The 72,089-nt window shown below is 42.5% G+C and overlaps 1 protein-coding gene across 1 annotated transcript; it reads right to left on the bottom strand.

The window, feature by feature from the left end:
- Nucleotides 1-17,046: 17,046 nt before the first annotated feature.
- On the bottom strand, nucleotides 17,047-62,919 carry LOC139385702 (anoctamin 7). The gene is made up of 23 exons (XM_071130977.1): nucleotides 62,827-62,919; nucleotides 62,383-62,431; nucleotides 58,955-59,106; nucleotides 58,313-58,420; nucleotides 57,828-57,964; nucleotides 57,344-57,401; nucleotides 56,559-56,669; nucleotides 51,924-52,092; nucleotides 50,343-50,433; nucleotides 50,006-50,102; nucleotides 48,124-48,267; nucleotides 47,792-47,929; nucleotides 47,372-47,470; nucleotides 43,916-44,018; nucleotides 43,698-43,809; nucleotides 43,520-43,574; nucleotides 23,675-23,772; nucleotides 23,125-23,285; nucleotides 21,011-21,216; nucleotides 20,774-20,913; nucleotides 20,548-20,638; nucleotides 18,449-18,568; nucleotides 17,047-17,296 (listed from the first exon to the last, which is right to left on the bottom strand). Exons 1-23 carry the CDS (start codon nucleotides 62,917-62,919, stop codon nucleotides 17,132-17,134), a joined length of 2,697 nt encoding a protein of 898 aa, XP_070987078.1. The 3' UTR covers nucleotides 17,047-17,131.
- Between the last annotated feature and the right edge of the window lie 9,170 nt (nucleotides 62,920-72,089).

Raw genomic sequence — 72,089 nt, 5'->3', positions numbered from 1 at the left:
AAATCATTATGAATACGTACCACGCTGCTCTTTGGTCCTCTTCTCCTTCTCCCAACGACAATCGTTACAGAACTACCCACCACTAAAGGACCAAGCAGCGTGGTGAAAGGGACTCCTGGACAGGTGAGCAGCGCTATCTGGAGTATGAGACAACCTTGGGAGGAGATAGAGAGGTGGTCGGTCGACCCAGGGAGGGGGCGGCAGCCAATTGTCAAAATTCCGCCCAAAATTCAAGTGCCGCCATAGTGGCGGCCTAATCTTGCCTAATGGGATAGCCCTGCCGGCCCTGCCTTAGACAGCTGAGCCACTCGGGAGCCAAACGCTAGCTTTGGGCAGGGGATAGGAGTTTTGGGGGGAACCAGAGGTAATCGGAAGGGAATTTGGCGGAAACTGAGGTTTTGTTTGAAACTGCTAGTGAGTTGAGTGAAGCTAATAGTACAGAAGGCGAGAATGAGTGGGTTATAGTGGCAGAGAAAATAGGAAACCACTAGACTCATTTTTGGCTGAAGTCAGGGTTTTGGATCAATGCTACTTGGGAAATCCATTTAACTTCTCCAGGAAAATCTGGAATGTGTTGGAAGAAAGTGTGGAGTCGGTGAGTCACAAAAAGTGATCTTATTTAGATTTGTGTCTGCGGAGCAGAAGAAGATTGTGTTAAGACTCAAAGATGTGTTTCCTGCATGGATTTTCATAGCAGGGCACCTATCAAGGGGGTTATTTCTGGGTTGGTGATGGAGGATATAACTGAAGACATCGATGGAGTGGTTGGTGCTCGTCGATTGACCTGTAAGGTGGACAGAGAAAAGATGTTCACTTCCTCCATGCTACTGTTATTTGATTAAGTCTCTCCCTTCTAGAGTTTTTGTGCACAAGCCCCTTCAGTGTCATGAATGTAAAATATTTGGTCATGTGTCAAGTCTGTGTAGAAGGAAAGAATATCGTATTCCAGATGAAGGGAAATGCTGCAACTGTGGAGGTGAAAATGCACCTGAACGCTTGGAATGCCCTATTAGGGTGAAGGAGAATGAGGTGGCAAGGGTAAGGAGTATCCAGCGTGTCTCCTATCTAGAGGCAGTGAGAAAATTAGAAGGAACGAGTGGTGGGGAAGAAGCAGTGGTAGTAGAGCCACCACGACCAGTGACGTTCTCATCAACCGTGGGATAGTGAAATGCTACATGTTACAAAGGTTGACTTTGTAAAATTTATTGCAAAGGTCATACACTTTACAGCACAATCAGAGAAGAAGTCTAAGTGTTACAACCAGGCTCAAGACTGTAACAAATGATGGCAAACTACACATTAGCTAGAACTAAAGGCAAAATGGGAAGAGAAATTAGAGCTTGAGCACAAGGATCGGGAAAGAACGCACTGTCAGACAACAGGAACGTGAGCATTCAATTAAAAGAATAACAAAATGAATTTATTCCAGAAATAAACACTCACAACAATAATCAGATGAGGCATGAAGGTCAGTTAATTAGGTGTCAAATGCCAAAGCTACGATGAAACAACCAAATGTATACATGGAGAGAGGAATCTCTTGCTGAATGGTGAAACAGTGGCTTTATGCCACAGCTGAGCTTTCACAGGTGTGCCCCATCAGCACTGATGACCCTCCCAGCTCTGCCCACCTCTACTACTCCACCCACCAATATCCTGCAGGAAGTAAGCAGAGCAAAACCCAGTAGACAGAGCAGGGAGGGGCTGTCATACTAAGAAAATTAGAATCATTGTTTTTTTGGGTCTTTGTGATTTCACAGCCGCTCTAACCACCTACTAAGCTCTACTATGACCAGATATTTGATTTTACCACAGTGTCTTTTGTACAGTTTTATTTACTGACAACCACCCAGAGGGGTGAGAAGAGTTGTGGAATGATTTAGAAAGTTACATAAACATAGGCTAATACATAAAATTGGAAGCATTTGTGGAAAACCTGACATGGGAGATGCTAGATAAATGTACGAAGGCGAGTCTGTTCATGGCAAAGCATTATCACATCAAAGTTGCACATGCTGATTGAAAAGCAGTCAGAGTTAGTCTATACTGCTTTGATGGAGGAGGAAATCCTTCCAGAGAAGGAGGATGATAAGGGTCCTACGGGTAGTAGAGTACACCCCGTAGACGTACAACTGCAAGATCTAGAACTAAAGGCAAAATGGGAACAGAAATTAGAGCTTGAGCACAAGGAAAGGGAAAGAACGCACTGTCAGACAACAGGAACGTGAGCATGCCATTCAATTAAAAGAGATGAAGCTGGAAGCACTACAAAGAGAGAGATCTGTAAATATTCCCAAAGTAAGGCCATCCCGCACCCTCAACAGTTTGATTTGGTCAGAACAGCCAGCTTGTGCCGCCTTTCAACGAAAAGGAGGTGGATGTACTGTACTCAAATTATGTTTGAGCGAATTGCCACATCCTAAAATGGCCACGGGATATTTGGTCACTGCTAAAGTGTTCTTGTGGGAAAAGAACAGAAAAAGTATACCGCTTTCTCTTGACCAGAGCTCAGATTATGACACTGTTAAAGCTGCTATCCTTCTGGCTTACGAGTTGGTCCCAGAGGCATACAGACAACAGTTCCCTGAATTACGAAAGACAAATCATAAAGCGATGTTGAATTCGCAAGGGAACAAGCATGTCTTTTTGATCGGTGGTGTGGTTCTCAAGAGGTCAAGGACTTAAACAACTCTGCTTTGAAACAAAAGTATACACCTCTTGTTTTAATTCTAACCAAATGGAGAGATTATTCTTCAAAACAAATGTATAAGATTTGCAAAAATTAAGCAATTAACCATCACTGAATAGTACAGAGTTGAAGCTTCCCAAACAGAGTTGTCTCTCTCCTCTTATAGAAAGTACATCATTTTATCTATGTGTCAGTTAGCAGATGGTCAGAAACAGGCCATGGCAACAGTTGTAAAATGTAATTTAGCTTGTCTGTGTAGATCAAGATAGCTGATATCGCCACCATTTCTCTATTCCTCCCTGCACAATTCCTGCCAATCATAAACACAGGAGGCCACATACCACAGTCACACCCAAGTGGCTCATAAATCTGTAGGCTCAGATGTATGACTAAGTCACACAAGACAAGTTTGTCTCAGTAAAATTACTAGCATATAACAATTTAAGTAAAACAGCATACTATGTCTAATTAAACAGTTTAGTGTGCAATTAATATTCAGTTTCCACCACACCACACAAACATGGTTATAATGATGTACGCTGAGAGTCAGGAAGCAAGTTCAGGGAGTGAATACATTTAATAAATAAATAAACACAACAAGAAACACAAACAGCACACCGACATGAAACAGGAACAAAGACGACTGGGGAAGAAACCAAAGGGAGTAACATATAAAGTTAATCAAGGAGGTCATGGAGTCCAGGTGAGTGTCATTATGCGCGTAACACTGGTGACAGGTGTGCTCAATAACGAGCAGCATGTTGACCTAGAGGCCGAGAGGAACCACACGTGACAATGGTTATAGGCTGAAAACAATGACACCTGTACCATGTCAGATAGTTAATGTATTCAATATTTCAGTCATCACAGAAAACTGAAATATAACAAAACAGTTTGACATAGAAACACCAGATTTTCATTGTTTAAAAAAACAAAAAATCTGTATGAATTATGAAAAATATGAACATTCCACCCATGAGGCCAAAGAGGGTGCTTTAGTTCATTACCTGCAGGAAAGGGTTACAGACTCATACCACTCGAGCAGTTCAAGTATTGCCTTCACAAAAGGGTTGCTACCTCATTATATACCACAAGAATCTCACTCTTGAGAAAGCTGGTCCTTGCAGATGAATCTGTATTGACACATAAACCTACCTTCACAAACAAAGCACCCAGTAGTTATCTCTACACAAAAAGCAATCCAGAGAGGTCCCCACCTACTGCAAGGTGTTAGTGTTTTTTCCCAGTGCCCAAAGACAAAGATCGTCAGGAAAGTTTTTCATATCCCCCAGTTTGTCATTACCACAGTGAGAAAGGATACATTGTCTCACAGTGTGTTGAATTGAAACCGAAAAAGGAGAAAGAGAAAAGGCAGTTTCTTCTTGCGGGCGCACTCCAGTCCGTCAAGTCTCTGGTTGGGACTGGTTTAGCTCTTAAACAAGATTTTGGATCAGATGTGTATGAACTCTTTGTTTCAGATGGGTTCGTGTCTCTGCAGTGTGGCGATGCTGTTATGCAGCCAGTGAAGATACTGCAGCAGCCCAATCTTTCCTTTTTGAGGGTGTTTTGCCTTTGTTCGTCACTTCAGCAACTTGTTAGAGTGTGTTAGGTTGTCTGAAAGATCCTTTGTATAATGTGGAACTTGAGTCCGATCTTGTTTCTAGTTCCATTGTCGTTGGGGTGAGGCCTAGCCTACCAGTGAAGGTGGTCTCATTCATGTTGGGAAACGTGAGGGAAGGCTGGAGGGAAGGTCGTGCCAAATCCTGTCGTTTGTAAGGAACCCAGAGTGGAGAAACCTGATGGGTTATCAGAAAAGTACCCTAGAGTAGGGGTGTGCCGAGTAGTCGGACAAAACAAGTATCATAAAGGATATAGGCAATTTTCTGGATACGATTATAATCCAAATATTTTTTGTAATGATCCGTGTTATTTTCTGGTGCCAGCAAGCATCTTTCTCATGTCAGTCAGTCCGAGTATCTAACCATACTGTATTGTCGTTGAGTCAGTCATGTGTGAGGTTCCACGTGGTCGAAATAACTCGACCGGCTAGTTTGCCGGTCTGTAAAGAGAAGGGCAGGCTGTACATTGATCCTGCTGCTCTGTTTGGATGGAGTGAACCTGTATTTCTCCGTCCACTCTCTTCATAATTTCACCTGATCAGTCTTCCTCGCATGTTTTCGGTCTGATCATTTAGATTGGTGCTGCTTGCTACTTTGATAAATACCATGGCGAGGATATTTGCTATGACACTATCAATGTGCATAATATCTAACAGGCGTGGCAAGGGTAGGGAAAAAGGATGAAATGCTGATGCGCATCCTGACTGGGAGACAGCAAACTTGGCTGCCCGCTTCAAGTTGAAGGACACACAGACACACACATCCTGCAGCTTTTTTGCATTGAAAACGTGCAGGGATGTATTTTGCCAACATTTATTTAGGCATATTAAAACAACTTCTGTTGTTTCCAATCACAAGTATAATCTGATCCAATTATCAACTGTCAATTCATAGATACGAATATGAGTATGGCCATGTCAGCACAACCCTACCCTAGAGTGTTCTCAGCATGTGCCATTACCCGCTGTCTAAGAAAGTTGCCGGGAGCAAGTGTAGTGTTGAGGAATCCCACCATGTTTGATCTGTCTGAGACGTTTGTGTGATCCTGATTTCAGTAAACCTCCTGAGTTGACCTATCCTGCTTCTAAAAACCTAAGGTGAACTAGTTTCCAGGACCACTGAAGGAAGAAGGGGTGCCAAGGTTGATACCTCAATGTCAAGGAAGGAGCTGGTTACGCTGTTCGGCAAAGATGTTTCCCTCTCCCCTCTTTTTTTCTGAGATACAGTACCAGTCAAAAGTTTGGACACACCTACGATTTGCTGAAAAAGCCTTCTGCTTTTTTTTTTTTTTTTTACTATTTTCTACATTGTAGAATTATAGTGAAGACATCAAAACTAGAAATAACACGTGTAATCATGTAGTAACCAACAAATTTGAGTTAACTGCACCTGGGATGAAAGACTGATGAAGGAGTCCCTCTGGTGCACTTTGCAGCACAGAAGTTTGTTCAGGAATCTCTTGATTTCAGTCCGAATGAGCTTGTGATTGTACATCATGTCAGTGGTCCGTTGAGCTTTCTGAGAGAGAGGTTGTTGCAGGACAATACCCCAAAAACAAATCTGTTGGAACACGTTAGTGCTTTGATACAAATTGCACCGTGCCATTTTCGATACGGATAACCAAATCCTGGTTTTGTTGTCTGTTCTGTGGCAAGCTCGCTTTTCAGGCCCTTACACCATAGTGAAAAACATGTGTAATCTGGATTACTTTATTGCCACACCTGAGCGTAGGAAAAAAAACCTGTCTGTGTCATATCAACATGTTGAAACCATACTTCACCCACTACAATTGGGTGGGGAATGTTTGTGGAAACCGGTAATAACCTTCTGCCTGTGGCCACTGTTGGTCACCGTTGACTACAGTCTTCATCTGGAGCACTGGGCCAGTCAGCCCGCCTAACGTGCAAGTCAAACTCGCTTTTCAAAACTTTACTATCACAAATCCTTCATGTGATCTGAGCATGATTCTGCGGGCCATATTGAATCAGGTCACGGCCCGCATACGGCCCCATGGGCCGTCTTTGCCCAGGCCTGGTCTAGTGTTTCTGATATGTGTCAAATTCCTTTGAAAAGTACCCCACAGGGTGCTCAACATTGTTATCGTCTTTCTGTAGGAGCAAAGCTCCTGCTCTTACTTCGCTGATATCGGTGTACAAAGCAAATGGACGATGGACATCAGGAGCAGCGAGCACCGGTACAAAGACCAAAAGGGTCCCAGCATTTCGTAACCCTAAGGGAGGAAGGAAAACTAACCATCAGGACAAAAGCACTCAGAGCAACCTGCCAAAATCCCTTCAGCAAATCGAACTTGCTAACTTACTTAGCAGCGCCAACACGGTCCACACAATCGTCAACCCTGGGCATTGCATTGCATTACTCATCAGGACGTGCTCTGTAAATGTGTTCTGAAAATGAGCCATGTTGTGGATACAGTCACTAAAGTGGTCCACTTATAAGAGCAGAATCTTTAAGCCACAGGCAGTTTGTTTCACTGTTGGAAGAGACAGAGTCGGATCATGCAGATCTCTCCTACCACACAAACGTGAGATGGTTGAGTTTGGGGAAGGTGCTTAAAAGGGTGTGGGACCTGAAGTCTGAGTTTTTGCAAATGAATGGAAAATATGTGGATTTCCCTCAACTGCAAGATAAAGAATGGTCTTCACCGTGGCCATTGTGACAGCCCTGAATTTGTCTGAACCGTCTGTGCTTCTCCTTCCAATAGGGCTCTTCGCCTTTAATTTCCAATTAAATAGCTAGCATCAGCTGCGCAAAAGGGGGTGGTGATGATAGTGTGAATGAGGACGTGTTCAACCCTCATTTCCGAAGCTTTTTTACTCCGTTTGTTTTGTTGTATTTTGTATATTGTTGTATCTCAACCTTTAAGTCTTTACTGAAGACTCATCTCTTCAGTGGGTCATATGATTGAGTGTAGTCTGGCCCAGGAGTGGGAAGGTGAACGGAAAGGCTCTGGAGCAACGAACCGCCCTTGCTGTCTCTGCCTGGCCGGTTCCCCTCTTTCCACTGGGATTCTCTGCCTCTAACCCTATTACAGGGGCTGAGTCACTGGCTTACTGGGGCTCTCTCATACCGTCCCTGGGAGGGGTGCGTCACCTGAGTGGGTTGAGTTACTGATGTCATCATCCTGTCTGGGTTGGCGCCCCCCCTTGGGTTGTGCCGTGGCAGAGATCTTTGTGGGCTATTCTCAGCCTTGTCTCAGGATGGTAAGTTGGGGGTTGAAGATATCCCTCTAGTGGTGTGGGGGCTGTGCTTTGGCAAAGTGTGTGGGGTTATATCCTTCCTGTTTGGCCCTGTCCGGGGGTGTCCTCGGATGGGGCCACAGTGTCTCCTGACCCCTCCTGTCTCAGCCTCCAGTATTTATGCTGCAGTAGTTTATGTGTCGGGGGGCTAGGGTCAGTTTGTTATATCTGGAGTACTTCTACTGTCCTGTGTGAATTTAACTGCTCCAGCTCTCTCTAATTCTCTCTCTTTCTTTCTCTCTCTCGGAGGACCTGAGCCCTAGGACCATGCCTCAGGACTACCTGACATGAAGACTCCTTGCTGTCCCCAGTCCACCTGGCCGTGCTGCTGCTCCAGTTTCAACTGTTCTGCCTTATTATTATTGGACCATGCTGGTCATTTATGAACATTTGAACATCTTGGCCATGTTCTGTTATCTCCACCCGGCACAGCCAGAAGAGGACTGGCCACCCCACATAGCCTGGTTCCTCTCTAGGTTTCTTCCTAGGTTTTGGCCTTTCTAGGGAGTTTTTCCTAGCCACCGTGCTTCTACACCTGCATTGCTTGCTGTTTGGGGTTTTAGGCTGGGTTTCTGTACAGCACTTTGAGATATCAGCTGATGTACGAAGGGCTATATAAATACATTTGATTTGATTTGTATTTAAAAGTGTGCTTTGTAGCCTTGTCTCATGTTTAAACAGGATCGGATCCGCTCATTGTTTCCTTTCGACTACACATCTCAGTTGTTCTCCTCTGTTTTGTTGTGGCCTTTCTCCGCTGTAGATCTGTTGGCGGATTGGATTGTCTGACTGACCTACTGAGTACAACCTTTTTGCATACGGTATTTCATTTGTTTCATTTGCATATGGGAAAACACAGGGTCATTCTGACAATGGAGCTGACAATACAAATCATAATGTGAAGGGAGATAATGGAGTTAATTTGGGCCAGAGCCCTGGGAATCTGAATGCTCGGTCTGGACCACAGGCGGTCTAACCAGTTACTCTCTTATTGACATGGATCTGTGTGGAAGTACTGAGCTAGCCCTCCCTTTGACACCCAACCTTCCTCCATCGTCTGGTTTATCTCCAGAGGTTGTAGTCTTACAACTTCAAGGCGACACCTTGATATTCATCGGACAACATCTCCAAACTCTAACACACAGTTACACATGGAATAAACAAACATACAGTCAATAATACAATATAAAAAGCCTAAATATAGTGTGTGCAATAGAGGTAGAATAAAAAGGCAATAAATAGGCCATAGTGGCAAAATATTTACAATATAGCAATTAAACACTGGAGTGTCAGATGTGCAGAAGATGAGTGTGCAAATAGAGATACTGGGGTGCAAAGGAGCAAAAATAAATAACAGTATGGGGATGAGGTAGTTGGATGGGATATGTACAGGTGCAGTAATCTGTGATCTGTGAGCTGCTCTGACAGCTGGTGCTTAAAGCTAGTGAGGGAGATATGAGTCTCCAGTTTCAGTGATTTTTGCAGTTCGTTCCAGTCATTGGCAGCAGAGAACTGGAAGGAAAGGCGGCCGAAAGAGGAATTGGCTTTGGGGGTGACCAGGGAAATATACCTGCTGGAGCGCATGCTACGGGTGGGTGCTGCTATCGTGACCAGTGAGCTGAGATAAGGTGGGGCTTTACCTAGCAAAGACTTATGGATAACCTGGAGCCAGTGTGTTTGGTGACAAATATGAAGCGAGGGCCAGCCAACGAGAGCATACAGGTCGCAGTGGTGGGTGGTATAGAATGCCAGCAGCAATATGAACAGAGAACGAAACAGACACCCAGACAGTTACCCAAGCCAGACCATCAACAACAGCCAGCGTCTCCAGCCAAGACCCCCCCCATGTTCTGTTGGAGATGTAGCCAAAAGGGACATTCTTCAGCTACATGTCCAAATCAGTATCAAGTAAACCCTTCCAGAAACCACAAATCACAACAGGCCAACACACCTAACTCCCGTTGCAGGAACGACCATCCTACTCTGGGTGCTTTGACCAGAGCTGGAACCTCAAGAGTCCCTGCCTACGCCCACCCGTCGACATCACCTTTCTTTCAGTAAATACCGCACCAACTGGTGTTACTCCGGTCCATAGGCCCTTAGACAGGATGAGCCATCCTTGACACCGGGTCATCCTACACATTGCTCAATGAGAAACTGTGGAAGGAGGTTAAAGGTCCACAATACAACTTGAAGCCATGGACAGAAGGTCCGCTATATCTGGCTGATGGTGAGGCTAAACGAACACTCAGATGGAGTGAGGTTGAGTTATGCCTGTGTAAATGCTCCTATATGATTCCTTCTGTTATTCTGCATACCAAGAACCTTGCTTTTCCTGTTGTGTTGGGAATTGATTTCATGTACTTCAGTGGTGTCCAGATTGATATCGCACACAACTGCTACTGGTTTCCACACAATCAGAGCGAGAAGCATTTCTTCCAATCAGAAGCTACATGATTGGGGTCCAAATGTGTCAGTCTTCTCTGCCGTTGCTCCGGTACCACAAACCCTTGGTCATCTTTCTGATGATTTCCTTTTACAGGCTGTGAGAAGAGCTCAGCTGGAACAGCCAGAGGCGTTAAGGCTGTTAGAATAGCTGCAGAATAACTATGATGTATGTACTTCAAAGCTGGGATGCACCGGGCTCCTTAAGCACAAAATATTCCTTACACAGGAAATATTGATCAAGCAGAAGCAATATTGTTTGTCCCCAGCAAAGCTTATCATCCCAAAGGTTGATACGTTGACACAAGATATAAAATTGAACGTTCCTCCTCTCCCTGGGCTGCTCTTGTTGTCCTCATCCCAAAAAAGACTGGTGGTCTTAGGTTTTGTGTGGACTATAGGAAGACCAACAATGTTTCCCAGACTGATGCCTATCCTCTTCCCACCATCCACGAGATCCTGGAGTCATTGTCTGGTGCTGTTGTGTTCATTACCCTTGACCTTAATAGTGGCTATTGGCAGGTTGAGATGGACCAGGAAAGCAAGGATAAGACTGCTTTTGTCTGTGCTGAGGGCTTGTTTTCCTTTAAGGTGATGCCTTTTGGGTTAAATAATGCACCTGCCACTTTCCAAAGACTGATGGAGATGGCATTAGGTGAGGTCAAAGGGAAGATCTGTTTCGTCTACCTGGATTATATAATTATCTACTCCCAGACCAGAGAACAACACTTTCAAGATCTTCAAGCAGTGTTGGACAAGCTAAGAGAAGCTGGTCTGACATTGAACATGAAGAAGAGCAACTTCTGCCAAACCTCCCTGAAGTTCCTTGGCCATATTGTGTCGTCTAACGTGGATCCTGAAAAGATCAAGGCTGTACAAGACTTCCCTGTGCCAACTACCCTCAAGGCCCTTCAACGGTTCCTTGGGATGGCACCATCGGTTTGTTTAGAACTTCTCCCAGGTGGCAGAACCACTCAACACATTGAAGCGAAAAAGAGTAAAATTCCGACGGACGACAGAGTGCTAAGACCTCCTTTCGAACCCTGAAATGACACCTTGTCACACCTCCCATTTTGGGTCTTCCCAACATTGACTGCCCATTTGTTGTTTACACTGATACCAGTCCAACAGACTGGATTTGGCACTGAAGAAGTGCTAGCGTTCACCAGTCGGACATTGAATGGACCACAACAGAACTACTCCACAACCGAGCAAGAGTGCCTTGCTGTTGTCTGGGCGCCGGAAAAGTGGAGGTACTACCTGGAAGGAAGATACTTCACTGTGGTCACTGATCATTCCTCCCTTGTATGGGTGTTCAAGACCAACAAACCAAGGACCAGACTCATCAGATGGGCTCTACAGTTTCAAGAGTTCACCTTTGCAGTAGAATACAGGAAAGGAAAGTAAAACACTGTTCCAGGTGCCTTATCCAGAGCTCCTGCTGATGGTAACAGTGGCCCTCATCTTACATGTGCTACTGTTCTGTCTAACAGTCGAGACTCACCCAAAACAGTCGAGACTCACCCAAAAATGTTCCCTTCTCTGATGAGTCCATTTGGAAGGCTTTGTACCAGACTATGCTGGAAGATGGAGAAAAGATGGTCAATCCTGTCACAAAGCTGACCATCATTGAAGACAAAGTCTACCGAGTTGTACAACTACCTCACAGAACACTCTACCAAATGCACATACCTGAACCTCTACTCCTTCAACTGTTACAACATTTCCATGAAGACCCGTTAGCAGGTCATTTGGGCATGTTCAAAACCTACAAGCAGTTGCAAGCATTACTGTACTGGCCATATCTGAGCATAGACGTGAAGTCACACATTCGAAACTGTCAGGTTTGTCAAATGTACAAACCAGAAGGCAGAAATCCTGCTGGCAAGTTGCAGCAAACTGTGGTTACCTGACTTTGAGAAATGTTAGGAATGGATTTGATGGGTCCATTTCTGAGAAGCTCCAACCAGAATGTGTACATGCTTGTTTTTGTTGATTACTATTCCAAGTGGGTGGAGCTCTTTGTCCTTCGTCAGGCCACAGCGAGGACCGTCTCTAACATCCTCACAAAAGAGATCCAGACTTGCTGGGGAGTTCCGACTCTGGGATGCTGGCCTTCTAGGCAGAGTTGGAAAGACAAATCCATATCTCTGGCCAATAAAAATAAAAGATTAAGATGGGCAAAAGACCAGACACTGGACAGAGGAACTCTGCCTAGAAGGTCAGCATCCCGGAGTCGCCTCTTCACTGTTGACGTTGAGACTGGTGTTTTGCGGGTACTATTTAATGTTGCTGCCAGTTGAGGACTTGAGGCGTCTGTTTCTCAAACTAGACATTAATGTACTTGTCCTCTTGCTCAGTTGTGCACAGGGGCATCCCACTCCTCTTTTTATTCTGGTTAGAGACAGTTTGCGCTGTTCTGTGAAGAGAGTAGAACACAGCGTTATATGAGATCTTCATTTTCTCGCATGGAATAGCCTTAATTTCTCAGAATAAAAATAGACTGACGAGTTTCGAAGAAAGTCCTTGTCACTAGCCATTTTGAGCCTGTAATCGAACCCACAAATGCTGATGCTCCATATACTCAACTAGTCTAAAGAAGGACAGTTTTATTGCTTCTTTAATCAGACAACAGTTTTCAGCTGTGCTAACATAATTTCAAAATGGTTTAGAGATGGCATCATCTGTGGATCTGTTGGGGTGGTATTGAAATTGGAGTGGGTCTAGGGTTTCTGGGATAATGGTGTTGATGTGAGCCATGAAGCACTTCATGGCTACAGACGTGAGTGCTACGGGTCGGTAGTCATTTTGGCAGGTTACCTTAGTGTTTTTGGGCACAGGCACTACGGTGGTGTGCTTAAAACCTGTTGGCAGTACAGACTCTGACAGGGAGAGGAAAATAAAAATTTAGACACTTGCCAGTTGGTCTACGCAAGCTAGCAGTACATGTCCTGATAATCCGTCTGGCCCTGCGGCCTTGTGAATGTTGACCTGTTTAAAGGTCTTACTCACATCGGCTGTGGGGGCAACATCATTGATGCACTTACTGATGAAGCCAATGACTGAAGCGGTGTACTCAATGCCATCGGAGGAATCCCGGAACATATTCTAGTCTGTGCTAGCAAAACTGTCCTGTCGCTTAGCATCTGCTTCATCTGACCACTTTTTTTATTGATCTAGTCGTTGGTGTTTTCTGCTTACATTTTTTCTTGTAAGCAGGAATCAGGATAGAATTATGGTCAGATTTGCCAAATGGAGGGCGAGGGAGAGCTTTGTATGCATCTCTGTGGGTGGAGTAAAGGTGGTCCAGTTTCCCCCCCCCCCCCCTCTGGTTGCACATTTAACATGCTGATAGAAATTTGGTAAAACGGATTTAAGTTTCTAAAGTCCCCAGCTACTAGGAGTGCTGCCTCTGGATGAGCATTTTCTTGTTTGCTTATGGCGGAATACAGCTCATTCAATGCTGAGTTAATGTCAGCCTCTGACTGTGGTGGTATGTAAACAGCTATGAAAAATATTGATGAAAACTCTAGGTAGGTAGTGTGGTCTACAGTTTATTATGAGATACTCTACCTCAGGTGAGCAATAGCTTGAGACTTCCTTAGATATTGTGCACCAGCTGTTATTTACAAAAATACATATTCCACCACCCCTTGTCTTACTAGATGTCTTACCCCTTGTCTTACTAGATGCCAATGTTCTATCCTGCCTGTGCAGCATTTAACCAGCCAGCTGTACATTGATTGTGTCATTGTTCAGCCACGTCTATGTGAAGCATAAGATGTTACAGTTTTGAATGTTCCGTTGGTAGTTTAATCTTCCGCGTATGTGATCTATTTTATTGTCCAAAGATTACACGTTTGCTAGCAAAATGGAAGGAAGTGGGGTTTTATTCAATCGCCTATGAATTCTCAGAAGGCAGCCCACCCTCCGGCCTCTTTCTCTCCGCCTCCTCTTCACGCAAATCACGGGGATCTGGGCCTGTTTCCGAGAAAGCAGTATATCATTCGAGTCGGCCTCGTCAGAGTTGTTAAATTTAAAAAAATATATTCTGCTAGTCCATGGTGAGTAATCCCAGTCCTGATGTACAGAAGTTATTTTCGGTCATAAGAAACCGTAGTGGCAACATTATGTACAAAATAAGTAAAAAAATAAGTTACAAACAACGCAAATAAATGAACAAAAAACACAATCGGTTGGGGGCATGTAAAACGTCTGCCTTCTTCTCTGGCGCCTTCTTACAGGCAAACCGCAGATTCCACTATTGTTGCTCATGCAAAGTGAGCAAAGTCAATGTTGATCATCAACTTTATCCTTTTCAAATGTCACTGTTACTTGAGGAGCCCAATTGTATGCATGTTTCAAATGACTATTTAACGGCAGAGATTAATGCAGCAAATTGTTCAAAAATGATTAAATCTTCAAAACCAATTTAGATTTGATACTGTAATATCAAGTCACGTATTTTATCACATTTTTATTTGTTCCAATAAACACCACATTTAAATATTGTAAATTATATTCAAAGACAATGTTACGTGCATGTTGCATTAATCATCTTTGGCTTGACTCTCCCATAAACAGATTTAGTCAATTCATAATGTGAACTGGTTTGTAGTAGTAGGTATAGTCTTGAATGAATGGAATACAACTTTTCTGTTACTTTTCCTCCTAGGAAGTATATATATATATATATATAAAAAATTAGGAGGAAAAGTAACAGAAAAGTGGCATTCCATTCATATGTATATATGTATATGTGTATATACATAGAGTGTATATATATATATATATATATATATATATATATGTATATATACATATATATATATATATATATATATACTCAGCAAAAAAAAGAACCGTCCCTTTTTCAGGACCCTGTCTTTCAAAGATAATTCGTAAAAATCACAATAACTACACAGATCTTCTTTGTAAAGGGTTTAAACACTGTTTCCCATGCTTGTTCAATGAACCTTAAACAATTAATGAACATGCACCTGTCGAACGGTCGTTAAGACACTAACAGCTTACAGACGGTAGGCAATTAAGGTCACAGTTATGGAAACTTAGGACTCTGAGGCATTTCTACTGACTCTGGAAAACACCAAAAGAAAAATGCCCAGTGCTTTGGGCATGCTGCAAGGAGGCATGAGGACGGCAGATGTGGCTAGGGCAATAAATTGCAATAATAAAACGCCTAAGTCAGAGCTACAGGGAGACAGGATGGACAGCTGATCGTCCTCGCAGTGGCAGACCACGTGTACCAACACCTGCACAGGATCGGTACATCCGAACATCACACCTGTGGGACAGGTACCGGATGGCAATGACATCTGCCCGAGTTACACTAGGAACACACAATCGCTCCATCAGTGCTCAGACTGTCCGCAATAGGCTGAGAGAGGCTGGACTGAGGGTTTGTAGGCCTGTTGTAAGGCAGGTACTCACCAGACATCACTGGAACCACGTCGCCTATGGGCACAAACCCACCGTCGCTGAACCAGACAGGACTGGCAAAAAGTGCTCTTCACTGACGAGTCGTGGTTTTGTCTCACAAGGGGTGATGGTCGGATTCGCGGTTATCGTCGAAGGAATGAGCGTTACACCAAAGCCTATACTCTGGAGAGGGATCGATTTGGAGATGGAGTGTCCGTCATGGTCTGAGACGGTGTGTCACAGCATCATCGGACTGAGTCATTGCAGGCAATCTCAACGCTGTGCGTTGCAGGGAAGACATCCTCATCCCTCACATGGTACTCTTCCTGCAGGTTCATCCTGACACGACTCTCCAGCATGACAATGCCACCAGCCATACTGCTCGTTCTGTGCGTGATTTCCTGCAAGACAGGAATGTCAATGTTCTGCCATGGTCAGCGAAGAGCCCGGATCTCAATCCCATTGAGCACATCTGGGACCTGTTGGGTTAGAGGGTGAGGGCTAGGGCCATTCCCCCCAGAAATTTCCGGGAACTTGCAGGTGGCTTGGTGGAAGAGTGGGGTAACATCTCACAGCAAATCTGGCAAATCTGGTGCAGTCCATGAGGAGGAGATGCACTGCAGTACTTAATGCAGCTGGTGGCCACACCAGATACTGACTGTTACTTTTTTTGACCCCCCCCTCCCCCTTTTTTTCAGGGACACATTATTCAATTTCTGTTAGTCACATGTCTGTGAACTTGAACAGTTTTTGAATCTTGTTATGTTCATACAAATATTTACACGTTAAGTTGAAAATAAACACAGTTGACAGTGAGAGGACATTTCTTTTTTGCTGAGTTTATATATATATATATATATATATATTTAAATATATATATATACACACACACACATGTATCATGATTGGGTTAGTTAAATAAATACTTCAGTTGATTCCAGTCTATGTGCTTATCGCTTCAAGCTGCTTCATACAGTAAATATACAGTGTATTTGGGGGGGGACTGAACTGGAAGACTATAATTAAGGACTGAGCAGCTACACCGAAAGATACACATTTCTCTAGTAGTAATTGATTGATTGGATTTGTGTAATGCTTTACATATTAAAGAGGGGAACTCACCTCTTCCACTACCAATGTGTAGCACCCATTTGGGCGATGCACAGCAACCATTTTGTGCCAGAACACTCACCACACATCAGCTATCATGGTGGAGAGGTGAGGAGTGATATATGCCAATTGGGAATCAGGGGGATGAATAGGTGGTCATGATTGAATGGGGCCAGGTTGAGAATTTGGCCAAGACACTGGGGTTATCACCCTAAATTCTTACAATAACTGCAATGGAATTTTCTATGACCACAGATTCAGGACTCCCGTTTAATGATTCATTTGAAAGACTAGTCTAGTCACAGTTCTCTAGTAGTCCACACATTTGCTGCATGGTTAGAGTGGGGGGTATACTGCTGCTCAATATGGGTAAGCACAATGCAAAGCCTCAATCTCACTGCAGTCAGTCCTGAGTAAGGACTGTTATTTGCCTTCTCCTCAGTCTTACAGTTATGACTGTACCTGTCCATGTCACTGAAGTTTGTTAGAAACACAGAGCTGAAAAATACATCTCATCACTCCATCATGTGACCTTGAGCTGGCGTCCAAACGACCCCTGGGGAGGTCAGGGGTTAGAGCGGTGATCTGTCTGGGTCCTCTGGGATTGGATTCAGTAAGGGTGGTGGTGAGTTGCTCTCCTGGGGTGGAGACGCTGTGGAAGTTTGAGGTTTGGCTCTGCGTCGCAACTCAGTGGACAGATTCTCCTTTTCAACTAGGACGACAACCTTACCCAAAGCCTGCAACATAAAGGGCGTGAAACAAAAAGAAAGCAAAGGGTGGATTCATTGACTCTGAAAAATTAGCTTAGAATTTTCTTCATATCATAGAACACAATAACCTAATTTACTTGGAAATTCATTTTCTGAGGTTAGCAAACAAAATACTCAACCAATGCACTATAATACAACATAATAATGCAGTACAAAAAAACGCTGGAGAGGGATCACACATTGACATCTAGTCCCTGAGACTTGCAGCGTTTACATGCTAGTCGGCACTAGGAAACTCTGAAATTCCGTACTTGCTAACTGGTTGAACACGGCTTGTGTATAACTATAACCAGTTAGCAAGTTATACATTTCAGAGTTTGGTTCCCTTTTGAAAAAGTATGAATACCCCTGGAGCTCCACCCCTAATGCCCTATTGGTAGAGCTATGACTGGGCTCTTGAACAGTGTGACATAGGACATGTGGGCTACAATACATATGCCGCATACACGTGCTAGTCGGAACTAGGAAAATCTGAAATTCCGTACTTGCTAACTGGTTGAACACGGCTTGTGTATAACTACAACCAGTTAGCAAGTTATACATTTCAGAGTTGCATCAGTTTAGAGAGAGTGACAGCTTAGTGAAAAAGTTCTGTCATGGGTGTATCTAAAGTTATTTTCATAGACATTCAGAAATAACAAATTAACTAGTAACCTTTGATAAGGTAGAGTAAGCTAGCTAGAACTAGTAGCATGCCCATTTATATCTGAGCTAATATTTCTGAATATTTAGAAAAGTAAACTGGCTAGCTATCTCATCCTACTTTGTGATATACACTAGTTATCCCGAGTAAGATCATTAATTTTAATTTGTTGCATCTGTGTTAAATCTGTTTTCCCTTCATCAATTAATCAGTGACCAGCCAATCAGCGACCACTACTGCAAGGCATGTTTCAACTTTTATGTTGAGACGTTTTGTGTAGGGTAAAGTGGTTTTGATGATTGATAATGAGGAAAAAAATACACTATCTAATCAGTAGAAGAATCAGCTGGAGTTATCATTGGTTAAAAGAAGAAGCCAAAATTACACTGAATTATATAGAGATTTGATTGGTTAATCGGTTGGTTGATTGATCGATTGACTGACAGGTATCTAGAAAGAGGTACAGGGGTTCTCACCTCGTTCTCAGCCAGGGCCTCCTTGGCCATGTAGTGCTCTCTCTTAATTTTGATCTCCACATCCTCAGGTATATCAGGGACCATGAAGTCAATCAAACGACCGATGAAGAACACAACATGCTGAGCAAAGAGAAAGGGAAAAAAGAAAGAGAGAGAGAAGATGGACCAGGGAAGGAGACACATTATAAGCATACAGCGCATTTGGAAAGTATTCAGACCCCTTGACTTTTTCCATATTTTGTTACGTTACAGCCTTATTCTAAAATTGATTAAATAGTTTTTTTTCTCCAAAATCTACAGACAAAATATTTTTTTTTTAATGTTTGGAAATTGATTAAAAAAAGAGCTGAAAAATCATATTTACTTAAGTATTCAGACCCTTTACTCAGTACTTTGTTGAAGTACATTTGGCAGCAATTACAGCCTTGAGTCTTCTTGGGTATGACGCTACAAGCTTAGCACACCTGTATTTGGGGAGTTTCTCCAATTCTTCTCTGCAGATCCTCTGAAGCTCTGTCAGATTTAATGGGGAGCGTTGCTGCACAGATATTTTCAGGTCTCTCCAGAGATGTTTGATCGGGTTCAAATCCGGGCTCTGGCTGGGCCACTCAAGGACGTTCAGAGACTTGTCTCAAAGCCACTCGTGCGTTGTCTTGGCAGTGTGCTTAGGATCGTTGTCATGTTGGAAGGTTGAACCTTCGCCCCAGTCTGAGGTTCTGAGCACTCTGGAGCAGGTTTTTATCAAGGATCTTTCTGTACTTTGCTCCGTTCATTTTTCCTTCGATCCTGACTAGTCTCCCAGTACTTTCCGCTGAAAAACATCCCCACAGCATGATGCTGCCACCACCATTCTTCACCGTAGGGATGGTGCCAGGTTTTCCTCCAGATGTGATGCTTGGCATTCAGGACAAAAAGTTCAATCTTGGTTTCATAAGAGCTGATATTCTTGTTTGTCATGGTCTGAGAGTACTTTAGGTGTCTTTTGGCAAACTCCAAGTGGAATGTCATGTGCCTTTTACTGAGGAGTGGCTTCTGTCTGGCCACTCTACCATAAAGGCCTGATTGGTGGAGTGCTGCAGAGATGGTTGTCCTTCTGGAAGGTTCTCCTATCTCCACAGTTGAACTCTGTAGCACTGTCAGAGTGACCATCGGGTTCTTGGTCACCTCCCTGACCAAGGCCCTTCTCCCCCGATTCCTCAGTTTGGTCGATCGGCCAGCTCTTGGAAGAGTGTTATTGGTTCCAAACTTGAAGGCCACTGTGTTCATAAGGACCTTCAATGCTGAATAAATGTTTTGATATCCTTTCCCAGATCTGTGCCTCGACACAATCTTGTCTCGGAGCTCTACGGACAATTCAACCTCACGGCTTGGTTTTTGCTCTGACATGCACTGTCAACTGTGGGACCTTATATAGGCAGGTGTGTGCCTTTCCAAACCATGTCCAATGAATTGAATTTACCACAGGTGGACTCCAATCAAGTTGTAGAAACATCTTAAGGATGATCAATGGAAACAGGATGCACCTGAACTCAATTTCAAGTCTCATAGCAAAGGGTGTGAATACTTATGTAAATAAGGTATATGTTTTTTAAATTTTTATAAATTTCCTAAAATGTCTAAAAATCTGTTTATGCTTTGTCATATTGGAGGTTTGTGTGTAGATTTATCAGGGGGAAATCAATTAAATCAATTTTAGAACAAGGCTGCAACGTAACAAAATGTGGAAAAAGTCAAGGTTGTCTGAATACAATCCAAATGCACTGTATATGAACATCGTAACAAGCCTGTAAGCTTACTCAGATGCAATGTGTTGACAAGCCAACACTCCGAGACCAGAGTATAAAAATAAAACACCAAAATGAAGCACCACAGTATAAAAACGAAACACCCTTCGGTTTTAAACCAGTCAGTGGCAGTGCACACATTCTCAGAGCACACGACAAGGCATCTCAATCTCAATTCTCCAAGATGCCTCAGCTCCTTAACAAAAATGCATACACAGATAGACCTGTAAACACTGAATTAGTCAATTAATTGCATTGAATCTGTACTGCAAAAGTTGTCCACATAATGGCATAGCTCAACTCAACGGAACTTGCCTCAAAAATTATGACAAAGGCCAGCCGGCAAGCCAGAAGGTGGAAGTACTCCGGTCGAAAATGCCCATTTCTGTCCCTGTATCCTCTATATCTAAAAAATAAAAATAAAAAATGAACAAAGAAATGCTAGATGACAATGCCAGTTGTAGAGTAATAGGAACAAGAAAATAACGACGTTCACGAAATGCATATATACATTCATGGATGATTATGAGTGTGTCTCTACCTGCATTGTGTGTTGTTGGTGTTAAAGTTGCTTGGGGAAGTACCCAGGGTGAAGTTAACATAACCCTGAAGGTTTCCATCATTGTTGTAGCGGTAGTAGAGGCGAGGCAGGAAGTCAGAAGTGAAAGCTATCAGGAAGGCCTGGCAGAGAGGCAGGAGTCTTCATTAAACCAAACACAATAATAACATCACACACACGCAAGTAACACAGACACACACACATATACAGTACACTTACATTACTAATGACAGCAACGTAGGTGATAACTTGTAGGATGTCCAGCCAGATTCCAATGTCCTGAGCCCTCTCGGCTACGGGCCGTCTGTACTGACTCACAAACTTCTGTGCGTCCAGACGCACCTCTACCCAGTTGTTGATGAGGGCAAACAGCGGGGCAAGTGGACATGCTGCCACAAAGATGGTAATGAAGCCAAACTGCAGCACTGAAAAAGAGGGGGGAAGTCAGCATTCACCTTCTGCTTGTGTTGGGGTATGTAAATGCATCTGTAATCTGAGTAATGTAGTAATGTACAATTCTGTTAAATTAATTAAATGATGGATTAGCAGAATTTAGTGCCCACAGAAAATATTCTGAAATAATTTGTTAATTTGTCTGTCATGGAAAGAGCAAGTGTTCATAATGTTTTGTTCACAGTATTTATACCCCTTTACCTTTTCCCCATTTTGTTGTGTTACAGCCTGAATTTAAAACGGATTAAATTGAGATTTTTTGTGTCACTGGCCTAAACACAGTATCCCACAAAGTCAAGGCGGAATTATGTTTTTAGAAATTAATAAAAAATAAAAAGCTGAAATGTCTGGAGTCAATACAGTTGGAGTCAGAGGTTTACATACACCTTAGCCAAATACATTTAAACTCAGTTTTTCACAATTCCTGACATTTAATCCTAGTAAAAATTCCCTGTTTTAGGTCAGTTAGGATCACCACTTTATTTTAAGATTGTGAAATGTCAGAATAATAGTAGAGCGAATGATTTATTTCAGCTTTTATTTCTTTCATCACATTCCCAGTGGGTCAGAAGTTTACATACACTCAATTAGTATTTGGTAGCATTGCCTTTAAATTGTTCAACTTGGGTCAAATGTTTAGGGTAGCCTTCCACAAGCTTCCCACAATAAGTTGGGTGAATTTTGGCCCATTCCTCCTGACAGAGCTGGTGGAACTGAGTCAGATTTCTAGGCCTCCATGCACGCACACACTTTTTCAGTTCTGCCCACACATTTTCTATAGGATTGAGGTCAGGGCTCTGTGATGGCCACTCCAATACCTTGCCTTTGTTGTCCTTAATTGACTTGCCTAGTTAAATAAAGAATTTAAAAAATGAAGAAAAACAATGCACAATACAGCACTTGAGAACAATGACACATCAAGTGGTTTGTGATGATGTGATGTGACGATCTTGCTCAGTTGGTAGAGCATGGCTCTTGCAATGCTAGGGTTGTGGATTCGATTCCCATGGGGAAAAACTATGAAAATATATGTACTCACTACTGTAAGTTGCACTGGATAAGTGTCTACAACAGTAAAAGGACTGAATAGACCATTTCAGTTTTCACAAAAATAGAAGAAGACAGTGAATGTTCCTAAGTGACTGTTACAGTTTTAAATCTACTTGAACATCTATTGCAAGATCTGAAAATGGTTGTATAGCAATGATAAACAACCAACTTGACACAATTGTGGGAAGCATTGGAGTCAACATGAGCCAGCATCCCAGTAGAACACTTTCGACACCTTGTAGAGTCGACAAATTGAGGCTGTTCTGAGGGCAAAAGGGGTGTTGCAACTCAATATAACGAAGGTCTTCATAATGTATTGTACACTACGTGTACTGTATATTCTGTATATTATCCTCCAGAGAAAGTGAATTAATTCATTTGGGGTATGGATTACACAATCTGACTGAGTAGGTTCTGCACAGCACTGTTTATTACCTACATGGCACAATAATCTTTGGGATGAGGGGACAGTTACATTGACTGGGGGAAGTAAAGCACGTGGGAAGTAGAGCAGTAAACGTGTGTAGCTAATCCTCCTCAACGGCTTAGTAGAATCATATTGTCAAGACCTAGGGGTTTCAACTTTGTTTCTCCATCAATTACTTGATGGCACACAGAGTCCTGTCTATTTAAAATGTTAGGGTTCGTTTGCTCCCGGTGCGTGTCACTGCCAGTTACCCAGATAACCTCACTTATTCAAGAGTAACAAAAATCACAAGAGTAATTCCTTATCCAATAAGAAATACACAATTACAATTCCCATTTAATGAATGTTTTAAAACACCGTGTTCCACAGCCCTGCCCTATTAAAGGTGTGCAGGAACACTCACCCATTTCCAGATATTCATCGAACAGTCCCTCACACAGCAGGAGTTCATAGTCGGTCTCCCAGGGTGCAGCATCCTGTGTCGGTCCTCCCTCTTTCACCTTCTCATCTTCAGCTCTAACCTTAGGATGGATCTTGCGCTTCTGCCACCAAGACTTTAGTTTTCTATCATGAGACAAAAGGAGAGAGGTTTTGCCTTAACGAGCACAGAAGCAGTACATAGGTCCTTTATGTGGGCAAGACAATTACAATAACTTACTCCCACTGGGCACAGATGTCAGTTCAACAAACGTAGTTTTGATTTACATTTGGTTGATTTGTTGTCAACTAATATAAATTCAACATTAAATCAACAAAAATTGGATTTAGGTAAAAAATTGGGTGACAAAAAATCCAATCAGTTTTCAACATTGATTCAGCGTCATCACATTGAATTTTCTTGTTGAAATTACATGGAAACAACGTTGATTGAAAACCAGTTTTTCCCAAGTGTATTGAGACTGTGATTGGATTTTAGACAAAACTGGGGGAAGCTGTAGGATTACAAGACTCACGGCATGATAAACTCCTGAATGTTGTTGATGACCTGTTTTCCCACCATGATGACCAGTAGCTCCTGGGCCAGTTCAATGAGACAGCCCCCAGCACCGCACTGCAAACAACAATACACACTTACAGGTTATGCACATGGGCGCAGGCACACACACACACAGGCTGATAAAGACAGCAAAGTTACATCCCAGCAAACAGTGAACATTGCTACAGGTTCCTTAGCATGGCAGCATCCCATACAAAACACAACTATGAAACTCTTGAGGCCTACTTGGATATACCAGGGCACCCTACCCTGCACTGGGCCATGATCTGAGCAGACACCTGCCTACTGTGGGTTTTATCTTTCCACTTGACATTGTTACAGGATGTTTTTGAACAACTACCAAACTTGAACTCCACTTGGATTGACCCTTTTGGACTCTCCCACAGCCCCCTCCTGGCTTTCGACCGGCCTGTACTGAAAACTACATCCCCTCCAAGGTGCTTCTCTCCTGGCTATAATACTGGTAACATGGCCTGCGTTGCGTTGCTGATTTGATGGGCCCCAGCATTTAATCGCATCGAGTAAGTCACCCCTCTCTCCTTGCTGTTGTTATGTTGGCCAGTTTTGTGCCTTGGTTGTGTTATTGTGGGTCCTAGTGCTGCCTTTTAGTCTGTGGTTGGGTTCTGGCTTGCTGCCTATAACTGTGGTGATCCTACAAACTGTGTGATTCAAACTAACTATCACACTGTGGATTGATTGGTTTTAAACTGATTCCTCGCCAACCTTTTTTATTTCCGTGGATTTTAACTGAATACTTCCAAAGTGGTGTCTACCACTTTTAAAGACTAGGGTGAACGTTTCATCCCATGTAGGAGCTGCACCTACACTGTACAAATATAAACGCAACGTGTCACGCCCTGACCTTAGTTATCTATGTTTTATGTATTATTTTGGTCAGGTCAGAGTGTGACGAGGGTGGGTATGTGTGTTTTTTCCTGTCTAGGGTTTTTGTATATCTATGGGTTTTTTGTATGTCTAGGTAATGTAGGTCGATGGTGGCCTGAATTGGTTCCCAATCAGAGGCAGCTGTTTATCGTTGTCTCTGATTGGGGATCCTATTTAGGTTGCCATTTTCAGTTTCGTGGGTTATTGTCTATGTGTAGTTGCCTGTCAGGACTCGGTTTATATAGCATCACGGTAATTTTGTTTAGTGGTCTTTCTTTATTAAAGGAAGTATGTATTCATATCACGCTGCGCCTTTGTCTCATCAATACGACGATCGTGACAACATGCAACAATTTCTATGATTTTACTGCGTTACAGTTCGTGTAAGGAATCTGTCAATTTAAATAAATTCATTAGGCCCTAATCTATGGATTTCACATGACTGGGAATACAGATATGCATCTGTTGGTGATACTTTTTTTTAAAGATAGGGGCGTGGATCAGAACCAGTTAGTATCTGGTGTGACCACCATTTGCCTCATGCAGCACGACACATCTCCTTCACATAGAGTTGATCAGGCTGTTGATTGTGCCCTGTGGGCATTCCAGAAAAGTTATATTTTAAAACATTTTTATTTCACCTTTTATTTAACCAGGTAGGCCAGTTGAGAACAAGTTCTCATTTACAACTGAGACCTGGCCAAGATAAAGCAAAGCAGTGCGAAAAAACTACACAGAGTTACACATGGGATAAACAAACATACAGTCAATAACGCAATAGAAACATCTGTGTGCAAATGAAGTAAGGAGGTAAGGCAATAAATAGGCCAATAGTGGTGAAGTAATTACAATTTAGCAATATACACTGGAGTGATATATGTACAGATGAGGATGTGCAAGTAGAAATACTGGTGTGCAAAAGAGCAGAAAAACAAACATGGGGATGAGGTAGGTAATTGGTTGGATGGGCTATTTACAGATGGGCCAAGTACAGCTGCAGCGATCGATAAGCTGCTCTTGAGAGCTGACGCTTAATAAAGTTAGTGAGGGAGATATCAGTCTCGAACTTCAGTGATTTTTGCAATTCGTTCCAGTCATTGGCAGCAGAGAACTGGAAGGAAAGGATGTCAAAGTAGGTGTTGGCTTTTAGGATGACAAGTGAAATATACCTGCTGGAGCGCGTGCTACGGGTGGGTGTTGCTGTGGTGACCAGTGAGCTGAGATTAGGCAGAGCTATACCTAGCAAAGACTTATAGAAAACCTGGAGCCAGTGGGATTGCGACGAACATGTAGCGAGGACCAGCCAACGAGAGCATTCAGGTCGCAGTGGTGGGTGGTATATGGGGCTTTGGTGACAAATCAGACGGCACTGTGATAGACTGCATCCAAATTGCTGAGTAGAGTGTTGGAGGATATTTTGTAAATGACATCGCCGAAGTCAAGGATTGGTAGGATAGTCAGTTTTACTAGGGTATGTTTGGCAGCATGATTGAAGGAGGCTTTGTTGCAAAATAGGAAGCTTATTCTAGATTCAACTTTGTATTGGAGAAGATTAATGGGAGTCTGGAAGGAGAGTTTACAGTCTAGCCAGACACCTAGGTATTTATAGTTGTCCACATATTCTAAGTCAGAACCGTCCAGAGGGGTGATCCTAGTTGTGCGGGCGGGTAGCGATCGGTTGAAGAGCATGCATTTCGTTTTACTAGTATTTAAGAGCAGTTGGAGGCTATGGAAGGAGTGCTGTATGGCGTTGAAGCTCGTTTGGAGGTTTGTAACACACAGAATCCAAAGAAGGGCCAGATGTATACAGAATGGTGTCGTCTGAGTAGAGGTGGAGGAAAGAATCGCCAGCAGCAAGAGCGACATAATTGATATACACAGAGAAAAGAGTCGGCCTGAGAATTAAACCCTGTGGCACCCCCATAGAGACTGCCAGAGGTCCGGACAACAGGCCCTCCGATTTGACACACTGAACTCTGTCTGAGAAGTAGTTAGTGAACCAGGCGAGGCAGTCATTTGAGAAACCAAGGCCGTTGAGTCTGCCGATAAGAATATGGTGATTGACAGAGTCAAAAGCCTTGGCCAGGTCGATGAAGATGGCTGCACAGTACTGTCTTTTCTCAATGCGGTTATGATATTGTTTAGGACCTTGAAGGTGGCTGAGGTGCACCCGTGACCAGCTCGGAAACCAGATTGCATAGCGGAGAAGGTACGGTGGGATTCGAAATGGTCGGTGATCTGTTTGTTCAATTGGCTTTCAAAGACGTTAGAAAGGCAGGGCAGGAGGGATATACAGTGCCTTGCGAAAGTATTCGGCCCCCTTGAACTTTGCGACCTTTTGCCACATTTCAGGCTTCAAACATAAAGATATAAAACTGTATTTTTTTGTGAAGAATCAACAACAAGTGGGACACAATCATGAAGTGGAACGACATTTATTGGATATTTCAAACTTTTTTAACAAATCAAAAACTGAAAAATTGGGCGTGCAAAATTATTCAGCCCCTTTACTTTCAGTGCAGCAAACTCTCTCCAGAAGTTCAGTGAGGATCTCTGAATGATCCAATGTTGACCTAAATGACTAATGATGATAAATACAATCCACCTGTGTGTAATCAAGTCTCCGTATAAATGCACCTGCACTGTGATAGTCTCAGAGGTCCGTTAAAAGCGCAGAGAGCATCATGAACAAGGAACACACCAGGCAGGTCCGAGATACTGTTGTGAAGAAGTTTAAAGCCGGATTTGGATACAAAAAGATTTCCCAAGCTTTAAACATCCCAAGGAGCACTGTGCAAGCGATAATATTGAAATGGAAGGAGTATCAGACCACTGCAAATCTACCAAGACCTGGCCGTCCCTCTAAACTTTCAGCTCATACAAGGAGAAGACTGATCAGAGATGCAGCCAAGAGGCCCATGATCACTTTGGATGAACTGCAGAGATCTACAGCTGAGGTGGGAGACTCTGTCCATAGGACAACAATCAGTCGTATATTGCACAAATCTGGCCTTTATGGAAGAGTGGCAAGAAGAAAGCCATTTCTTAAAGATATCCATAAAAAGTGTCATTTAAAGTTTGCCACAAGCCACCTGGGAGACACACCAAACATGTGGAGGAAGGTGCTCTGGTCAGATGAAACCAAAATTGAACTTTTTGGCAACAATGCAAACCGTTATGTTTGGCGTAAAAGCAACACAGCTCATCACCCTGAACACACCATCCCCACTGTCAAACATGGTGGTGGCAGCATCATGGTTTGGGCCTGCTTTTCTTCAGCAGGGACAGGGAAGATGGTTAAAATTGATGGGAAGATGGATGGAGCCAAATACAGGACCATTCTGGAAGAATGGAGTCTGCAAAAGACCTGAGACTGGGACGGAGATTTGTCTTCCAACAAGACAATGATCCAAAACATAAAGCAAAATCTACAATGGAATGGTTCAAAAATAAACATATCCAGGTGTTAGAATGGCCAAGTCAAAGTCCAGACCTGAATCCAATCGAGAATCTGTGGAAAGAACTGAAAACTGCTGTTCACAAATGCTCTCCATCCAACCTCACTGAGCTCGAGCTGTTTTGCAAGGAGGAATGGGAAAAAATGTCAGTCTCTCGATGTGCAAAACTGATAGAGACATACCCCAAGCGACTTACAGCTGTAATCGCAGCAAAAGGTGGCGCTACAAAGTATTAACTTAAGGGGTCTGAATAATTTTGCACGCCCAATTTTTCAGTTTTTGATTTGTTAAAAAAGTTTGAAATATCCAATAAATGTCGTTCCACTTCATGATTGTGTCCCACTTGTTGTTGATCCTTCACAAAAAAATCCAGTTTTATATCTTTATGTTTGAAGCCTGAAATGTGGCAAAAGGTCGCAAAGTTCAAGGGGGCCGAATACTTTCGCAAGGCACTGTAGGCCTGTAACAGTTTGAGTCTAGAGTGTCTCCCTCTTTGAAGAGGGAGATGACCGCGGCCACTTTCCAATCTTTAGGAATCTCAGACGATACGAAAGAGAGGTTGAACAGACTAGTAATAGGGGTTGCAACAATGGCGGCGGATACTTTTGGGAAGAGAGGGTCCAGATTGCCTATCAAGCTGATTTGTAGGGATCCAGGTTTTGCAGCTCTTTAACATCAGCTGCAGCTGTCTGGATTTGGGTGAAGGAGAAGCGGAGGGGGGGGGGGGGGGGGGGGGCAGTTGCTGTGGGGGTTGCAGAGCTGTTGGCCGGGGTTGCGTCAGCCAGGTGGAAAGCATGGCCAGCCGTAGAGAAATGCTTATTGAAATTCTCGATTATCGTAGATGTATCAGTGGTGACAGTGTTTCCTAGTCTCAGTGCAGTGAGCAGCTGGGAGGAGGTACTCTTATTCTCCATGGACTTTAGTGTTCCAAAACTTTTTAGAATTAGTGCTGCAGGATGCAAATTTCTGCTAGGAAAGCAAAGACTAGCTTTTTCAAACTGTGTATATTGGTTCCTGACTTCCCTGAGAAGTTGTATATCACGGGGACTGTTCGATGCTAGTGCAGTGACGCCACAGGGTGTTTTTGTGCTGGTCAAGGGCAAACAAGTCTGGAGTGAACCACGGGCTATATCTGTTCTTAGTGATAATTTTTTTAAATGGGCAGGCTTATTTAAGATGGTGAGGAATGCACTTTTAAAGAACAATCAGGCATCCTCTACAGACGGGATGAGGTCAATATCCTTCCAGGATACCCGGGCCAGGTCGATTAGAAAAGGCCTGCTCGCTGAAGTGTTTTAGGGAGCGTTCGACAGTGATGAGGGGTGGTCGTTTGACCGCAGACCCATAGCGGATGCAGGCAATGAGGCAGTGATTGCTGAGATCCTGGTTGAAAACAGCAGAGGTGTATTTGGAGGGCAGGTTGGTCAGGATTATATCTATGAGGGGCCCATGTTTACTTATTTGGGGTTGTACCTGGTAGGTTCCTTGATCATTTGTGTGAGATTGAGGGCATCTAGCTTAGATTGTAGGACGGCCGGGGTGTTAAGCATATCCCAATTTAGGTCACCTAGCAGTAAGAACTCTGACGATAGATTGGGTGCAATCAATTCACATATGATGTCCAGGGCACAGCTGGGAGCTGGGGGGACTATAGAAAGCGGCAATAGTGAGGGACTTATTTCTGGAGAGATGGATATTTAAAAGTAGAAGCTCGAACTGTTTGGGCATAGACCTGGATAGTATGACAGAACTCTGCATGCTATCTCTACAGTAGATAGCAATTCTGTCACTTTTAGCAGTTCTGTCTTGACAGAAAATGTTGTAATTGGGGATGGAAATTTCAGAATTTTTGGTGGCCTTCGTAAGCCAGGATTCAGACACGGCTAGGACATCAGGTTTGGCAGAGTGTGCTAAAGCAGTGAATAAAGCAAACTTGGGGAGGAGGCTTCTGATGTTAACATGCATGAACACACGGCTTTTACGGTTGCAGAAGTCAACAAATGAGAGCGCCTGAGGACACACAGAGCCTGGCTTAACCTCTACATCACCAGAGGAACAGAGGGTACGGCTAAACGCTATAAGAACTGGTCGTCTAGTGCTTTAGGAACAGAGAATAAAAGGAGCAGGTTTATGGGCGTGGCAGGATAGATTCAGGGCATAGTGTTCAGACAAGGGTATGGTAGGGTGCGTGTACAGTGGTGGTAAACCTAGACATTGAGTGACGATGAGAGAGGTTGCATCTCTGGAGGTGCCAGTTTAGCTAGGTGCGGTCTCCGCATGTGTGGGGGGTTGGGACAAGGAGGCTTTCTGAGTAATGTTGAACAGGACTAGGGATTCCGCAGTAAAATAAAACAATGAGAGCTGCCCTTAACAGTATACAAGGCATATTGACATTAGAGAGAGCATAAAGCAATCACAGGTGTTGATTTGGAGAGCTAAGACAACAACGGGTGAGATAACAACGGGTAAATAGCTAAGACAACAACAACGAGTAAATGGTGATGAATGGGCGGAGAGGGTCAGTTAGCTACACACAGGGCCCGAGTTCGAGGCTGGGTACCGTGTTAATGAACAGTCAAGCAGGCGTCGGCTGTGTAGCTGAGTGATCATAGGGTCCAATGAGCAGCAATAGATGAAACAGGGAGCCGTTCGGTAGTCAATTACTACGCTAGGCGAGCGGGAGACACGTCGTTCAGGAAGCTAGCAGGCCGGTGATAGCAGATGGATCTTCACCACATCCACGATGCAGAGGCCGGTTCAGAGCACATCGGCTGAATTGCGTCAGCAGATCAGCAGACCAGTCGTGATGGATCGGCGGAGCTCTGTGTCGACAAATGGTCCAGGCCAATTGGCTACAGAGGCATTGTAGTTGGTGTACTACGTTTGCTAGCGAGGCTAACTGGTGCATGGACAAGGGCGTTAGCCGCAATAGCCACTCGGTAGCAGCTAGCTAGCTGCGAAGATCCGGTGTAATGGTCCAGAGCTTGCAGCAGGAATCCGGTGATGTAGTGGGGGGAAAAGGCAGTCCGATATTCTCAGGGCTGATATCGCGCTGTGCAGACTGGCAGGTGTTATCCGGGCTAAAGCGGCTGGTGTCCGAGCTAAAGGTAAAGACCGCTATCATTGGCTAACAATGACTAAATAGCTAGTAGCTAATTAGTTGGCTAGCTTCTGATGGAGGTTCCAGTTACAAGGTCTAAAAAAATAGCAGATCCGTACCACATTGGGTGAGGCAGGTTGCAGGAAGGTATATTTAATTTGAAAATGGAAAAAAGAGATTGAAATATAATGAAATGTATATAAAAAAATGAAAAAGACTGAATATATTTACATGGGACAAAAACAAACATCTTACTGCTGCGCCATCTTGGATATACACACAATTGCTCAAAGTAGCCCACGTTAACATATGTAGTTAAGAAACAAGGTTCATTAAATTAATAATAACAGATGACATTCATATTCTGACAATATCTGAAACTCACTTAGAGAATACCTTTGATACAGTGGTAGCAATACAAGGTTATAACATCTACAGAAAAGACAGAAATGCCATTGGTGGAGGTGTTGCTATTTATATAAAAAAACACATTCCTGTAAAGATTAGAGAGGATGGCATATTAAATACTGTTGAAGTAATATTGCTACAGGTTCATCTGCCTCACCTAAAGCCCATTATTGTGGGAAGCTGCTATAGATCAAGTGCTAACAGTCAGTATCTGGATAACACGTTTGAAATACTTGATAATGTATGTGATATCAACAGAGAGGTATATTTTCTGGGTGATTTAGATATTAACTGGCTTTCATCAAGCTGCCCACGCAAGAAAAAGCTTCAAACTGTAACCAGTGCCCGCAATCTGATACAACAGTAACTAAGATGGGGAGAAGTATGTCCATAATAAAGCGCTGCTCTACCTTCTTAACAGCACTATCAACAAGGCAGGTCCTACAGGCTCTAGTTTTGTCACACCTGGACTACTGTTCATTCATGTGGTCAGGTGCCACAAAGAGGGACTTTGGAAAATTGCAATTGGCTCAGAACAGGGCAGCACGGCTGGCCCTTGGATGAACCCAGAGAGCAAACAATAATATGCATGTCAATCTCTCCTGGCTCAAAGTAGAAGAGAGATTGACTTCATCACTACTTGTATTTGTGAGAGGTATTGACATGTTGAAAGCACCAAGCTGTCTGTTTAAACGACTAGCACACAGCTCAGACACGCATGCATACCCCACAAGACATAACACCAGAGGTCTCTTCAAAGTCCAGAACAGACTATGGGAGATGCACAGTACTACATAGTGCCATGACTACATGGAACTCTATTCCACATCAGGTAACTTATGCAAGCAGTAGAATCAGATTTTAAAAACAGATAAAAATACACCTTATGGAACAGCAGGGACTGTGAAGCAACACAAACATAGGCACAGACACATGCATACACACACTTGATAACATATGCACTATACACACACACATACACATTCATTTTGTGTTGTAGATATGTGGTAGCAGTGTATGGGCCTGAAGGCACACACTTAATGTGTTGTGAATTCTGTAATGAATGTATTGTAATTTTTAAAAATGGTATACCTGCCTTAATTTTGCTGGACTCCAGGAAGAGTAGCTGCTTCCTTGGCAGCAGCTGTTGGGGATCCATAATAAATACTTCTCCAGCGTGCCAGGGGCCATCAAAGATGAGCATTTGCCCACTGAAGACGGTTACGACGCCGAACTGCAGTCAGGTCAAGACCCTGGTGAGGACGACGAGCGTGCAGATGAGTTTCCTTGAGACCGTTTCTGACAGTTTGTCCAGAAATTCTTCGGTTGTGCAAACCCACAGTTTCATCAGCTGTCCAGGTGGCTGGTCTCAGACAATCCTGCAGGTGAAGAAGCCGGATGTGGAGGTCCTGGGCTGGCGTATTTACACAGGGTTTGCAATTGTGATGCTGGTTGGACGTACTGCCAAATTCTCTAAAATGACGTTAGTGGTGGCTTATCTTAAAGAAATGAACATTACATTCTCTGCCAACAGCTCTGTTGGCCATTCCTGCAGAATTGCATGCTCCCTTAAAACTTGAGACATCTGTGGCATTGTGTTGTGTTGTGAATTTAGAGTGGCCTTTTATTTTCCCCGGCAGAAGTTGCACCTGTGTAATGATCATGCTGTTGAATCAGCTTCTTGATATGCAACACCTGTCAGATGAAAGATTATCTTGGCAAATAATAAATGCCCACTAGCAAGGATGTAAACAAATTTGTGCACACAATTTGAGAGAAATAAGCTTTTGTGCAGACATGATGTGCTTTGGACAAAAATTATTGGGGTCTTTTCTTTCAGCTTATGAAACATGGGATAGACGTTTAAATGTTGAGTTTATATTTTTTGGTCAGTATATTTTGCACAGTTATTGAGGAATATATGTCTGAGCTGGATGTCCAGAGTAAGCAAATGGAGACGCTGCAGCGTATCCCGGATAGGTCCCCCTCTAAGACCTTTTCCTTTTCTACTCCACAGCCTGGATGTCGTGCCATTGCCTCTTCACCGTGTTGCCACTCTCTGACTGACAGGCCAGGGCTGCCCTGCAGTGACCCCACTTTAGTGAAGTCACCTCTCCCCTCCCATCTCACCCGCTCTTCCCATCCTACTCCGACCTCCCATCCTGGCACCCACTCCCCACCCCCCTTGGAGAATAAAAGAGCAAGGCCGCTTTAGGAGGAGCTGGCGATCCAGCTGTTCCACGATAGCAACCAAAGCCCTTGTAAGTCCGTTTATAACATTCCATAATTGGTTACTCTGAGAGTTCCTCTTATTGACATTGGTTGTGGCCCTATGGCCTTATGGTGCTAACCTTGGAAAAGTAATTCCAATTTCTTCTCCTTCCTCTATTACTAATAGAGATAGACCAAGTGGTGCAGTTCTATGCAATCTTATAGCCATACCAACTACTATATATCAATATCAACCGCCTATTGAGCATAGCTTGTTTGAGTTGGAGCTTCCATGTGACTTTAAAAATCCTCAAGGTCTTGGGTTGATGCATTTGAACATTAGGAGCTTACTTCCTAAACTGGATTACATAAAGATCTGGGCTATGCAGACAAATTCGGACATTCTGGTATTGACTGAAACTTGGATCTCAGGGAACATTCTTATCATGTGTTCAGAGCTGACAAGCAGGGTAGAGGTGGTGGAGAGGCCATTTTCACTTTATCTGTTTCTTTTCTCAAATCCATTTCACTTGCCCTAAAATCTGAGCTACTATCTTTAAGCCTTTGTCTGGGAAAAATGTATCCATAACTGTTATAGGGGTCTACCATCCTCCCTCGGCTAACCTTTGTCTACCATCCTCCCTCGGCTAACCTTTGTCTACCATCCTCCCTCGGCTAACCTTTGTCTACCATTCTCCCTCGGCTAACCTTTGTCTACCATCCTCCCTCGACTAACCTTTGTCTACCATCCTCCCTCGGCTAACATTTGTCTACCATCCTCCCTCGGCTAACCTTTGTCTACCATCCTCCCTCGGCTAACCTTTGTCTACCATCCTCCCTCGACTAACCTTTGTCTACCATCCTCCCTCGGCTAACCTTTGTCTACCATCCTCCCTCGGCTAACCTTTGTCTACCATCCTCCCTCGGCTAACCTTTGTCTACCATCCTCCCTCGGCTAACCTTTGTCTACCATTCTCCCTCGGCTAACCTTTGTCTACCATCCTCCCTCGGCTAACCTTTGTCTACCATCCTCCCTCGGCTAACATTTGTCTACCATCCTCCCTCGGCTAACCTTTGTCTACCATCCTCCCTCGGCTAACCTTTGTCTACCATCCTCCCTCGACTAACCTTTGTCTACCATCCTCCCTCGGCTAACCTTTGTCTACCATCCTCCCTCGGCTAACCTTTGTCTACCATCCTCCCTCGGCTAACCTTTGTCTACCATCCTCCCTCGGCTAACCTTTGTCTACCATCCTCCCTCGGCTAACCTTTGTCTACCATCCTCCCTCTGCTAACCTTTGTCTACCAACCTCCCTCGGCTGACCTTTATCTACCATCCTCCCTCGGCTAACATTTGTCTACCATCCTCCCTCGGCTAACCTTTGTCTACCATCCTCCCTCGGCTAACCTTTGTCTACCATCCTCCCTCGGCTAACCTTTGTCTACCATCCTCCCTCGGCTAACCTTTGTCTACCATCCTCCCTCGACTAACCTTTGTCTACCATCCTCCCTCTGCTAACCTTTGTCTACCATCCTCCCTCGGCTGATCTTTGTCTACCATCCTCCCTCGGCTAACCTTTGTATTCCATCCTCCCTCGGCTAACCTTTGTCTACCATCCACTCTCGGCTAACCTTTGTCTACCATCATCCCTCTGCTAACCTTTGTCTACCAATCTCCTTCGGCTAACCTGTGTCTACCATCCTCCCTCGGCTAACCTTTGAGCATTCGAGGAGTTAACTGCACTATATATACAAAAGGATGTGGACACCCCTTCAAATTACTGGATTCGGCTATTTCAGCCACAACCGTTGCAGACAGGTGTATAAAATCACACAGACATGCAATCTCCATAGACAAACATTGGCAGTAGTGGCACCACCATAGGATGCCACCTTTCCAACTACTCAGTTTGTCAAATTTCAGCCCAGCTAGAGCTGCCCCGGTCAACTGTAAGTGCTGTTATGAAGGAAGTGGAGACATCTAGGAGTAACAACAGCTCAGCCGCAATGTGGTAGGCCACGCAAGCTCACAGAACAGGACTGCCAAGTGCTGAAGCGCGTAGTGCGTAAAAATGGTTTGTCCTCGGTTGCAACACTCACTACCGAGTTCCAAACTTCCTCTGGAAGCAACGCCAGCACAAGTACTGTTTGTCAGGAGCTTCATGAAATGAGTTTCCATGGCCGAGCAGCCACACACAAGCCTAAGAACACAATGCGCAATGCCAAGCGTTGCTGGAGTGGCGTAAAGCTCGCCGCCATTGGAGCAGTGGAAATGCGTTCTCTGGAGTGATGAATCACGCTTCACCAATGTAAAGTTTGGTGGAGGAGGAATAATGGTCTGGGGCTGTTATTCATGGTTTGGACTAGGCCCCTTAGTTCCAGTGAAGGGAAATCTTAACGCTGCAACATTCAATGACATTCTGGATGATTTTGTGCTTCCAACTTTGTGGCAACCGTTTGGGGAAGGCCCTTTCCTGTTTTAACATGACAATGCCCCCGTGCACAAAGTGAGGTCCATACAGAAATGGTTTGTCGAGATCGGGTGGAAGAACTTGACTGGCCAACACAGGGCCCTGACCTCAACTCCATCGAACAACTTTGGAACGCCGACTGCGAGCCAGGCCTAATCGCCCAACATCAGTGCCTGACCTCACTAATGCTTTTGGAAGCAAGTCCCTGCAACCGTGTTCCAACATCTTGTGGAAAGCCTTCCCAGAAGAGTGGGCAGCAAAGGGGGGACCATATGGTTTTGGAATGAGATGTTGACGACCAAGTGTCCACATACTTTTGGTCATGTTTTGTATCTATGTACTTAATTTACTAAATCAGAAGTGTTTATGCTGGGTGACCTAAATTATGATTGAAAGTGCTTTGAACAATCTAATAAACATGTGTAATGATCAAAACCTAACCCAGCTGGTGACTAAGGGACTCCTGGACGCTTTGCGAGCAATAAGAAATCCACAGGGGCTGACAAATTAGGTCCTGGTCTGCTTTAGTGTGCAGCGCCCATCATTTTTAGCTCAATACCCCAAATGTTTTATTTAACATTTTCAAAAAAGTATGGAAATCAGCTCCTGTGCTGCCCCTCCAGAAGGCCTTGATAGTAGTGATCTAATCGTATCATCCCATTTCAAGTCTTCCTTGTCTAGCTAAGATTCTCGAATCCTTGGTAAATGTACATTTTTCTTTTTGTTATCTGAGAAATGTATTTTGAATCTAAATCAATCAGGGTTTAGGCCTGGGCATAGCACAATTACAATAACCACTTTAGTTGTTAGCCAGCCTGCCAGCATAGTGGAGTCTGCCACTAGCACAGTCAGTGTAGTCAGCTCAGCTATCACCATTGAGACCGTGTCTGTGCCTCGACCTGGGTTGGGCAAAACTAAACATGGCGGTGTTCGCCTTAGCAATCTCACTAGGATAAAGACCACCTCCATTCCTGTCATTATTGAAAGAGATCATGATACCTCACATCTCAAAATAGGGCTACTTAATGTTAGATCCCTTACTTCAAAGGCAATTATAGTCAATGAACTAATCACTGATCATAATCTTGATGTGATTGGCCTGACTGAAACATGGCTTAAGCCTGATGAATTTACTGTGTTAAATGAGGCCTCACCTCCTGGCTACACTAGTGACCATATCCCCCGTGCATCCCGCAAAGGCGGAGGTGTTGCTAACATTTACGATAGCAAATTTCAATTTACAAAAAAAAAAATGACGTTTTCGTCTTTTGAGCTTCTAGTCATGAAATCTATGCAGCCTACTCAGCCTACTCTTTTATAGCTACTGTTTACAGGCCTCCTGGGCCATATACAGCGTTCCTCACTGAGTTCCCTGAATTCCTATCGGACCTTGTAGTCATAGCGGATAATATTCTAATCTTTGGTGACTTTAATATTCACATGGAAAAGTCCACAGACCCACTCCAAAAGGCTTTCGGAGCCATCATCGACTCAGTGGGTTTTGTCCAACATGTCTCTGGACCCACTCACTGTCACAGTCATACGCTGGACCTAGTTTTGTCCCATGGAATAAATGTTGTGGATCTTAATGTTTTTCCTCATAATCCTGGACTATCGGACCACCATTTTATTACGTTTGCAATTGCAACAAATAATCTGCTCAGACCCCAACCAAGGATCATCAAAAGTCGTGCTATAAATTCACAGACAACACAAAGATTCCTTGATGTCCTTCCAGATTCCCTCTGTCTACCCAAGGACGCCAGAGGACAAAAATCAGTTAACCACTTAACTGAGGAACTCAACTTAACCTTGCGCAATACCCTAGATGCAGTTGCACCCCTAAAAACTAAAAACATTTCTCATAAGAAACTAGCTCCCTGGTACACAGAAAATACCCGAGCTCTGAAGCAAGCTTCCAGAAAATTGGAACGGAAATGGCGCCACACCAAACTGGAAGTCTTCCGACTAGCTTGGAAAGACAGTACTGTGCAGTACCGAAGAGCCCTTACTGCTGCTCGATCATCCTATTTTTCTAACTTAATTGAGGAAAATAAGAACAATCCGAAATTCCTTTTTGATACTGTCGCAAAGCTAACTAAAAAGCAGCATTCCCCAAGAGAGGATGACTTTCACTTTAGCAGTGATAAATTCATGAACTTCTTTGAGGAAAAGATTATGATTATTAGAAAGCAAATTACGGACTCCTCCTTAAATCTGCGTATTCCTTCAAAGCTCAGTTGTCCTGAGTCTGCACAACTCTGCCAGGACCTAGGATCAAGAGAGACGCTCAAGTGTTTTAGTACTATATCTCTTGACACAATGATGAAAATAATCATGGCCTCTAAACCTTCAAGCTGCATACTGGACCCTATTCCAACTAAACTACTGAAAGAGCTGCTTCCTGTGCTTGGCCCTCCTATGTTGAACATAATAAACGGCTCTCTATCCACCGGATGTGTACCAAACTCACTAAAAGTGGCAGTAATAAAGCCTCTCTTGAAAAAGCCAAACTTTGACCCAGAAAATATAAAAAACTATCGGCCTATATCGAATCTTCCATTCCTCTCAAAAATTTTAGAAAAGGCTGTTGCGCAACAACTCACTGCCTTCCTGAAGACAAACAATGTATACGAAATGCTTCAGTCTGGTTTTAGACCCCATCATAGCACTGAGACGGCACTTGTGAAGGTGGTAAATGACATTTTAATGGCATCGGACCGAGGCTCTGCATCTGTCCTCGTGCTCCTAGACCTTAGTGCTGCTTTTGATACCATCGATCACCACATTCTTTTGGAGAGATTGGAAACCCAAATTGGTCTACACAGACAAGTTCTGGCCTGGTTTAGATCTTATCTGTCGGAAAGATATCAGTTTGTCTCTGTGAATGGTTTGTCCTCTGACAAATCAACTGTAAATTTCGGTGTTCCTCAAGGTTCCGTTTTAGGACCACTATTGTTTTCACTATATATTTTACCTCTTGGGGATGTCATTCGAAAACATAATGTTAACTTTCACTGCTATGCGGATGACACACAGCTGTACATTTCAATTAAACATGGTGAAGCCCCAAAATTGCCCTTGCTAGAAGAATGTGTTTCAGACATAAGGAAGTGGATGGCTGCAAACTTTCTACTTTTAAACTCGGACAAAACAGAGATGCTTGTTCTAGGTCCCAAGAAACAAAGAGATCTTCTGTTGAATCTGACAATTAATCTTAATGGTTGTACAGTCGTCTCAAATAAAACTGTGAAGGACCTCGGCGTTACTCTGGACCCTGATCTCTCTTTTGAAGAACATATCAAGACCATTTCAAGGACAGCTTTTTTCCATCTACGTAACATTGCAAAAATCAGAAACTTTCTGTCCAAAAATGATGCAGAAAAATTAATCCATGCTTTTGTCGCTTCCAGGTTAGACTACTGCAATGCTCTACTTTCCGGCTACCCGGATAAAGCACTAAATAAACTTCAGTTAGTGCTAAATACGGCTGCTAGAATCCTGACTAGAACCAAAAAATTTGATCATATTACTCCAGTGCTAGCCTCTCTACACTGGCTTCCTGTCAAAGCAAGGGCTGATTTCAAGGTTTTACTGCTAACCTACAAAGCATTACATGGGCTTGCTCCTACCTATCTCTCTGATTTGGTCCTGCCGTACATACCTACACGTACGCTACGGTCACAAGACGCAGGCCTCCTAATTGTCCCTAGAATTTTTAAGCAAACAGCTGGAGGCAGGGCTTTCTCCTATAGAGCTCCATTTTTATGGAACGGTCTGCCTACCCATGTCAGAGACGCAAACTCGGTCTCAACCTTTAAGTCTCTACTGAAGACTCATCTCTTCAGTGGGTCATATGATTGAGTGTAGTCTGGCCCAGGAGTGGGAGGGTGAACGGAAAGGCTCTGGAGCAACGAACCGCCCTTGCTGTCTCTGCCTGGCCGGTTCCCCTCTTTCCACTGGGATTCTCTGCCTCTAACCCTATTCAGGGGCTGAGTCACTGGCTTTACTGGGGCTCTCTCATGCCGTCCCTGGAGGGGGTGCGTCACCTGAGTGGGTTGAGTCACTGATGTGGTCATCCTGTCTGGGTTGGCGCCCCCCCCCCCCCCCCTTGGGTTGTGCCGTGGCGGAGGTCTTTGTGGGCTATACTCAGCCTTGTCTCAGGATGGTAAGTTGGTGGTTGAAGATATCCCTCTAGTGGTGTGGGGGCTGTGCTTTGGCAAAGTGGGTGGGGTTATATCCTTCCTGTTTGGCCCTGTCCGGGGGTGTCCTCGGATGGGGCCACAGTGTCTCCTGACCCCTCCTGTCTCAGCCTCCAGTATTTATGCTGCAGTAGTTTATGTGTCGGGGGGCTAGGGTCAGTTTGTTATATCTGGAGTACTTCTCCTGTCCTATTCGGTGTCCTGTGTGAATCTAAGTGTGCGTTCTCTAATTCTCTCCCTCTCTCTTTCTCTCTCTCGGAGGACCTGAGCCCTAGGACCATGCCCCAGGACTACCTGACATGATGACTCCTTGCTGTCCCCAGTCCACCTGGCTGTGCTGCTGCTCCAGTTTCAACTGTTCTGCCTTATTATTATTCGACCATGCTGGTCATTTATGAACATTTGAACATCTTGGCCATGTTCTGTTATAATCTCCACCCGGCACAGCCAGAAGAGGACTGGCCATCCCACATATGCTCTCTCTAATTCTCTCTTTCTTTCTCTCTCTCGGAGGACCTGAGCCATAGGACCATGCCCCAGGAATACCTGACATGATGACTCCTTGCTGTCCCCAGTCCACCTGACTGTGCTGCTGCTCCAGTTTCAACTATTCTGCCTTATTATTATTCGACCATGCTGGTCATTTATGAACATTTGAACATCTTGACCATGTTTTGTTATAATCTCCACCCGGCACAGCCAGAAGAGGACTGGCCACCCCACATAGCCTGGTTCCTCTCTAGGTTTCTTCCTAGGTTTTGGCCTTTCTAGAGAGTTTTTCCTAGCCACCGTGCTTCTACACCTGCATTGCTTGCTGTTTGGGGTTTTAGGCTGGGTTTATGTACAGCACTTTGAGATATCAGCTGATGTACGAAGGGCTATATAAATAAATTTGATTTGATTTGATTTGAGTTGTTAGTGATCTTGTCAATGCTTAAGACACTAAAATGAAATGTGCTGCTTTGTTTGTGGACCTGTCAAAAGCTCTTGATACTGTTGATCATGCTATTTTATTGAACATGTTGTCCTGCGTTCTGACGCCTGTTCTTGGTTTCATGATTTTCTTTGTGACAGAAAATCGTGATGTATGGGGTTAAGTCTGAATTTCTTGAAGTGCATAAAGGTGTACCACAGGGGTTGATTTTGGGGCCTGTCCTCTTCACTATTTACAGTGCCTTCGGAAAGTATTCAGACCCCTTAACTTTTTCCACATATTCTAAAATTGATTAAATCGTTTGTTTTTTTCTCAACAATCTAAACACAATACCCCATAATGACAAAGCAAAAACAGGTTCGTATACATTTTTGCAAATGTATAAAAAAATGTACATGAGTACTCAAGACCTTTTATTCAGTACTTTGTTGAAGCACCTTTGGCAGCGATTACAGCCGTGAGTCTTCTTGGGTATGACGCTACAAGCTTGGCACACCTGTATTTGGGAAGTTTCTCCCATTCTTCTCTGCAGATCGTCTCAAGCTCTGTCAGGTTGGATGGGGAGCGTCACTGCACAGCTATTCTCAGGTCGCTGCAGAAATGTTCGATCAGGTTCAAGTCCAAGCTCTGGCTGGGCCACTCAAGGACATTCAGAGACTCCCGAAGTCACTCCTGCGATGTCTTGGCTGTGTGCTTAGGGTCATTGTCCTGTTGGAAGGTGAACCATTGCCCCAGTCTGAGGTCCTGAGCGTCCTGAGGTTTTCATCAAGGATCTCTCTGTACTTTGCTCCATTCATCTTTCCCTCAATCCTGACTAGTCTCCCAGTCCCTGTCACTGAAAAATATCCCCACAGCATGATCCTGCCACCACCATGCTTCACCCTTAGGGATGGTGCCAGGTTTCCTCCAGACGTCACGCTTGACATTCAAGCCTAATAGTTCAATCTTGATTTCATCAGACCTGAACATCTTGTTTCTCATGGTCAGAGTCCTTGGCAAACTCATGTGCCTTTTACTGAGGACTGGCTTCAGTCTGGCCACTCTACCATCAATGCCTGATTGGTGGAGTGCTGCAGAGATGGTTGTCTTTCTGGAAGGTTCTTCCATCTCCAAAGAGGAACTCTTGAGCTCTGTCAGAGTGACCATTGAGTTCTTGGTCACCTCCCTGACCAAGGCCAGCTCTAGGAAGAGTCTTGGTGGTACCAAACTTCTTCCATTTTTAAGAATGATGGAGGTCAATGCTGCAGAAATTTTTGTTGGTACCCTTCCCCAGATCTGTGCCGCGACACAATCCTGTCTCAGAGATCTTATGGACAATTCCATCGACCTGATGGCTTGGGTTTTGCTCAGACATGCACTGTCAACTATGGGACCTTATATAGACAGGTGTGTCCCTTTCCAAATCATGTCCAATCAATTGAATTTACCACAGGTGGATTCCAATCAAGTTGTAGAAACATCTCAAGGATGGTCAATTGAAACAGGATGCATCTGAACTCAATTTCAAATCTCATAGCAAAGGGTCTGAATACTTATGTAAATAAGGTATTTCTATTTTTTATTTTTTATAAATAAGCAAAAATGTCTAAACCTGTTTTCGCTTCTTCATTATAGGGTATAGTGTTTAGATTGAATAGGATAAAAAAATATACATTTTAGAAAAAGGCTGTAACGTAACAAAATGTGGAAAAAGGGAAGGGGTCTGAGTACTTTCCGAATGCACTGTATAGTGTTTAATGTGTATTTTATATTGTATTATACAGGTCACATTTGGAAAAGAGACCTCTATGTCTCAATATGCTTTCCCTGTCAAAATAAAGGTTAAATAAAAAATGTATGTTTTTGAAATTGCCACAACAAACATTATTTGATCAACATTAGTAGAAGGATATACTATAATGGTTATAGGATCATTTGGAGAAAAAAATCGAAATGTTATTTTATGACACTTTTAGAATGTGTTAACCAAACCTTAATGGAGAAAACATTATAGATATGTCATGGGAACATCCCTGGGAATCTCTGACAAACGTTCAGGTAATGTTGTGACTAACGTTCTGGGACTCCAAGGCTAACTAGAAATTGTTTGCTGGGAAGTTAAGTACGTTTTAGAATGTAAGAACAACACTCACATCCTCATTCCGTATTCCCAAGAGCGTGTAGTAGTTGCCAGGGTAACCAACAAACCTGCAAAACATAGGAGTTTGCTGAGGATGAGACATATTTTCATTGTACTGTGAGGGTCTATAAATACAGGACCTTTCAATACATAAGGCTCATTTGTACCTTGACGTTGTTTGATCTACTCACCGGCCTTTGAAAAAGGAAATGTAGACCGGGGAGGAGTAGAAGTTGACAAACTGGAAGATGAAGACCTTGAGAATAAACATGTCCTCATATTTGGTCTGTGTGCGGTGCATCTCTGTTGATATGACCAAGCAAAATATATGAGCAAACATTGGTAATTAAAACACATATTTATCTTCCATCTGAGCAACGATTGACAAGAGCCGGACTTGCTGACTCACCCCAACGCGTTAAGACCTGGGCAAGGTAGATGTAGACCCGGGAGAGCATGAGGATCACCAGAAGGTTCAGCACGGACCCTGTGAGACTGGCTATCCGACCAGCCTGCCGAGATAGGTATTCTAAAATGGGTTAAATTGTTTTTTCCCCTAACCAATCTACACACAATACACACAGTACACAAAATAATGACGAAGCAAAAAAAAGTTTTAAATATGACATTTACATATGTACCCCTTTACTCAGTACTTTGTTGAAGTACCTTTGGCAGCGATTACAGCCTCGAGTTTTCTTGTGTATGACACAACAAGCTTGGCACAACTATATTTGGGGAGTTTCTCCCTTTCTTCTCTGCAGATCCTCTCAAGCTCTGTCAGGATGGGGAGCGTCGCTGCACAGCTATTTTCAGGTCACTCGAGATGTTCGATCGGGTTCAAGTCTGGGCTCTGGCTGGGCCACTCAAGGACATTCAAAGACTTGTCCCAAAGCCACTCCTGCGTTGTCCTGGCTGTGTGCTTAAGGTCATTATCTTGTTGGAAGGGGATGCTCCTTCGCCCCAGTCTGAGGTCTTGAGCGCTCTGAAGCAGGTTTTCATCAAGTATCTCTTTTCATTAAGAATCTCTCTGTACTTTTCTCCGTTCATCTTTCCCTCAATTCTGACTAGACTTCCAGTCTCTGCCGCTGAAAAACATCACCACAGCATGCTGCTGCCACCACCACATTGCTCCACCGTAGGGATGGTGCCACCGTAGGGATGGTGCCAGACGTGACGCTTGGCATTCAGGACAAATAGTTCCATCTTGGTTTCATAAGACCAGAGAATATTGTTTCTCATGGTTTGAGAGTCTTCGGGTGCCTTTTTGGCAAACTCCAAGCGGGCTGTCATGTGCCTTTTACTGAGGAGTGGCTTCCGTCTCGTCACTTTACCATTAAGGCCCCAAATGGGCCCCGAGTGCTGCAGAGATGGTTGTCCTTCTGGAAGGTTCTTCAAATCAAATCAAATCAAAGTGTATTTGTAACGTGCGCCGAATACAACAGGTACCTTACAGTGAAATACTTACTTACAGGCTCTAACCAATTGTGCGAAAAAGGTGTGTGTGTGTGTGTGTGTGTGTGTGTGTGTGTGTGTGTGTGTGTGTGTGTGTGTGTGTGTGTAAGTAAAGAAATAAAACAACAGTAAAAATACATTTGAATATAAGAGTAGCAAGGCTATATACAGACACCAGTTAGTCAGGCTTATTCAGGTAGCATGTGCATGTATGTATAGTTAAAGTGACTATGCATATATGATGAACAGAGAGTAGCAGTAGCGTAAAAAGAGTGGGTGGCGGGTGGCGCTACACAATGCAGATAGCCCGGTTAGACAATGTGTGGGAGCAGTGGTTGGTCGGGTCAATTGAGGTAGTATGTGCATGTATGTATAGTTAAAGTGACTATGCATATAAGATAAACAGAGCGTAGCAGCAGCGTAAAAGAGGGGTGGGGGGGTGGCACACAATGCAAATAGTCCGGGTAACCATTTGGTTCCCTGTTCAGGAGTCAGGATGGCTTGGGGGTAAAAACTGTTGAGAAGCCTTTTTGTCCTAGACTTGGCACTCTGGTACCACTTGCCATGCGGTGGTAGAGAGAACAGTCTATGACTGGGGTGGCTGGGGTCTTTGACAATTTTTAGGGCCTTCCTCTGACACCGCCTGGTGTGGAGGTCCCCACAGAGGAACTCTAGCGCTCTGTCAGAGTGACCATCAGGTTCTTGGTCACCTCCCTGACCAAGGCTCTGCTCCCCCAATTGCTCAGTTTGGCCGTGATCAATGGAAACAGGCTGCACCTGAGCTCAATTGTGAGTCTCATAGCAAAGGGTCTGAATACTTATAAGGTATGTTTTAATTTTTGTATAAGTTAGCAAACATTTCAAAAAAATCTGTCATTATGAGGCTGTAATCGCTGCCAAAGGTGCTTCAACAAAGTACTGAGTAAAGGGTCTGAATACTTAGGTGAATGTGATATTTCAGTAGTTTTTTTTAATACATTTTCCAACATTTCTAAAAACCTGTGTTTTTCTTTGTCATTATGGCGTATTGTGTGTATTGTGTACACAATATTGTGTGTATTATGTGTATTGATGAGGGGAAAACAACAATTAATCAATTTTAGAATAAGGCTGTAACGTAACTAAATGTGGAAAAAGTCCATTCAAAAGTCTGAATATCATTCAAAAGTTTGGTGTCACTTATAAATGTCTTTGTTTTTGAAAGAAGAGCAAATTTGGTTGTCCATTAAAATAACATCAAATTGATCAGAAATACAGTGTGGACATTTGTTAATGGTGTAAATGATAGACATATATATATATATATACATACATATATAATGACTATATATACAGTTGAAGTCATAGACCTAGGTTGGAGTCATTAAAACTAGTTTTTTCAACCTCTCCACAAATGTCTTGTTAACAAACTATAGTTTTGGCAAGTCAGTTGGGAAATTTACTTTGTGCAAGACACAAGTAGTTTTTCCAACAACTGTTGACAGACAGATTATTTAACCATGTGGCCAGTTGACATGGCATTGCTTGAGAGGTACCCTCTCAAGCAATGCCATGTCAATTGGCCACATGGTGACGCTATAACATGCGATTGAAGATGTAAACTCACCCAGTTTGATAAAAAAATATATATTTTTACCTATGGGACTTTACCATCATGCCAAGTTGCACCCCTCCTAGGCCTTACCATTTCACAAGAATTTGCATGTTATATTTCCTTGACTGAAGATGTGTAATCATAATGAATGGCAACAAATACAATAGGGTATAATCTGGAGTCAATTGCTTCGCCCCCGCGGACATCTAATTAACATAATAAACAAATCCCCATTCCGATCGGTCTGTTTCAGCTAGAGACATGAGTTTTTGCATGGGCTGTATCTCAGTCCACCGCGTCCGCCAATGTCGGCCGTCCACATCTGCTGTGGAAGGTGGCAGAGCCACAGTGCTGTTTGTCAGAGTAGAAGAAAATAGCTTTTTTTTTCTCACCAAAATGTCTGTAGCGTCTGAAATGGTTTGGGCTACAAACTAATATGTTTTACTCAACGACCCCCACAAGTGTCACGGGACTCGTCTGGTTTCCCGGTACCGTGTGAATGGGGTATACCATGTCAAAGGTATACGAATAATTCCATGGTGATTTTGATTATTATTTTTTGCTTCACTTCAAAGCATACTTAGTTTTGGTTTATTTTTGGACTATGTATGAATCTGTTATTCAGTGTGTTTGTATGGGCTAACAGCAGTAAGGCCAAATTCATCAAATATTTTTTTTCTCCAGTATGTTGTCTGAGAGAGCCAATAGTCTTTAGAACTTGTATGAATCATTGTCCTGTTAATGGTAGAAAAACAGTTTCTAATTACACTAGAATGATGCAACCGTAGTGGGTTTTAGGCCTAAAAATGGACTCACAGAGAAGATCAAGAAGGCATTGTGAGATTTGTAAATGATGATGCTCAGAATCACCCGGTAAACGATGATCGCCACCACAAACATCAGCACTACAGATACCTGTGAGAGACAAAAATGCATCAAAGATAAAGTTAGTTAAAGCTTTTCGGGGATTCTTGATTAATGTAATTCATTAGTCATTAATTCATGTCATCATAAATTGACTTCCTATCTCACATGTCATCAGGGATGGGCAACTCCAATCCTGGAGGGCCAGTGTGTGCTGACTTTTGTTTTAGCCCAAAACATCTTATTATACTAATCAAGTGCTTGCTAATTAGTTGCTAGTTACGTTTGCTAGTGCTGGGCTAGAACAGAAATGTGCACCCTTGTGCGACCCCCAAGGCCAGGATTAAAGAACATTGTCCTGCAGCACCTTACCATGATTATGATGACCATGCCGCCGGTCAGGGTGCGGTTGAAGCGGCGTCGCTTTGGGAAGTAAGGCTCCTCTGCACCAGTCACAGGGTTCCGCAGGGTCATGGGCGCTGTGGCAGTGAACTCTGGCCTTGGGCGCTCCTGGGTCACAAAGGGTTCAACGGGAACAACATCCCAAATCTGTCATTCCTTACTGGTTCTTAAAGCTCCATGACAGAAAATCTGAAATTGTGCATCTTAGAAATAGTTTCACATACAAACTTTACATGCCTGAACTTAGGATCGATTGGGCTTTCCAAAAATAATATAACCACTGTGATCATACTGTACTGTACCTCAGTTTCCTGAAACTCTGAACAGTCCCATCGGTGGGCCAGCACTGCACTGGTGCGCTTCCAGTATTCCAGGAAAGTGACAGCCCATAGAGCCATGAAAATACTGAAGAATACCGTGCCCCCATTGTCAAATAACAGCCCTGCCTGTGAAGAGAGGATGGCCATAGAGTATGTAGTAAAACAGCATGGGCAGTGCACAAAGTATTCAAACCTCTTGACTTTCTCCACATTTTGTTTTTACAAAGTTGGATTCAATTCTCTCTTTTTAAAAAAACGTTTAACCCCTTTTTCATGATATTCAATTGTTTTTAGTAGTTACTATCTTGCCTCATCGCTACAACTCCTGTACGGGCTCAGGAGAGACGAGGGTCGGAAGCCATGCGTCCTCTGAGACACAACCCAACCAAGCCGTACTGCTTCTTCACACAGCATGCATCCAACCCGGAAGCCAGCTGCACCAATGTGTCGGAGGAAACACTGTGCACCTTGCGACCTGGTCAGTGCGCGCTGCGCCCGGCCCGCCACAGGATTCGCTAGTGCGCGATGAGACAAGGATATCCCTACCGGCCAAGCCCTCCCCAACCCGGACGACACTAGGCCAATTGTGCGTTGCCCCATGGGCCTCCCGGTCACGGCCGGCTGCGACAGAGCCTGGGCTCGAGCCCAGAGTCTCTGGTGGCACAGCTATCACTGCAGTGCCTTAGACCCAGGAGGCCCACTTAATTATCATTTTTGTCAGCGATCTACACAAAATAAAGTGGAAGAACAATTCTAACATTTATGAAAAATAAAACAGTAATATATCTTGATTCGATAAGTATTGAACCCCCTGAGTCAATACATGTTAGAATCACATTTGGCAGCGATTACAGCTGTGAGTCTTTCTGGGTAAGTCTCTAAGAGCTTTGCACCCCTGTAGGCGCCAGTTTTACTTCAGTGCCTTATTGCAAACAGGATGCATGTTTTGGAATATTTTTTATTTTGTACAGGCTTCCTTCTTTTCACTCTGTCATTTTAGGTTAGTATTGTGTAGTTACTACAATGTTGTTGTTCCATCCTCAGTTTTCTCCTATCACAGCCATTAAACTCTGTAACTGTTTTAAGGTCACCATTGGCCTCATGGGGAAATCCCTGAGCGGTTTCATTCCTCTCTAGAAACTGAGTTAGGAATGACACCTGTATCTTTGTAGTAACTGATACATCATTCATCATAATTCATAATTTCACCATGAACAAATGGATATTCAATATCAACATACCAATAGGTGCCCTTTTTTGCAAGGCATTGGAAAACCTCCCTGGTCTTTGTAGTTGAATCTGTGTTTGAAATGCACTGCTCGACTGAGGGACCTTACTGAGGATTGTATGTGTGGGGTAGTCTTTCAAAAATCATGTTAACACTATTATTGCATACCGAATGAGCCAATGCAACTGCAATTATATAACATGTTAAGCAAATGTTTACTCTTGAACTTATTTAGGCTGGCCATAAAAAAAGGGGTTGAATACTTATTGACTCAAGATAAGTATTCAAGACATTTCAGCTTTTAATTTGTTATTAATTTCTAAAAACATAATTCCACTTTGGCATTATGGGGTATTGTGTGTAAGCCAGTGACAAAAATATCTCAATTTAATCCATTTTAAATTCAGGCTGTAACACAACAAAATGTAGAAAAACTCAAGGGGTGTGAATATTTTCTGAGGACACTGTACACTAGAACACATACAGTAAGTACAATTAATCAATTATTCATGCCACACATGCATGTGAACACACACACACACACACACACACACACACACACACACACACACACACACACACACACACACACACACACACACACACACACACACACACACACACACACACACACACCTTGAAGGTGGTACAGATGCTGGATAGGTTCCAGTAGGAGCAGATTTTGCACAGAGGACACATGACAAACTCATCCTTGCTCTCACAGATCTCCCGCCTATGGGACAGAGGATAGACATTCAGAGAATGACCTTTGGTGATACAGTTGGCTACAGTGAAACCCTGTTTGAACCCACACCTGAGCAGAGTTCAACTATTAGTTCTTACACGTGTTTAGGTGTGGAAACAAACACAGAATGTTCACAACCCCGGTGGAACCCTCAACACGGATTATGATGGGTGAGGCTTAAGAAGAGGAGTGACATGCTTGGTTGAAGTTGTCCTCTGTCATACTCACGCTGGCGCATCAGTGACCATCAGCCAGATCCCAAACAGAAAGACCAGTGTTCCGACCACAGCTGCTGGGAGCAGCCAGCCTGTGTAGAACCCTACATGGAGGTAAGAGAGAGAGACTAAGCAAAAGAAGAGTCATTTCATTATGTCTTGTGATGGATATTATTTGATGTGATGTAAGTCTTGGGATGATATTCTTGCCAAGGAGCTTGTTCACTGTTGTGAAGCAAATTTGCAAATGTCTCTTTATGGGATATTTAAGCTTACTATTATATTCTAAGAAGCAGGTTGACGTTTATTGCGATGTGTCTTGTCCTGGTGGCAGAACTGAGCGATATCCCATAGGTGTGCAAAGTCAAAATTGGCTATATTGTAAAAATTCATCAAAAACAAAATGAGCTTTTTGGTGTTAGCGTTAGCATTAGGCATTAAGGTTAGCAGTGTAATTAAGGTTAGGATTGACTACAGCATTACCCCAAAAATGGAGGAGGCAGGTGGCAGCGTGAGGAGGTAAGGAACTGGTCTGTCTGCCCAATATAAAAGATCAAAACTGGCGGAGGAACAAAAATAGCATAAATAGGAATGTATATCAGTTTAATTTGAGGACCAGGATGTTGACAGCTGTGCCATACAGATGGCAAAATATCTGGGAAGAGATTTTTCATGTACCGATACCATGGCACATGATATATAAAACGACGCAAGATGTTGAATATTTGGACATACAATCATCGCAACTCTGCCGATTCTGTGGTGAGGATTCAGAATCAATATGATTTGTTCTGGTATTGCTCTCATGTAGCTTGTTTCTGGTCTCAGGTTCAGTAATGGCTGAAAAAGCAAAACATGAATCTAAAATTGACCCTAGAAATAGCATTGTTGGGAAATCTGGAGAGACCTGTTCAGTCAAATATTAAAATATTACTACTCTTTGTAAAAGTATTTATCTTCAACTCGCAATCTGTGGATTCTATTTGATTAGTTCGATTCAAATTGTATGCTAAACATGACAGCATAGTTTAAATATATATGGTGCGTATAAATCCATAGTGGGTGGCCAGCAGAGATAGGTCTCAGATGGTTGAGGGGCAGCTCTCGGGGAACTGTGGGAAGATCTTGGATGGTTGGTGGCCTGGAGGTTGGGAGCTTGGGCCGGTGGCCGATAGGTTGCTGGTTCGGATCTCCATTTTGACTTGATGGGAGATCTGTCGACGTACCCATGGGCAGGGCATTTGACCCTGGTTGTTCCTGTGGTTTGCTCTGGATGGGAATCTCTTAGATTACTGAATGTAATGTAAATGTTGAGCGGCTTCACTGCAGGTACGTTTCTATGTTGGTTTAAATGTATGTTTAAATTATTATTAAATGCATGTTTAAATCATTATTATTTTAATTAGGTTTAGAGTTAGGATTCAAATATGATTTTATGACTTTGTGGCTGTGCCTGCTAATGACTACTCTGCAGAGCTGCCTCCAGTACATGAGTCATCCCAATAAATGCTAACCTGCTTCTAAGACGAGTACTCCTCCAAAAGCCAGACTCTCCACTTCAAGCCAACAAAACACTGCCAGTGCCAATGCTTACCTAGCCAGGCAAAGTACAGTGCTATCTTCTCTCCATAGTACTCTCTGATGTGATCCAGAGGCTGGTATTTCTTCCAGCTGGCCCAGCGAGCCCAATACTGGTGGAGGATCTGCCTCATGCTCAAGGACTGAGAGTCCACCGCCTCCCCCCCGGGCATCTCAAATGGACCCTGCAGGAACATCGTAGGACAGAGTCAGATGGTGGATAACTATTCAGGTTTTGGGCTTACTGTCAAAGGTACCATGCCCATTGTGGCTTGACATTCAGTGACATCACAACATTTATGTCCGGTTTATGACAATATTATGACATGAATTTCAAATACGGTGTTACCGAAGGATATTCATTGGATACAATTACAAGTTACAATTTTATTTTCTACATATATAATCAAAGGACAGATTTTGGTCATCAGAGCCCCCTCAAAAACATTAGGGGCATGACTCCTCTGGTTACAGTCAAGATGAATGTTTGATTTAACATTACAGGGTAAGATTTATAAGATTAGTGAGATTTAGAGTTAGGTTTATCAGAAGATCCCTGGGTATGGGCGTACAGTAATGAAATCATACTCACACACACACATACACACACATACACACGTACACACATACATACATACATACATACATACATACATACATACATCACATCAAATCAAATTTTATTTGTCACATACACATGGTTAGCAGATGTTAATGCGAGTGTAGCGAAATGCTTGTGCTTCTAGTTCCGACAATGCAGTAATAACCAACAAGTAATCTAGCTAACAATTCCAAAACTACTACCTTATAGACACAAGTGTAAGGGGATAAAGAATATGTACATAAAGATATATGAATGAGTGATGGTACAGAGCGGCATAGGCAAGATACAGTAGATGGTATTGAGTGCAATATATACATATGAGATGAGTATGTAAACAAAGTGTCATAGTTAAAGTGGCTAGTGATACATGTATTACATAAAGATGCAGTAGATGATATAGAGTACAGTATATACATATACATATGAGATGAACAATGTAGGGTATGTAAACATTATATTAGGTAGCATTGTTTAAAGTGGCTAGTGATATACTTTACATCATTTCCCATCAATTCCCATTATTAAAGTGGCTGGAGTTGAGTCAGTGTGTTGGCAGCAGCCACTCAATGTTAGTGGTGGCTGTTTAACAGTCTGATGGCCTTGAGATAGAAGCTGTTTTTCAGTCTCTCGGTCCCAGCTTTGATGCACCTGTACTGACCTCGCCTTCTGGATGATAGCGGGGTGAACAGGCAGTGGCTCGGGTGGTTGTTGTCCTTGATGATCTTTATGACCTTCCTGTGACATCGGGTGGTGTAGGTGTCCTGGAGGGCAGGTAGTTTGCCCCCGGTGATGCGTTGTGCAGACCTCACTACCCTCTGGAGAGCCTTACGGTTGTGGGCGGAGCAGTTGCCGTACCAGGCGGTGATACAGCCCGACAGGATGCTCTCGATTGTGCATCTGTAGAAGTTTGTGAGTGCTTTTGGTGACAAGCCAAATTTCTTCAGCCTCCTGAGGTTGAAGAGGCGCTGCTGCGCCTTCTTCACGATGCTGTCTGTGTGGGTGGACCAATTCAGTTTGTCTGTGATGTGTACGCCAAGGAACTTAAAACTTACTACCCTCTCCACTACTGTTCCATCGATGTGGATAGGGGGGTGTTCCCTCTACTGTTTCCTGCAGTCCACAATCATCTCCTTAGTTTTGTTGACGTTGAGTGTGAGGTTATTTTCCTGACACCACACTCCGAGGGCCCTCACCTCCTCCCTGTATGCCGTCTCGTCGTTGTTGGTAATCAAGCCTACCACTGTTGTGTCGTCCGCAAACTTGATGATTGAGTTGGAGGCGTGCAGTGAAGGAGAGTCCGCATGTTTTAGTTGCGGGCCGTGTCAGTGGCACTGTATTGTCCTCAAAAAAGTTATTTAGTCTGCCTGGGAGTAAGACATCTTGGTCCGTGACGGGGCTGGTTTTCTTTTTGTAATCCGTGATTGACTGTAGACCCTGCCACATACCTCTTGTGTCTGAGCCGTTGAATTGAGATTCTACTTTGTCTCTATACTGACGCTTAGCTTGTTTGATAGCCTTGCGGAGGGAATAGTTACACTGTTTGTATTCGGTCATGTTTCCAGTCACCTTGCCCTGATTAAAAGCAGTGGTTCGGGCTTTCAGTTTCACGCGAATGTTGCCATCAATCCACGGTTTCTGGTTTGGGAATGTTTTAATCGTTGCTATGGGAACGACATCTTCAACGCACGTTCTAATGAACTCGCTCACCGAATCAGCGTATTCGTCAATGTTGTTGTCTGACGCAATACGAAACATATCCCAGTCCACGTGATGGAAGCAGTCTTGGAGTGTGGAATCAGATTGGTCGGACCAGCGTTGAACAGACCTCAGCGCGGGAGCTTCTTGTTTTAGTTTCTGTCTGTAGGCAGGGATCAACAAAATGGAGTCGTGGTCAGCTTTTCCGAAAGGAGAGCGGGGCAGGGCCTTATATGCGTCGCGGAAGTTAGAATAGCAATGATCCAAGGTTTTTCCAGACCTGGTTGCGCAATCGATATGCTGATAAAATTTAGGGAGTCTTGTTTTCAGATTAGCCTTGTTAAAATCCCCAGCTACAATGAATGCAGCCTCCGGATAAATGGATTCCAGTTTGCAAAGAGTCAAATAAAGTTCGTTCAGAGCCATCGATGTGTCTGCTTGGGGGGGAATATATACGGCTGTGATTATAATCGAAGAGAATTCCCTTGGTAGATAATGTGGTCGACATTTGATTGTGAGGAATTCTAAATCAGGTGAACAGAAGGACTTGAGTTCCTGTATGTTGTTATGATCACACCATGTCACATTAACCATGAAGCATACGCCCCCGCCCCTCTTCTTACCAGAAAGATGTTTGTTTCTGTCTGCGCGATGCGTGGAGAAACCAGCTGGCTGGCCAATAGCGTCTCTCCAGTGAGCCATGTTTCCGTGAAGCAAAGAACGTTACAGTCTCTGATGTCCCTCTGGAATGCTACCCTTGCTCGGATTTCATCAACCTTGTTGTCAAGAGACTAGACATTGGCGAGAAGAATGCTAGGGAGTGGTGCACGATGTGCCCGTCTCCGGAGTCTGACCAGAAGACCGCTCCGTTTCCCCCTTTTACAAAGTCGTTTTTTTGGGTCGCCGGCTGGGATCCATTCCGTTGTCCTGGGTGAAAGGCAGAACACAGGATCCGCTTCGCGAAAGTCATATTCTTGGTCGTACTGATGGTGAGTTGACGCTGCTCTTATGTTCAGTAGTTCTTCTCGACTGTATGTAATGAAACCTAAGATGACCTGGGGTACCAATGTAAGAAATATCACGTAAAAAAACAAAAAACTGCATAGTTTCCTAGGAACGCGAAGCGAGGCGGCCATCTCTGTCATACATACACACACACACACACACACACACACACACACACACACACACACACACACACACACACACACACACACACACACACACACACACACACACACACACACCACACACGCATACACGCATACACGCATACATGCATACATACATACATACATACATACATACATAGATAGATAGTCAGAAGTTTACATACACCTTAGCCAAATATTTTTAAACTCAGTTTTTCACAATTCCTGACAATTAATCCTAGTAAACATTCCCTGTCTTAGGTCAGTTAGGATCAACACTTTATTTTAAGAATGTGAAATGTCAGAATAATAGTAGCGAGAATGATTTATTTCAGCTTTTTGTTCTTTCATCACATTAGTATTTGGTAGCATTGCCTAATTTTTGTTTTCAATTGGGTCAAACGTTTCGGGTAGCCTTCCACACATTTCCCACAATAAATTGGGTGAATTTTGGCCCATTCCTCCTGACAGAGCTGGTGTAACTGATTCAAGTTTGATTCACACTTTTCGCACCAAAGTTCATTCATCTCTAGGAGACAGAACGTGTCTCCTTCCTGAGCAGTATGACGGCTGTGTGGTCCCATGATGTTTATACTTGCGTACTATTATTTGTACAGATGAATCTGGTACCTTCAGGCATTTGGAAATTGCTCGCAAAGATGAACCAGACTTGTGGAGGTCTACAATTGTTTTTCTGAGGTCTTGGCTGATTTATTTTGATTTTCTCAAAGAGGCACTGAGTTTGAAGGTAGGCCTTGAAATGATTCCACAGGTACACCTCTAAATTACTCAAATGATGTCAATTAGCCTATCAGAAGATTCTAAAGCCATGACATCATTTTCTCTGGTTTTCTAAGCTTTTCAAAGGCACAGTCAACTTAGTGTAAGTAAACTTCTAATCCACTGGAATTGTGATACAGTGAATTATAAGTGAAATAATCTGTCTGTAAACAATTATTGGAAAAATGACTTGTGTCATGCACAAAGTAGATGTCCTAACGGACTTATCAAAACTATAGTTTGTTAACAAGAAATTTGTGGAGTGGTTGAAAAACTAGTTTTAATGACTCCAACCTAAGTGTATGTAAACTTTCGACTTCAACTGTACATACATGCATGCATGCATACATACATACATACATACATACATAACATACATTATATATACATAACATATGGTATGTCTATGGAGGACACTAACCTCATGCAGGGGGTATGCAGCAGAGAAGGCATTCTCGCTGAGCAGCCTTTCGATTCCCACCTCTCCTCTTTTTAATGCCCCATAAGGCGTCCGTGCTAAAATCTCATACAGCTAGGTCAGACAAAGGAATGTGTTGTACTGTCAAAGTGAGGAAGTCTATTATTCTACTACTGTAGTGTCAAAAATATCAGATGTGTTTATCACATGTTCATTATGACCTCTTAGTATGGTGGTTTTACAATCACATTTCCCTGCATTAATCTGCCAGACAGTCATCCAAATGGAGCCATGGTTGAGTGGTAACGCACCGGAGATCGGTGTTCTATCTCTGAGTCCACCGTTCCCACTGTTTCTTACACCTGCCATTATCCCCTTCTGATATGCATGCTGTCTCAATAAAATGTAAAAAACACCCCCAAATATATATTTTTAAATAGGAATAATGACCTTAAATAGGGACTGTTTAAACCTAGAAGGATCTGACTAGTAAATCAGGGTAGTGTTCACTGGGCACCAAATGGAAGAAAACGGACGGAAACAGGGAGGGACTAACAATAATTGTCAAATTTAGTTTTCAATTCCAAAATGCTTTGAGACGGTTTCCGTTGCCTGCCTTAATAAACTCAACCCTGAGCTCAGATAGAGGGTTACCTGAAGAGTAGATAGATCTACATTTGTGTGACAGAATCTGAACCACTGTGTTTCCTTGAAATACCGCATTGGTGACGCTCTTACTGCAAGATACTGATCCAATTTGAAGAATCAAGTTGAAATGGCAAACTCACTACTTGGTGTCTTTGGGTAGTCTTGAAGAACGTCTCCTTATTCTCACTGCCCAGAAACCTGTAGACACAGCCAGGTGGTCATACATAGTATGTACAGTATATGGCATACTTTGAAGTTAAAGATTGTATATACTTGTCTGTTGCCTAGATTCCACCTCTCTGTAGCAACACCTGCAACTCCAACCCAACACTGTGTTTTATTTACCATATATTTGACACCATTAAACCTGAATGTACACATCATGCCTTTTCACCTTCAGGGAAAACAGCACGGCCTGAGGGAATAATACTTTATAGAAGGTGTTTTCTTTGTACAAAACCAGTAAACTGGTTTTAAAACTGGACTAGTGTCTTGCTGGGAAAATCTACATGGGTCATATTGTTTAACTGTTTCAGGAAGATGTTTAGTTGTGGAAATGCAAAGAATTTAGTGTGGTTTGACTGACAGCAGCTGCTAAGCAAATCATTTAGGATTTTAACATACCTTTCCAGTTTGTTGGTGCGAAACTGGCAGGTGTAATAGTCCGGGGGCATGCTGGGCACGTCTTGGCTCATGAGGTTTGGGATTTTTATTTTCTCTAGCATCCTCTCTGACCAGTTGAAGTTTGGTGTGGTTACCATCTGAGGAATATGCAGCACCATGATCTACTTGTGTCTCATTTGATTAATTTTGTGAACATGTGAGATTAAGCACCCGAAAGCAGGAGTGACCAACCTTCCTCCTGGAGAGCTACTGGGTATAAAGGATATCCGTAGTTCTCCAGAATAAGGGTTGAATAGTGAATTGAAATTCAGCTAATGAACTCAACATTTCTATGTGCATTTTTTCAATTGATTCATTTAATTTCAAATTCACTTTGTGAATTGACTGAATTGAAAGCTGAATTGACCCTAATAACAAAGCTCTACATCTCTTGACATGTGACAGGAGAGTAGAAACATAAGAACTGAGTCAACTGACTAACTGACCTGCAGAGGGACCCGGAGACTGATCTCCTCAGCATAGTAGCAAAGGACACTCCAGGGGGCGCTCAGGAGCACATAGGAGATTTTCTTCTTAGCTTGAAGAACTTCCCGCTAGCGGAGAGGCAAACAGGAAAACAGAAATCACTGACTATGCATGTTTAGAAATTGGATAAAGCAAATATTTATTTCCACTGATGCTGGACAATAAAACTATTATAATGTAATAAAAAATAAAAAAGATTCACATTTTTTACATTGTTGGCATTATGGTATTATGGTATTATGCACCAATATTATATGTGGTAGCTTGTTGATTCAAGCACCCAGTAGAAAGGGCTAAGTAAATGACTTGGAAGACAAGCTCTATGCAAGCTGTGTAAATATTGATAATGTCTTTCTCTTTCCAGGTGAATCCTGGAGTGTGCAGCTCACATAGGAACGATGACTGGTATGGGAGCAGTTGTTTATCATGGGTGATGTGTCATTTATTGAGGCAGGAGTTTTTCCAGACTACATGACCTGATCATGAATAACTCTGGGCCCTGGTTATAGGCTATAACTAGGGCTCAGAGTTTTTCCTAGTCTGGGCACAAAACTCAGGGCTCTAGTAAATTTAAACGACCCTGTCCCTTAGCCCTCGCTCACCAGCTCCTGGTCGATGCCGGCTGCTTGAAGTCTGGACAGGAAGTCTTCCCTCCACTTCCTGTGTGAGTCTTGGGTGGCGTGACTTGACTTGTCTTTCTCTAATGTGCCATCCTTCAACACAGCTAAACTCTCCTCCCAAACTAACACAAAGTCTGTGGGACCCAGGTGTGGTATTAACATGTGCAGATATATAAAATGTTTTTGTAATTACCAATAAGGCTTAGGCTCTGCTCAGCAAACTTATATTCTCCATGGGCTTTGCTCAGCATCTTTCTCTGAAGCACCATCCTTCAACACAGCCAAATTCTCCTTCTAAATGAAACACAAATTCTGTGGGACCCAAGTATATACTTCATATAAACATGTGCATACTGTACATATACCCCTTCATGCAGTGTACAATTAGCATTGTAATTACCAATAGGGCTTAGGCTCGGCTCAGCAAACATTCAATCCATTTGTTGAAAGATTTTCAAGCAGTATATTAATATTTTCACACAAAAATATGCACATTCTACACAGTGGTGTGTTTACATCAAGCTGACTTGTTGCGAATGCAAAGCTGTTCATAATGACGTAGTGCACATGAAAAGCACTTTGTTGTATGAATTTTCATTTACCGAATGAAAAACAGAAGGTCTATGTGTTTCCATCCCATATTTAACTCTGTTGATAGTTTTGCCACAAAAAGTGTTGCAACAAACAGTACATGTGGCCATTATGCTCTTTGCACATGTGCTCTAGCCAACAGCTCGCAGATACAGTCTAGAGGGTACATGATGATGTTATGGATAGGAGCGAGGTCATTTTTATTTGTCAATAAAAACGGCAGCCACGCACTGATCATCATCTCACAGAATACAATATTTACAGGAAATTAGCATCAAGTTCATCACTGTGCACTCTCACCACCATGTGAAGTTCTAAATAAATGATTAGATCTATAGACTAATAAAACTGCATGCTTTTCCAAGTCTCAGTGGGCGTAGTGAGCACACAACATATTGTTATTCTGTCAACAACTGCATACAGTTGATGGTTATTCCATCAACAATTGTACCAAAACATTGTTTACACTGCCATTTGTCGCGTGATATAAAAAAATACTACAGTCACATGACTCAGGTGACAAAATAACAGTCAGATGATATCAGCTGGTAGCATATTATTTTTATAATTGCCACCTGTAATAGTCTGTTGTATAGTGTCACATCCTCACCTGCCTTTGTGCTTGTCTCCACCCCCTTCCAGGTGTCGCCAATCTTCCCCATTATCCCCAGTGTATTTATACCTGCGTTCTCGGTTTGTCTGTTGCCAGTTCGTTTGTTTTGTGAAATCTACCAGCGGTTTCCCAGTTCTCAGTTCTTGGTTTCCTGGGTTTTGACCATTCTGCCTACGCAGATCCTGCCTGCTGTTCTGTACCTTGCCACACCACACTGGATTATTGACCCTTGCCTGCCGTTCTGTACCTTGCCACACCACACTGGATTATTGACCCTTGCCTGCTGTTCTGGACCTTTTGCACCCTATCTGGATTGCCGTCCCCTGTACTAGTAATAAACTTTTGTTACTTCGACACTGTCTGCATCTGGGTCTTAGCTGAAATGTGATAGTATAGTGCAAATGTGTGCTCTGTCATTTGTTGAGTTGTCACAGCAAGTCAACAACGATTTATGTAAACACAAGGATCTCTAAAAAGGAACATGGGTGATTAATCGCTTCTGTCCAATGGTGTAAAGTACTTAATAAAAAATCATTTAAAGTACTACTTACTAGTTTTTGGGGGTTTCTGTACTTTATTATTGATATTTTCGACAATATTTACTTTTACTCCACTTCACTCCTAAAGAAAATATGTACTTTTTACTCCAATACATTTCCCCTGACACCTACTCTTTAGATTTAGAATGCAGTACAGAAAAATGGTTCCATTCACACACCTATCAATATAACAAGTTGTAATTCTTACTTCTTATGATCTGGTGGACTCACTAAATGCAAATACTGCATTTGTAAATGATTTGTTTTTAACATGTGCTGTCTGGTTTGCTTAATATATGGGAATTTGATGTACAGAATTTACTTTTACTCAATTATGACAATTGAGTACTTTTTCCACCCCTGTATTTCAGTAAATGCAAAACCAGATATTTTTTTACTTTTACTCAAGTAGTATTTTGCTGGGTAACTTTTACATGAGTCATTTTCTATTATGGTATCTTTTTCTTTTACTCAAGTATGACAATTTAGTACTTTTTACACCACTGCTTCTGTCCCTGAACATCATGATTTAAACTTATACTCTCTAACCTTGTTATTTATTGAAATATGTTACCTAATTATTTTGTAGCCATTAGTTCAGTGGTTGGTTGACACATTTTATAGAAATTATGCAATTGATGATTAGAAAAAAATCCTGCCTTTTAGCAATTTCACCATCGCTGATGCTCTTGACAACCCTCAGCAGCCACTAACCAATACATATTTCAGAATCATATTGCATTCCATTGGAATAATTAGAAATCAGTGAACGCTTTTAGAACATTTGACGTGTTTTTAATTGTAATATATTTGAAATGGCTACAAAACTCAGCAATTCAAACGGCTTTTTTGGCATATTTTTTATCACTGTTCTGGTAATATTGAGCTAAATATGTATGTGTATGACATACTTGGGCCATCATTTTGGGTTGTCCTCATTGTAACACACATGTTAAGCCATTATTGGCCATTACACCAATTATTTATCTGGTTTTGACCATGCAAAATCAATGCAGGTCCTTCCAATTCCAATTGTTCCATACCTTAATATGTTGTATTATGAAGTTAATAACATATCAAATTGCCTTAGTTAGAGAAGATTGTTCCCTGATAATACAAAACCACATTTAATACCCTGATCCTGTTCGCCGTACTAACCGCATAGGGGTCATAACATATAATGCATGCAGTGAGACACATTTAGCTACTTCGAATATATTGCAAACATACCAAAATATAATCCAAAGTGGACAAATATGTGAAATGTGGCCCTCTGGCCCATGGACTAACTAGTAGGGAAAAGCAAAACTGACCTAAGATCAGCATCTAGTGCCAACTTCACCCTAAACCCAGTGAGGACAAAGGAAAGGACACCAGGAATGGAAGAAATGTACCTAGCGGGCAAACGTTCCCACATAATGTAATTGATTGCTTTTATAAGTTAAAACTGGTTAAGAAGACGTCGCCAGATTACAATCAACAGGTCTCTGTAAAGACAAATAAACACATATTGTTCATGACAAGGACTATGCGTTATTATCAGGTCAGATTAAAGATTACAACCCGATAAAGACGTTAAGAAAACGTCCTTACACCATTGCAACCAGTTTTTCCCAATAGTTTTTTTTAGCCATCCTTACGTCATTCCATTCCATCAGTATACTCACCAATGCGAGTGATGCCGTCGCTGAACACATTTTTGTCCCCAGAGCTGACCTGAGACATCTGTGAACATGAATAGTTGGTCTATTATCAATGTACCCACTTAAGATTGTTCCTAACCAACATCCACTCTCCCCTTAGTTATAGTGTTGTTGCGGTTGGACTAATGCGCTCTGACTTCCTGTCTTTGTAATCAGAGTCACTGATTAACGTCCCAACACCATAACAGGAGACTAGCCTGGATGGGTGTTGACATAACATAATGTTTTCTACGCACGCATGCACGCACACACACACACACACACACACACACACACACACACACACACACACACACACACACACACACACACACACACACACACACACACACACACACACACACACACACACACAGTCCATAACTATGAGTGTTTAAATATGATCAAACACTATTTTTTCATGATTACCCCAGTATCCATGCTCCCGTAGTTGTGGTCTGCAGTGTTAGTCATGGCGATGAGAGTGGTGATGTCCTCTCGCTCCTCTCCCCTCCTCATCATGGTCTCTCAGTAGGCTGCCTGGAGCACATAAAGTCCCTCATGTTCCATTGGTGTGAACAAGCTCCCAGAGCAAGCAAGATACCAGGGGATTCAGCACAGTATGCCCTCTCATCAAAACACACAACATGAAACTCATACAGCAAAACAGCCACGTCCTAATTGTACCCATCACTGTATGTCAATTTAAATTACTTTACACCCCAAGTTATTGTATGTCTGCAAGTAACACGATTATGCCTGATTATGCCACCATTAGCTGCATAAGTGTACAGTCGCAGAGGAAATCGCCTCAGTAGCTAGACAGTAACCTTTTGAAGGTATACAGCTCAAACATCTCAGTCATGGGGCTGTGTCCCTAATGACACACTATCCACTATAAAGTGCATTACTGTGCACTATATATGGACCAGGGTGCTATTTGATACAAAGTGATGTTTTCATATTAACTCAATTGAGTTAATTTCACAGGACCAACTGACATCGAGAAATAAGAAAACCCTGAGGCCTCAAATTTGTCTATTCACAATCTAGTCAAATAAACCGGTCAGGTTTGCTATGTGGCACTGGAGTGTGGCTGCATGTTTCACCTCACACTGTTGGATATGAGCCATGCAGATAGCACTCCATTCGGGCTCTGGCTCGCAGCAATGGCTCCACTGTATACAGGGCCGGCTGTAGGTTAGAATGGTATCATGCACTTGTAATAGGGCTCAATTCAATCTAACCCGCATTACGGTGTTAATGCAGTTGCTTTTACCCCATGCTTAAATAAAATCACAGATTAGTATCGGGTGCTATGAAAACCTACTACTACTACTGCTACTGCTGCTGCTGGTGTGTGTTCAGACAGTAGTTCGTACATGTAGACACTGAGTAAACATATGGCAGGTTTGACCGAATCCCAGCCTCAGGCCCTGAACAACTCTATCCTGTGACTAATCTATTTACTTTTCTTTCATTGGAAACACTTAACTAGGTTCAGGAAGGGTTGAAGAATTGCAACATTACCTGGATCTAACTCTAACTCTAACTCTGCTGGGTGATTTGAAAGTAGTCAATCGATCAATAATATAGTAAAATGAAAGTAGTCAATCAATCAATAATATAGTAAATCGATCAATAATATAATAATACTTAATAATAATAATTTACAATTTGTAGAAACTATGAGATTAGATAGGTTCAGAATTTTTGTGAAATGTCACAGCACAATTGAAAAACATATGGCAAATAGAAAAACCTGGATGGGTTTAAGAGAAAACTCAGCAATAAAAGAAACTTCCATTTTTCATGACCCTCTCTTCCAAAGATAATTCGTAGAAATCCAAATAACTTCACAGATCTTCATTTTAAAGGGTTTAAACATTGTTTCCCATGCTTGTTCAATGAACCATAAACAATTACTGAACATGCACCTGTGGAACGGTCATTAAGACACTAACAGGCTACAGACGGTAGGCAATTAAGGTTACAGTTATGAAAACTTAGGACACTAAAGAGGCCTTTTTACTGACTCTGAAAAACACCAAAAGAAAGATGCCCGGGGTCCCTGCCCATCTGCGTGAATGTGCCATAGGCATGCTGCAAGGAGACATGAGGACTGCAGATGTGGCCAGAGCAATAAATTGCAATGTCCGTACTGTGAGACCCCTAAGATAGCGATACAAGGAGCCAGGATGGACAGCTGATCGTCCTCGTAGTGGCAGACCACGTGTAACACCTGCACAGGATCAGTACATCCGAACATCACACCTGAGGGACAGGTACAGGATGGCAACAACAACTGCCTGAGTTACACCAGGAACGCACAATCCCTCCATCAGTGCTCAGACTGTCCGCAATAGGCAGTGAGAGGCTGGACTGAGGGCTTGCAGGCCTGTTGTAAGGCAGATCCTCACCAGACATCACCGGCAACAACGTCGCCTGTGGTCACAAACCCACTGTCGCTGGACCAGACAGGACTGGCAAAAAGTGCTCTTCACTGACGAGTCGTGGTTTTGTCTCACAAGGGGTGATGGTCGGATTCGCGTTTATCATCAAAGGAATGAGTGTTACACCGAGGCCTGTGCTCTGGAGCGGGATCGATTTGGAGGTGCAGGGTCCGTCATGGTCTGGGGCGGTGTGTCACAGCATCATCGGACAGAGCTTGTTGTCATTGTAGGCAATCTCAACGCTGTGCATTACAGGGAAGACATCCCCCTCCCTCATGTGGTACACTTCCTGCAGGCTCATCCTGACATGACCTTCATGACATGACAATGCCACCAGCCATACTGCTCGTTCTGTGCGTGATTTCCTGCAAGACAGGAATGTCAGTGTTCTGCCATGACCAGCGAAGAGCCCGGATCTCAATCCCATTGAACACGTCTGGGACCTGTTGGATCGGAGGGTGAGGGCTAGGGCCATTCCCCCCAGAAATGTCCGGGAACTCGCAGGTGCCATGGTGGAAGAACTGGCAAATCTGGTGCAGTCCATGAGGAGGAGATGCACTGCAGTACTTCTTTTCCCTTCTACTTGCCTCTTCCATTTTTGTGGTAATGCTGCAATTAGTTGGTTGTGATTTTGGGTAGAGCAGACATTTCCATATGTCTGTGTTAGCTGCATGTGTGACATAACTCCACCAGTCCTATTTATGATATAATTCACAAAATTATACCGTTTTTAAAAATTTCTTCAAATTTGTTTTATTTTTTTATCAATTAGTAGATATGAGTTTAAACACAATATTTGTTGTATTATTTATTATATAGTTCTGTCTTTTCAGGTGGATTAAACTGAAATTGCAACCAACTTTCTAAGGCTTGTTTAAAAAATAACAATATTTTGGAGATTATTTCCTTTTCAAACAACCGAAAGTGAGCAGTTGTAATCTGAATAAAGGGAAAAAAGGCCATTCTTGAACATAGGATGAGACATTGCTACCAATTTACTAGAGAACAAGTTTGGATTTAAGTATAACTTTTGTATGACTGATGCCTTTAGTGAGAGGTCTAATGCTTTAATATTTAATAATTTCTGCCCTCCGAATTCATATTCGTTATATACATAGGCCCTTTTAATTTAGTCTGGCTTGCTATTCCAAATAAAATGTTATCTTTTTTGTTCATATCATTTAAAAACCAAGTCACTAGGTGTGGGCAAAACCATAAGCAAATAGGTCAAATGTGATATAACTAAAGAGTTAATTAGGGTGATTTTTAGTCAGGTATTTTCCTTTCCATGGTAGCAAGATCTTATTTATTTTTGCTAACTTTCTATAAAAGTGCATTGGAGTGAGATCATTTCTTTCCTTTGGGTTTTGTATACCGAGTATGACCACATCTCCGTCAGACCATTTAATTGGTAAACTGCACGGTAATGTAAAATTTGCATTTTTTAGTAATCCAATACATATCATAATTTAGTTTTAATCCAGATAGGATAGCAAAAGTATCTAGATCCTATGAGGCTGTGGAGAGATTCTAGTTGTGGTTTTAAAAGAAAACATGAATCATCATCGTACAATGACACCTTAGTTTTTAAACCACGGATTTCTAATCCCTTAATACTATTGTTTGATCTAATTTTAACAGCTAACATTTTGATGACAATAATAAATAGATATGCCGACAGTGGACAACCTTGTTTTACCCCTCTAGATAGTTTAAAACTTTCTGAGATGTTGCCATTATTTATTATTTTACAGCTAGGGTTACTATACATAACTTTAACCCATTTTATAAGAGATTCCCCAAAATCCAAATATTCAAGGCATTTCCTGGCATAAATTAGATACAGTATATAATTTATTTAAAAAATGTAGTTCCCCATGATAGGACAATAAAAAATTAAATGTATAATTTATTTTAAAACACTCTTCCACCATGATAGGACAATAAATAAATAAGACGTATAATTCATTATAAAAAGTATATCCATTATCTGAACAACATTGAAAACTCTCTCACACCCCCGCTCACAGCAGTACATTGCTTCTGGGATATGAAACCATTTCCTTTCTCACTCAACACCACACTTTCCCAAACATCAAAAAACACACACCACACCATCCACACATACTGTGCCTTCTGTTTATTGAGTTTTTATCTTCACCATGTTGAATTAGTGCTTTTGTGTTCCAATTAGTTATATTTGAAGATATATAGAAAAGCTATCTTTTTATTGTATTATTACAATCCGTAACCGGGCTAGAATTGTGTTTCATTATTTTCCTTGTCTATAAGAACTTTGTAATTTTTAAAATAGCCATGGAGTAGTCTTTGTGTGTCTCTGAACAACTGGTTATCAATATATAGTTTATCGACAACGAGAGCTACTCGTTTCCCTTTTAATCTATTTTTTAAATGTTTTAAATTGGATGCAGAACTTTACGATGTTCTGCAATTTCCTTCAGGAACTGGTTATTCATGCCAATTTTGGTCCCAGCAAGTCTTTTACCCAGGCTTTTAACAATTATTTTATCTTTAAATTAAGCAAATTTGGCAACGATTGGGCGTTCATACCTCTGCCCTCTCGGTCCGAAGCGGTGTACACGTTCGAGTTGGATTTTGACGATAGCGTCGCATGTACTCTGAAGCGCTGTAAGGAGGAACTCTCTAACTACAGATTCAGGAACTTCTCCTTCTTTCTCTTGGATACCTGTAAGTACCAGATTATCTCTCATGGATCTAGTCTGTATGTCAAGTAAGGCTTCTCTCAGAACGGTGTTCTCCTTTTTTTTCTCGATTTCAATCTTATTGACTGTCCCTTTTAGCTTGTGTTTCCTTCTCCAATGTCGCAGCTTTTTCATCACTCATCTCGAGGCTTGCCTTCAACTCTTTTATATCCTTACTGACTAATTCAAGTACACCCAGTTTGTCATTTATTGATTTTAACAGATTGGTTTCGACCTTTACCATTCCCGGTGGTGAAAATATTAAATTGTCTGTGTCTGTAGAAGAGTCACCTTTTCGTTTTGAAATCGATTCCCCTGTCTTACTCTCCGTCATGTTTGGGTGTTGCTTGTTTTCGTAATATTTGTCGATAAATTTCTCTAGTCTTAAGATTAGTTTTGTGTTATTATCCAGATTTAAGGTTATCACCCACCAGATTGTGTAGTGCTAATATTTAGTCTAACTTGCCGATATTGACTATTACGTTTTCATCTTGAGGTGATCTACATAACTACTTTCAGTCCGCCATTACCTGTCTCAGTCCTGCCCCTACCTGTCTCAGTCCCACCTTTGTCCCCCTTTTGTTCAGGGACACATTATTCAATTTATGTTAGTCACATGTCTGTGGAACTTGTTCAGTTTATGTCTCAGTTGTTGAATCTTGTTATGTTCATACAAATATTTACACATGTTAAGTTTGCTGAAAATAAACGCAGTTGACAGTGAGTTTTTTTGCTGAGTTTAGATGGGAGGGGTTGAGTCTAGCTGAAGGGTGGGACTAAAAACAACAATATAATTAATGAAAAATATACTGGGTCCGTAAAATGTATATAGGTTCAGAACTTTTGTGAAAACAGCACAGTTAAAAATACGTGGCAAAAACAAAACTGAATGGTCTTCAGAGATAGATTGGATAGGTTGAGGGTAGCTGAAGGATGGGATTAAAAACAAAAAAATATATTATGTATTTTACAATAGTTGTGTCCGTAAAATGTATTTAGTATGTATAAGCTGGAAGTAGAAGTCGAAGTGTTGTTGTCCATCATTTTACTCCAATTAGGGGAGGGGTGGTAGGGTTATGGTAACATAATAAAGAAAAATATATTTGTAAAAATGTATATACAGTACTTCACCAACACTTTTTTGGTTACTACATGCTTCCATATGTGTTATTTCATAGTTTTGATGTCTTCACTATTATTCTACAATGTAGAAAATAGTACAAATAAAGAAAAACCCTTGAATTAATAGATGTGTCCAAACTGACTGGTAGTGTATATTTACAAAAAAATATATGGGAGATTGGAAATTATAATGGAAGCTACAATCTGCAATATTAAAGCTGATCTACACCTAAAATTAACAAAAAACTGTTAACTAGCCTGCAGATGGAATATGATGCAATTATAATACATTGTAAGACCTGTCTTAAGCATGTATCACCCTAAGCATCTCATAATGAACCTGACTAAATAATTTCTCGCTCTCTCCAGGATATGCTCTCAACATGAACTATTATTCATTTACACTTCCCTTCTCTTATTTCTCTCTTTTCGAGCTCACCTGTGTTCATCCAGTTTCACCGTTATGGCGCACACCCAGGTTAGAGCCTTCACTTAATCCCAATCACAACGTTACAGGTGGAGTCCCTCCTCAGTCCAGATACTATAGATGGGAAGGAAGGATATCCTCAGAAGTCCTACTCTGTTCGTGGTCTTCCCAGACTATAAGGCTTGATCCGTGTGGTGTCTCTCCAACAGCAACTAATGTTCTGTACTCCTTTACTGTAGTAGTTGTTACTAACTTCCCTAACTGTCGCTACTGCCAGAGTCACTGCAGGATACAGCACTCAGACATACACATCCGGGCAGGACAGATAAGAGACGAGGGAAGGAGGGAGGAAAGAAAAGTTAGCAAGGAAGGGAGTAAGAAAGAGAGAGCGGGAAGGAGGAGAGGCTTTGTTTGCTGTGAAGGTGGAGCTCCTTTCACCTAATTTCACCCTTACAACCCCTGAGACGTATGTGCAGACACACACACACAAACACACCAGATGTACGCAAGCACGCGATAGTTTATCTTTTCAAAATCATTCATTTTTTATAGGGAAATACATACATTTGCATTGGTCAAGTTGATCGATCTTGTCTTCACAGTCAAAATATGAGTTTTACAGGCTTAATATAACTTCTGATGTATATACTTTAAAAATTATTTAGACTGTTATTCTACATGAACAAATGAGAACTTCCAGAAATACTGTTGGTTTGTGGCAATGGAAAAAAATATAACTGGAATTAGAATTTCAGTTTACTTCCTGAATTTATTGAAATAAAATGCAATTGACCCTATGCTGATGGCTAGGCATGATTCTTAAATTTCACATCCAAACTACATCACTCTACTGCACTCTAGTGGTGTAGGCTACTCATTTGTATTTTCCCAATCTAGACATGAGGGCTGCTACTGATGAAGGAGAAGTTGTAAAATATATTGGCTCTGCTGACTGACCAGCTTCGGGGCAAGTCCATATCCATTCAGTTAATTCAGAATAAAATATAATGCCTAACTATTTCTTATAAGCATGAATGAGCTTTTATGAAGTGCTACTGACATATCTTAACATAACCTCTTTCCCATGCTCTAACAGTATAATGAATATGATGTTTTCAGTCGATATGCTGTAGTGAATGAGTTAGGGTAAGATACTTTTATACTTATGTTAAACAATCACGGAGACATAAGATAATTACCACTTTTATAATATAATCAGTGCATTTGGAAAGTATTCAGACCACTTCCATTTTCCCACATTTATTATTAACCTTATTCGAAAATTGATTAAATATAAAAAATGTTCCTCAATCTACACACAATACGCCATAATGACAAAGCGAAAACAGGTTTATTTACATAAGTATTCAGACCCTTTGCTATGACACTCGAAATTGAGCTCAGGTGCATCCTGTTTTTTAATATTTTTATTTCACCTTTATTTTACCAGGTAGGCCAGTTGAGAACAAGTTCTCATTTACAACTGTGACCTGGCCAAGATAAAGCAAAGCAGTGCGACAAAAAACAACAACACAGAGTTACACATTGGATAAACAAAAGTACAGTCAATAACACAATATAAACATCTGTATACAGTGTGTGCAAATTAAGTAAGAAGGTAAGGCAATAAATAGGCCATAGTAGCGAAGTAATTACAATGTAGAAAATTAACACTGGAATGATAGATATGCAGATGATGATGTGCAAGTAGAAATACTGGTGTGCAAAAGATAAAAAAAAGTAAATAAAAACAATATGGGGATGAGGTAGGTAGTTGGATGGGCTATTTACAGATGGGCCAAGTACAGCTGCAGCGACCGGTAAGCTGCTAAGATAGCTGATGATTAAAGATGGTGAGACAGATGTGAGTCTCCAACTTCAGCAATTTTTGTAATTGGCTCCAGTCACAATTTGCAGCAGACAACTGGAAGGCGGCCAAAGGTGGTGTTGGCTTTGGGGATGACCAGTGAGATATACAGTGCCTTGCGAAAGTATTCGGCCCCCTTGAACTTTGCGACCTTTTGCCACATTTCAGGCTTCAAACATAAAGATATAAAACTGTATTTTTTTGTGAAGAATCAACAACAAGTGGGACACAATCATGAAGTGGAACGACATTTATTGGATATTTCAAACTTTTTTAACAAATCAAAAACTGAAAAATTGGGCGTGCAAAATTATTCAGCCCCTTTACTTTCAGTGCAGCAAACTCTCTCCAGAAGTTCAGTGAGGATCTCTGAATGATCCAATGTTGACCTAAATGACTAATGATGATAAATACAATCCACCTGTGTGTAATCAAGTCTCCGTATAAATGCACCTGCACTGTGATAGTCTCAGAGGTCCGTTAAAAGCGCAGAGAGCATCATGAAGAACAAGGAACACACCAGGCAGGTCCGAGATACTGTTGTGAAGAAGTTTAAAGCCGGATTTGGATACAAAAAGATTTCCCAAGCTTTAAACATCCCAAGGAGCACTGTGCAAGCGATAATATTGAAATGGAAGGAGTATCAGACCACTGCAAATCTACCAAGACCTGGCCGTCCCTCTAAACTTTCAGCTCATACAAGGAGAAGACTGATCAGAGATGCAGCCAAGAGGCCCATGATCACTCTGGATGAACTGCAGAGATCTACAGCTGAGGTGGGAGACTCTGTCCATAGGACAACAATCAGTCGTATATTGCACAAATCTGGCCTTTATGGAAGAGTGGCAAGAAGAAAGCCATTTCTTAAAGATATCCATAAAAAGTGTCGTTTAAAGTTTGCCACACAGCCACCTGGGAGACACACCAAACATGTGGAAGAAGGTGCTCTGGTCAGATGAAACCAAAATTGAACTTTTTGGCAACAATGCAAACCGTTATGTTTGGCGTAAAAGCACCACAGCTCATCACCCTGAACACACCATCCCCACTGTCAAACATGGTGGTGGCAGCATCATGATCCAAAACATAAAGCAAAATCT

Source organism: Oncorhynchus clarkii, chromosome 27 (genome assembly GCF_045791955.1).
Source record: "Oncorhynchus clarkii lewisi isolate Uvic-CL-2024 chromosome 27, UVic_Ocla_1.0, whole genome shotgun sequence".
Classification (NCBI taxonomy): domain Eukaryota; kingdom Metazoa; phylum Chordata; class Actinopteri; order Salmoniformes; family Salmonidae; genus Oncorhynchus; species Oncorhynchus clarkii.
Note: the sequence above shows the minus strand (reverse complement) of the source record. Positions and strands in the feature narration are given on the sequence as shown.

What these genes read in the sequence shown, in the direction of transcription:
- LOC139385702 (XM_071130977.1), bottom strand. Translation starts at nt 62,919, where the DNA reads ATGATGAGGAGGGGAGAGGAGCGAGAGGACATCACCACTCTCATCGCC. An exon ending in CCGGCATCGACCAGGAGCTG is followed by an intron (nt 58,421 to 58,954) that starts GTGAGCGAGGGC and finishes CCTCTCCGCTAG; the next exon opens with CGGGAAGTTCTTCAAGCTAA. An exon ending in GCATGGTCATCATAATCATG is followed by an intron (nt 47,471 to 47,791) that starts GTAAGGTGCTGC and finishes TGTCTCTCACAG; the next exon opens with GTATCTGTAGTGCTGATGTT.